Source organism: Dermochelys coriacea, chromosome 11, assembly GCF_009764565.3.
Source record: "Dermochelys coriacea isolate rDerCor1 chromosome 11, rDerCor1.pri.v4, whole genome shotgun sequence".
Classification (NCBI taxonomy): domain Eukaryota; kingdom Metazoa; phylum Chordata; order Testudines; family Dermochelyidae; genus Dermochelys; species Dermochelys coriacea.
This window is the reverse complement of record NC_050078.2, coordinates 1,992,694-2,051,531: the sequence shown is the minus strand read 5'-3', so window position 1 is coordinate 2,051,531 and position 58,838 is coordinate 1,992,694. Positions and strand designations below refer to the sequence as shown.

General features: G+C 58.3%; 1 protein-coding gene across 1 annotated transcript; it reads left to right on the top strand.

Annotated features, from left to right (window-relative positions):
* Window positions 1-6,671: 6,671 nt before the first annotated feature.
* WNT6 (Wnt family member 6) lies at window positions 6,672-36,775 on the top strand. Its single transcript, XM_038421940.2, has 4 exons — window positions 6,672-6,845; window positions 24,175-24,395; window positions 34,023-34,324; window positions 36,075-36,775. Exons 1-4 carry the CDS (start codon window positions 6,769-6,771, stop codon window positions 36,534-36,536), a joined length of 1,062 nt encoding a protein of 353 aa, XP_038277868.1. The 5' UTR covers window positions 6,672-6,768; the 3' UTR covers window positions 36,537-36,775.
* Window positions 36,776-58,838: the final 22,063 nt, after the last annotated feature.

The following is a 58,838-nucleotide window of genomic DNA, read 5'->3' as shown; positions in this document are numbered from 1 at the left end:
CCCTCCCAGCTCCCCTTGGCCAGGAGTGCAGAGCCAATGCTTGGGGTGGGGACAGTGTGCGGGGTCCCATGGCCCCCCTGCCTAGGAGCCGGACCTGCTGTTGGCCGCTTCGGGGCACAGCGTGGAGTCAGAACAGGTAGGGACTAGCCTGTCTTAGCTGGGTAACACCGCCTACGGGACCGGGACTCAGCGCCTTCCATGCCGTGACCCAGTACTGGGTTGCGACCCGCAGTTCGTAAACCACTGATACGCAGGGTTTACAGTTTGGTTCAATGGCTCTCAGCACCCCACTATACAAATTGTTCCAGCCCCCCTGGGGCTGTCTTTGTAAAGTGAGCACTAAAACCAGTCCCAAGGTGGGTGGGCGGGCAGGGCTGTACTTCAGAGGAGATTTAAAACCAAGGCCCCAACCTCTTGGGGTCTTGTTTTGCAAGACGAGGATATTTACATTCCTAAATGCTCCCTGAATTTTCAACGGGGGATTCATCTTCACTTCCTGTCCCAAACTGTGTTAACCAGCTGCCAAGTCCCACCCAAGAAGTGGCTGCATTTAGGGGTTGGGATCCCTCCCAGCTTACTTTGCTCGTCAGCATAACAATGACTAATAACACCAAACACTTTTACAGCACTTCACTGTGCTTCATGCAATTAATAACTCAATTAATAACTCAATTAATAGCTGATAACTCTTTAAGAGCCCAGCAACTCCTCTGCCTCTGAGCTCTGTGGCCAAAGTATTATGAAGCATCTCCATTGGGGAAATGCTTTACCAAGGCAGAGACAAATCTGGAAGTCCCCTGCCCTAGGGGTCATCAAGCGGCCGGTCCTCGCTTTGCAGGGGCGACTTAGGAACACGGCGCTCTCCCCGATAGCAAAAATAAATACATTAAAATTCTTGCAGGAGGCAAAAGAATGCGGGACGGCAGGACAAAATTGTTTTATAATTTGCAATAACACAAAAGACGGGGGGAAGAGGGCTGGGAGGGGAGAGACAGGAACAAGCCAGAGACAAAGGACCGGATCTGCTCAGTCGGTGCTGTGGGTGGATGGCAAATGACTGGTCTCTCTCCACATCCCTTTGTCCCCCCTCAGTCTACGGCCAGCTCCTCTGCTGGCAGCAGTGAGCTGAGCTCCATGGACGGAGGGGTGGCGACCGAAGGCAGATAAGGATCTGGCCCTTTGGATATCAGTTTGTTCTGTTTTAGAAAGGCTGGCCTTAAATGCACAGGAGATCTGGGATCTGTTCCAGACTGTGGGTCAGTGACTGTGGATAAGTCCCTGATTCTCTATGCCTCAGTTTCCCCATCTGCAGAATAGGGATAATGACCCCGCCCTGCCTCACAGGAGGCTACGTTCATTCATGTCCAGGAGGGGCTCAGGTCTGATGTGGAGGGGAGAACAGAATCACTCATGAATAAATAAATATAAACCCATGGTGATCCCATTCACCCATCTCCCCGGTGCTGATACAACTCCCTCCCCCACCTGTGACGTGCTGGTATCCCCCAATGCATATCTGTCTTTCAGTAGCAATCCCGCTCCCCCTTTTAATCCCAGCGCGGAGGTTGATAGTTCCCTGCTGTTTCACACCAAACTGGAATCCCAAGATATGCTCCGGTCACTTGATACCATTCCCCGGGGATATCTGGGGGGCTGCCCAGGCACGGGGGCTGCAGGGAGGGAGGTGCGGGGGCCTGTGCTGAACGCCCCCCCCCATTGATGCAGACATGATGGATTGCAATCGGACGCACCTGCTGCTCTGCTGAACAGGCTTTGGCTCTTTTCCCCTTTGAACTCCCCCCCGTGGAAGGAATCAAAGGGATTTTTCTGCCATTAGTACATCAGATAAACGGTTTTCACCTGCCCCGTGGTCCCTTTATGGCAGATACTAAAATGGCTTAGAATGCCAAGAGCTGGGGGGGAGCTTTTCAGCACGAGACGTAGCTCATATTTCAGCACTCCTGGGCCTCCCCTCTGTCCGGATAGCCTGAAAGTGAAGCCCCCCGTGTGATGAGTGCTACCATGCCACAGCCCTGCGAGCCCCCTCCCATGCCCCTTCCGCCTCTGGCCTTGCCTTGGCCCAGAGCCTGGTGGATGCAAAAACTCAGCGGGCTAGATGCCTTCTGGTGGGGATTAACTGGACCACTCTGGGGGAGGATACAGATCTACTTCTGTCTCTTGAGCCCCCCCGCCCTGGTCATTATCCTGCTGCTCTGAGTTTGAATAGCGAGCCCCAGGACCGTGGCGACAGAGAAAACCGCCCAGACATCCCAGCAAAGACTCCAGGGGCATCTGGGTCCTTTGCAGTTTGTCTCGGAGGTGGGTGCATGTTTTAAAAGTGCAGCGACAGACCCATTCCCCTGGGGAAGAAGTTGCAGACAAAGAGCAGGTAAAGGCATGCGGGGAAGCTGGGAACACAGCGAGATCCTCTGGCGAGGAGGGGGACGTTGGAGTCCTACAGGCGGAGAGGAGTTAGCAACGCCCTACACGGTAGGGGGACTACACGTCAATATATCAGGGGCTTTGCCTTATGCAACGATACCCCTTCCCTGAAAAGAAAAGGGTCCCGATTTGTCACACTTGCTCTCTGGTCACGCTCTGGATTGGGGGCAGCCGTGGGAGCCTGGAGAAAAGCTGGGGTCCTGCTGCTGTTCAAACAAGGGACAGGAGAGAAACCCCGGCAGTGGCTTCTCTGGCAGTCAAACAGGGCAAGTATTAGGAGAGCAAACCTCACATGAACTGGTGGGGCCAGATGGGCAGCCAAAGCATCGAACGCAGCTCCCAACAGCAGTGGAGTTGCAGACCCTGGCTTCAGGGCCGGGTTGAGTTCTCAAGCCAAATCAGCCCAGGCAAGCAGCTGATCTCTGGCCTCTCCCCCATCACCTGGCAAGCAGGTAACTCGTCCCAGGAGGGGAGGCTAAGCCCAACTCCTCCTAAAGGGCCAGCCCTCCCGTGACACGCTCTAGGCCGACAGGCTCATCTGCCTGCCTTGCAGACCCCAAGCCACCCACCTAGCACCTAGGCCCACCCAGATCTGATCAGGGGCGTGGTGCTGCCCCAGCAGCCCGGAGCGGCACTCGGGCCCCTGGAATCCAGGACGGAGCTCTGCGCCCGCCCTTCCGAAAGCCACGCTCCGGCAGCTCTGCTGGGCTGTTGTCTGAGCCACCCCATGCACATGCCCCGCTTGGCAAGTGAGGCCATGTTTGGGGGCAGCAGGACTAGGGAGAGGGCGTGGCGTCAGGGGAGACGCTGAGCTAGCGCCATCTGTCATTGCTCACCCAATTTCCCACTTCTAGCTGCCCCAAACTCTGACCCATTTCAGTCGGAGTGCTGGGGGGAGGGGAGCAGCTGACCCCAGGGGCACTGAAGTCACGTGTGTCTTGATATTGCTGGATCGGGCCCCAGGGGGTGAGGGAAGAGAAGAAATAATGAGTATGGGGTGGCCGGGGCCCCTTCTGAGCATGGGCCTGGCACCATGGCGCCACTGGCTCCTTTGTAAACCCAGTACGGGGCACTGGGAAGTCAGGCTCCCCAGACCAACTCGTCTGCTTGGCCAGGGGCAGGATTGCAAAAGGGAATCACTGACGGCACATGGTGGAGTTTAGGGTGATGCGCGGGATCCTGTTCTCCAAACAGCTTCCAATCGGGCGGCTGGGCACCGACACCTGGCCAAGAGAGGGGGAAGAAGGGGTAGCAGCGAAGAAGGCGGTATCGGGACGAGAGAGGGGCCTGCAGGGGCCTTGCTAGGCCAGGGCTTCTCATGGATGGGGAATCAGAATGGTCCCAAAATGTGCAGAGGGCACTAAATGGGGAGGAGAGAGCCGTACAGGGACCCAGCCAGGATAGACAGCCGGGCCGGAAAGAACAACATGGGATTTGCCTGGGAAAATGCAGGGTAAACCCTGATTTTCACTGGCAGGGAGAGCGGAGAGCTAGGCAGGGGCTGGTACTGGTGTGTTCTTACCCTACTCATCTGGGCACCTTCCAATGGTGCACTGAGTGGCGTGACTGACAGCAGTCAAGATGTGGTTCATCCTGTCCCCGTGGGGAGAGCCGTGCGTGCAAGGAACTGGTTTGTTCTTGCAGGATTTGCTTGTTTCAATGCTCACGTCGCGTGGTGTTTCCAGGCGAGGAGGCTGGGGGAAGAATGCACCTGGCACGTGGAGCAGGGCTGGGCTGGTCCTTGGTTCTGAGGGGAGCTCGTTCTGCAATCTGGGATTGGCCCCCAAGGACCCTCTGTCTTCTGCCCAGATGGCAGAATGTCCCACGGGGCCAGAGGAGCAGACTTGTCATCCACAGTCCGCATCCGATGCCAGGTGCCCATTCCCACAAAGTATAATGCTCAACCTCCCCATCCGCCACATAGTGTGCACCCTGCCCCGCCCCATGGCTAGGAACCCACCCCCTGTTCCCTGGTTCCCCAGCCCCCGGGGTGCCCACCTCCCTGACTCCCTGAGTGCTCCATGGTGCTGGAAGAGTGAAGCTGTCAACAATGGGCTGGGTTTGATCCTGGGAGTCCTGGCCACTGAGTGCTTGAAGATAAGGACCAAGACCTTGACCTTGATATGGCTGCAAAAGAGTCTACACTGCCCAGAGCAGAGATACGGCGCTGGCTCTGCACACACGCCCGGCAGTTCCCAGGGTGAACTCCAGCAGTGGATGAGCAGCTCGCTTCACTTCACTTCAGCTCAGTGGTTTTCAACCCGAGGTCTGTGGCCCCCAGGGGCCCTCCGACGATGGGTCCACAAGCCCATTTGAAATTGTTGAGGGGTCCACAAATGAAGAAAAGTGGAAACTCCTGGTTCAGTTTAAACCTGGTCTGAAACTAAACTGAAATAAGAACGTCCACACAGCCTGGTGCACTGCCTTGTATCAGTTTAAAAATCACACCCACCTTAAATTGGCCCAACTTTGTGAGGGAGATCTGGGGTGTCATCCCCCGGGGAAGGGCCGCGCCGCATCAGGGAGATGGATCCACCCCGGGGAATTATCCCCTAGGGGCTCGGGCAATTCAAACAAGACAAAGGAGCAGCCAAGGTTCTGTAGGAGCCACTCCTGCTGGGGGGTCATGGGGGAGCGATGAGAGGGGACCGGAGGGACCAGAGGAGCATCGGGTCTCCCATCTCCTGAGCCGGATTCTCCACCAGCCCCCAGGGATTCCCCTTGCTCCTGCACTGGGCTGTCCCCTTTCCCTTTCTTCCTCGCACTCGCTCTTTTCCACCTTCCTCTCGTCTCCCTCCTTTCACGTTCTAACCCTCCCCTCGAAAGCGGCTGGGGGGGGGGGCAGGTTCCAGGGATATCCCACAGGGAGGGGGAGCAGGGACGCTGGGAGCCAGGAAAATCTCTGGTCAGTGTCTTGGAGGACTTAAAAAGAAAAGGAGTACTTGTGGCACCTTAGAGACTAACAAATTTGGAGGACTTAAGGGGACTTAAGGGGGTGGATCACCTCTGAAGCACCCTGCAGCCTGGCCAGCAGCTCAGGACAGAAGGGCTGGTTCAGCCCTGAAGTGCTCTCAATGCTTTGGGCCAGCTTGGCTAAGTAGGGCTCCGAATGGCTGGCCGGCCTATCAGAGCTCACTGGGAGTAACTCCTCAGGGCTGGGCACTGCAGGGGCATGGGGCCGGGCACCGCTGTGCTATGGTGCGGCCGTGGGGGCTGGCACCACTCTACCAGGCTGGGACCAGGGGGTCCGGGCACTGCTCTGCCAGGCTGGGGCCATGGGGCCGGGCACCACTCTGCCATGGTGCAGCCATGGGGGCGGGCACTGCTCTGCCAGGCAGGGACCAGAGGGTCCGGGCACTGCTCTGGCAGGTGGGGGCCATGGGGCTGGAACTGCTTTGCCATGGTGCGGCCGGGGGCCGGGCACCACTATTCCAGGCGGGGTGCGGGGGGCTGGGCACCTCTTTGCCAGGCTGGGGCTGGGGGCCGGATACCACTCTGCCAGGCTGGGGCTAGGGGGCCGGGCATCACTCTGCCAGGCTGGGGCCAGGGGGCTGAACACCGCTTTGCCAGGCTGGGGCCAGGGGGCCGGACACCATTCTGCCAGGCTGGGGCCCTGGGGCCAGGTACCGCTCTGCCAGGCTTTGGACGTGGAGCTGGGTACCACTTTGCCAAGCTGGGACCAGGAGTCTGGGCACTGCTTCACCAGGCTGTGGCTGGGTGTCCAGGCACCACTTTGCCAGGCTGGGTTTGGGGGCCCAGGCACCGCTCTGCCAGGCTGGGGCTGGGTGGCTGGGCACCGCTCTGCCAGGCTGGGTTCGGGGGTCCAGGCACCACTCTGCCAAACTGCGCCAGAGGGGCTGGGCACCGCTCCGCCAGGCTGGGTCCGGGGGCCGGGCCCCGCTCCGCCAGACTGGGTCCGGGGGGCCGGGCACTGCTCCGTCAGGCTGGGTCCGGGGGGCCGGGCACCGCTCCGCCAGGCTGGGCGCTCCCGGGGCTGGGGCGCTGCGCTCCGCCCGGCGCGGCTCGGTGCCCCGGGGCTCGGTGCCGGCGGCCGATCCCAATCGCTGCGCTCCCGGAATTGGCGCTCGCCATCCCGCCCCCCCGCCCTCCGCCCCGTCCCCTCGGGCTCCGGTTTCCTTGGCGGAGGCAGATGCTTTCGCAGCCCGGTCCCTCCTCCTCCGGAGCCGCCTGCGAGCCTGCCCCAGCCCCTGGCTCCGCGCCGCCCGCCCGCTCCAGCCCCGGAGCCCCGCGCCGCCCCGGACAAGGCAGCCGGGGACCGCGGGTGGCAGCTCGCCGCGCTCTACCTGCGCCCCGCCGCGCTCCAGGATGCTGCCCCCGTCCCGCACCCAGCTGGGGCTGTTCTTCATCCTGCTCTGCCCCGCCAACATCATCGGGCTCTGGTGGTGAGTAGCCGGGACCCGGGCGGGACGGGACGGCGGCAGCGTGGGGTCTCCTCCGCCCCAGCCCCTGGCCACTCTCCCGGAGCCCCGTGGCCAAGGAGCGCTCACCTCCGGGACAGGGGGGAGCGGAGACTCCCAGCCCGAGACCTGCCGGCTTCTGCCCTCAGCCGCGCCGGTGTCAATCCGGAGTCAGACCTGCTGGAATCCGGGGAGCTAGGTGAGGCTTACCCAGCGACTATTCGGCGGAGTAGCGCGGCGTTTACACACAGGGGCATCGGTTCAGGGACGTTCTTCGGGAGGGGATGGGGGAAAGTTGTGTCAGCACATCCAGGCTTACATCCGATTAAATCGTATCCTGCAAAATCGGAAGGAGTGGAGCATATAAACCTGTGAAAAGTCGGGGGGGGGGCAATTGCCTTGCTTGCCGCATAGCCCCCGCTTACACAGCTGCTGGGGGCATTACTCGGGAGCTGCAGGGGTATTGGTGGAGTTTCTCCGAATTTATCCAGCTGCTGGGGGAGTTATTCATGAGTGTTGGGGCAGTTACTCAGGCGTTGGAGGAGTTATTCAGGTTCACACAGCTGGTGGGGCAGTTGCTCTGGTTTAGGGGAGTTACTCTGGGGTTGAGGAAGTTACTTGGGTGTTGGGGAAGTTACTCTGGGGTTGGGGGAGTTAATCAGGGTTTATACAGCTGGTGGGGGAGTTACTCTGGTTTTAGGGGAGTTACTCTGGTGTTGGCGGAGTTACTCGGGTGTTGGCGGAGTTACTCAGGGTTCACACAGCTGGTGGGGCATTTGCTCTGGTGTTGGGGGCATTATTCAGGTGTTGAGGGAGTTACTCAGGGTTCACATGGCTGGTGGGGGAGTTACTGGGACGTTGGGGGGGTTACTCAGGGTTCACACAGCTGGTGGGGGAGTTACTCGGGCGTTGGGGGGGTTACTCAGGGTTCACACTGCTGGTGGGGGAGTTACTCGGGCGTTGGGGGGGTTACTCAGGGTTCACACTGCTGGTGGGGGAGTTACTCAGGGTTTATATTGGTGGAGCTGGGATCAGTCCACAGACCGTTGGAGGCAATGGGCTGAGCAAGGTGTGAGTAGCAGCTGTGCAAGGGCTTCAGGGGTTGCCCCCCTGGATCGGCGCCTTTGCAAGCCTGGGGGCATCACCGAGTCCCCTCCCCTCCCTGCCTGCTCCTGTCTTCCCTCCAATAAGTCCACTTTAATTAAAAGGCGGGGGCTAGCATGAGGCGACCCCCCCTGAGCCTGCCCTGGCCTGGAGCAGCAGGGACAAACCCCCCATTTGTAATGGTCCCTGCATCAAAGGCACAGACTGCAAGGCAGGATCCTGGCGGGGGGGTGGGGGATTCATGACAGGAGCCGCAGCCGGGACCCAGCCTTGGAAAGCCCAGGGATCTGTCGAAACATGAACTATTTCAATCTAGGAAGAATTTTGCCGAGCCCGTCTTTATCCGCTTTTAAGTGCTTGGATTCCAGCCCCTGCTGTGCAGCCCGGGCCATAATTCATGCTCTGAGGCGATTCATCTCCACATTGTCACACTCTCCTGACCCCAAACATAAAGCTCGCCTCCCCCTCTCCCTCCCCTTGCCCTCCCAGCCAGAGCTGCCTTAGACCACCGCTGGGTCCCCTTCGCCAGGAAAGGGCAGGTTGCAGCCCAGACAGTGGCAGGAAAGTTTGGGAGAAACTGATCCTGGTTTCAATCAGCAGAGCAGCACTGAAGGATCTGGCCCTTTACTCTGTAGCATTTCAGTAGGACCTACTGTATTTGTCTACAAGGGAAGGAGGAGCTCAAGGGACACAGAGACGCAATTGCACTGGAATTTTGCTGCAGGGGATGGTGTACAGGGCATATAGGCATCCGCAAGCATTTATTAGGGCAGGGTGTACACAGATCCCAGGTATGCAATGGCAAACATTTATTCTCCTGGAGGCAGCCTCCCATGGTGACTGACAGATTTACCTTTTTTCCTCCTGGCTATTTCTCAGTCTGTTGCTTAACGCATCACTCTGTGTCTTGATCTCGGCTTACCCTTATCATCCTAAAACTAGCAGTGCTATACTTCAGCACAGCCCCTTGAGCTAGCGATGGCAACCGCAAAGCACACTGGTGCAGCCAGCTCTGGGGAGGAGCACAGCAGCCTGGAACAGTATCACCCTGCAGTGTATTTCAGATGGAAAGTGATAAGAAACCCTGCATGCCATTGAAACTGCATGGGGGATAAAGTGGACAGAGAGTGAAACTGTGGCCCCATTTAAATCCATGGGCATTTACCCAGAATATGATTACTCCTGTTGGAATTTGGTCAGGTCATCACATTTAGCACCCCACTCTCAGAGAGAGTGCTACAGGGTCTTGGATGGTAGTGGGGTCTGGATTTTGCGTCTCATCTAAAAGATGGCTCGTATTATTGTGAGGGGCCGTGTTGTGTGTGTTGGCAGTGCCGGCACGGGGAGATTAGGGGGAGAACGTAGATCAGGGCGAAGAGTCAGCCAATGCTGTTTTTTCAGTGCTTTAAAAAAAAAAAGATTTTAATTTTAAAAAATAATCCAACTGCAAACAATGTGACCAAACACTAACACTCAGTGTAGAACCACAAATCGTCATGCAAGAATATCAAGCGCTACACGGCCCACCCTGGGTCCTCACGCCTGGCCCTGCAAGGAGGAATTAGTCCCGAGCCAACAGCAGTTGTGTGTGGACCAGATGCTAGAATAAAACAACATGGGCCAGATCCTTAGCTAGCGTACGTCAGTCTGGCCCTCCGGGGAAGAACCGACTCGCCCGTTGACACTCTGCCCACACTTAGATGAAGGTCAGGCAGAGGGGACTTGCTCCGACATTATCACTTCGTGCGACTTGCTCCGACATTATCCCCCTCTCAGGCCCCGGGATCCCGAACACCAGCTGCAGCATCCCAGCTAAAGCGTCCTTGCTCCCCCCACTGACTGGGAGAAGGTTGCGGTACCTGCTGTGGACCGAAGCCATCGGGGGCCCTAGACACTCAGAGGAACACCTGGGTTATCCTCCTTGAATGGCTGTGGGAATGTCAAAGGGCTAGGTCTATGCTGGGATGTTCCCCACAGCAGAGACCCCCACCCCACTCTGGACTCCAGCTTGAACCATTGAGGTCTGCAGCAGTCAGGTGATTAGTGCCCGGGGGGGCAGGTTCAGGCTCTGGCAGAGCCGGACCCCAGACGGCAGCACACATGCCAGGGGCATGGCCACGGTGGTGCTCTCTGGGCTGAGTTTTATACTCTGGACGGATTGATAGTGCTTTGGGGGAAGGCAGCCTGGTCCAGTGGCTAGAGCACTGGACTAGCCTGTGGCCTGTTTCTGCTTTTGCCCCAGACCTGCGCGAGCCACCACCCCACTCTGTGTCTCTGTTTCTCCTTCCACCATTTATCTGCCCGGGGTATTTCAAACAGAATCCCTTCAGGGTCGTGACTGTCTGTCCAGCCCCTCACACAGGGGGCACTGACCTTGGCTGGCTACTGTAACCGTGGACAATGGTTTAGCCAGGCCAGAAAATGAAGGCCCCGGGGCTTTTCTTCCATGGCCAAGCAGCCTGCCCCACTCCCCTATGGCTGAGTCTGTTGGCTGATGAAACAGGGGGGAAAATTGGAATGGTTTAAAAAAAAGTGTCACCTTCCTGCCCCAAGGCGCAGCTTGCTTTCAAGACGGGGGAGTGGCTGCCCAATGAAATCAACCTGGGCTGAGCCAGTCGTCAGACAGGTGCTGTCTGTCCCACTACCTCCTGGGACAGCATTTCCCTAGGTGCAGCCCCCCTGGCTTGAAGCGGTTCCCACCCCAGCCAGGGTTTGCGGTTTGCTCTCAGAGCCCCCACTGAACAAAGTGTGCCAGCAGCCCCGAGTTGTGGCGGGATTTTACCCGGGCCAGCGAGAAGGCGTGGAATTGCACGCTGAGCTACCGCCAGTTGGGCTGAGACTGGTACCCCACTTTCTTCGAAAGGGGTGTTTTACCTTCAGTAGCCATCCTGCTCCGGGCTCTTGTTCTCTGGGACTCTGCAGGGACGTCCCAGGGACGTGCATGGCTTCAGGAAAGCTGGATCGAGTGGTCGGGGCAGGTTTCTCCTGACAAAATAAAGTAAATCACTCTGGTTACCTCAGAATAACTAGAACTGGTCCCCCGGCAAGGGGGCAGGGGGCTGGGGAAAAGGTTCCCCTTGTTCTCCGGCTCACTTTCCCCCTCATTCCCTTTCATGGCTATTTCTTCTGCTCCCTCTCTCTAGCTGGCGGCTCCCTGAACTCTGCAGGTCACAGAGAGGTCGGGCATGATGGGGTTAATTATAGGTGCTCCCAGGTGCGGGAGAAAGGTAGCGCTGGACAGCTAATAATCTCATGTCCTAATGCTGGGCATTGAGCCCAGCAGGAAACCTTTCACCATCCACAACATTTCAACCCCTCGGCCTTTTTACCTGCTTTATGTGTCTCGTCCTGGCTGACTCCTCTCCTCCTGTAAACCAGCCCCTTCATTTCTCACTCCCCCCCTTCGTTCTCGTCGGACCCGCTCCTTTACTTGCTCCACTGCACACTGGACTGGATTCCGCGCTGTCCCCCCAGGTGTAAACCCAAAGGCGTGCCATTTCAATCAGCATGGTCACTGCAGATCGGTGACCCCCCCTGGAACAGCCCGACTCCTTCCCTGGGTCATTTGGACACATGCTTCGCTGTAGTTTGCATGGCAGGTCCCGTCTGCGTGTTGGGTGCTGGACGTCACTATGAAGTGCAGGGACCATGGGGAAGCTCACAAGACACGCGAACTCGGTTTTTCAGAAGCTCAGAAAAGGTTCAGTTTGGGCTTAGGGCAAGATTCAGATCAGTTCTTATTTTATACAAGCCCTTTTGCCTGGCCCTTAATGTACATGTCAAATACCCGTGTTCACGTACACGCCTCCTACATGCTAACACAGTCACCTGTCTCAGATAAACATTGATACATTTGTTTCACCTGCACATGTTCCCCAACTCTCACATTTCTTCTCTCTCTCACACATACAGATTCTCACTCAGATCCACTTACGAGCCCCTGCAGACTGACAAACACAGCAAGAGCTGTACACATGAGAGCTTCAACCCTCTAGTTAAAGCTGCACCAAGTGTGCTTGGTCCAAATTCGGCTCTTGTCTACATGAGGATAAATCAGGAGCAGGTCTACTGGAACAAATTCTGATATGGATCTAGAGCAAGGCAGCACCATCAGCACCTAGTTTAGAGTCACTCGTAACTTTACAGCACTTTCACCCTCGCGCTGAGGTTTTCCAGGCCTGCTCTTAGCCTGGGGGTGGAGTTTGGGGGAAATGTTGATGCTGTGAAAGAAATACGCTTCCCATTGCATCAGAAAATCCTGGTGATCTGCTTTTAAACAGCTCTGCCATTGGGAGGCTTGTGTTTGGGCCTTCACTGTGCTGGGCGCTGCCCAGCCCTGGAATAACCGCCGGGGCTCGCAGCGGGTTGGCTGGGGCTGGAAAGCTGCATGTTAGCAGGAAATTAGTCCGGGGAAAGGCTTTGGAGTGTTGTGGTTCACTCTGGTTGTGATGTACAAGCGTGTGTTGAGAACTCGGCGAACAGCGCTTTTGCTGCTCAAAAAGAGGGCAGAGTTAAGATTATACTCAGCAATGTCAGCATTTCCTATTTTCTACGCTAATTGATGTTGTCCTAGCATAGCGTCGGTGTGTGCCACCTACCTGTGGCCATGACATAGCTATGAGAAACAAGAGGGCCATGTGACAAGGTTTACTACATCCTTTCCCAGTGTGTCCTGCCCTTTGGACTCACCGACACTTTGCCCATTAATCTGTCTCAGCTGGGACTACTTTCAACACACCAGACCTCTGTGCAGCAGTGGATCTCGCCCTCACTACTTCGTGATCCTGCTGGGCTGGAAAGGGAGTTTTAGATCATCAGGAGAGGGACGTTCCCAGCTTCACAATGGGATGCAGCGGGCTTTTCTAGCCCTGCAAGTCCCAAGCAAGAAAGCCCAGCAGTCTAGAAAAGCTACTATCGGCTGCTTCTAGAGGCACTGATGACTCTTCGAAGCCCTGCACAGCTGGACTCAAGGCAGCTAAGTGATCAGACGCCAGCTGGAGACTCTGCACCGTCCTGTATCCATCTGAAAGTACAGGGGCAGACGTGAACCTGGCCAATCTGGGGCCAGCTAAGGACCCCAACTCTTGGGGAAAGTGGAGCTTCGCAACCCCGTTCATCTAGGAGGAGAGGAAGATTGTGATCATTGGCACATGGTCTAGGGATGAGCCTTGGGCGGATGGACTGTCACCGTCACCATGGGCTTTTGTATCTCCGTCGGCCAGCTGGGCACAAGGCAGGCATCTCTATGTCCTGCCACTCACTTGCATGTGTCCTCCTGGTTTGCACAAGAAGCCAGGGTCCACGTGCATCATGCTCTCGCGGTGGCGTTTTGTGGGCACTCAGAACGTGGCGGAGAGCAGGAAAACAGTCGGGATCAGAGAAGGGTCCATCCAGCCCAGTGCTCTGTCGCAGACGTGGCCAGTCCCAGCTGGTCCAGAGCAACAGCCCCCTTCTGCCCCCTTTTGGAACAAACTGCCAGCAGGGGCAGGTTCCTCCTAAGTCCATAAAATGGGGGACTCACAACTGATGCTGGATGGACTGTCCCATGGGTCATCGGCCTTATCTCATCTGATATAACCATCGGCATTCGGATCTGCTCTTGAATCCTGCTAAGCCCTTGGCTTCCATGATAACCTGTGGAACTCACTGCAACTAGATAACCACCAGTGTGAGAGTATCAACCCTTTTATCCACTTTGAATTTGGTGCCTCTCGCTTTCATTGCATGTTCCCTTGTTCTCTCAGGAGAGAGAGAGTGAATAGCAGCCCCTGGTCTACCTTTTCTAGCATCTAGAAGATGCACGTTCTAGTGGGTCTGAGTGGGGGAGCCTATGATCCAGGACTCTGAGTTCTAGTCCTTGCTTAGGGTGAAGATATTCTTCCCAGGGTGCTTAATCCATAGGATTAGGAGCCCCTGACTGTACCTTAGACTTGCTGTGTGATTTTATTCAAATCACTAAAATTGCCCCATGCCTCAGTTTCCCCATCCATAAAATGGGGCAATGATACTCAAGCCACAGGGCTTAAGTGATGAATATTTGTAAAGAGCTTCAAGCGTCTCAGATGGAAGGTGCTATTGGCAGGAGCCACTGGATTTTAGTCCAAGTGATGATTTGCCAATAGGATGAGTCACCCGGCCACATGACTTTTCGGCCAGTTGTATAAGTGCACGCATATGACCTTCAGTGAGCCATATTCCAGTTAGCTGCTTCCCCACAACTGCCTTCCGTGTAAAGCAATGCAGCTGACAGAGAAGCCCCTACGTTAAGGAGCACATGAGAGCGAGTCACAGTCTGGGCATAAATTGCTAATTCCACAGGGCTCCTTGCAGGCCGGTGAGGTTTCTGAACCGCCAGATGCAGCCCAGGGGATGATCAAGCCAACCCAGCCTGCTGTGATGCCAGTTTGGGCAACGGCATCGAGGGTTTGTGGGGTGCCCAGCCCCCCATCTCAATGCAATTAGACACGTCTCCCCTTGTCCGGCGTGACAACCAGAGGGGACTAGGCTGGGCTAGCAGACCCAGCTGAGGCTGTGACACCAGGAGCTGGCTGGCAGGCAGCGCAGAAGGGCTGGAGGGTTCTCCAGGGAGATGGGGCCGCAGGAGCAGAGGAGCCACCTTCCAGGGAGGAGGGCAAAGAGGAAGCCATCAAAGTCCCCTATGTGATGGGAGGGGACCCGATTCTCCCATGTGGGCCCAGCTCCACCAGTGTCCCCATCACTCTGCCCCGCAACCCCAGGGACTTGTCTTTGGCACATCCCGGCCATGGCCACGCCTTGCTGCGGCTTCTCCACAAGGTGAGACTCTGCGATCTGCCCCCAGGCCGTCTTTGGCTCCCACCTTGACTCCAACCCTGAGCCCAGTCCCTAGAAACTGCACCTGTTAGGGGATCGGGCTCAGCAGAAGCCCTTCAGCACGAGTCCTTTGCCAATTCAGGGCCAGGATCGTCTCCCTCCCCCAGCACTCCAGCCACATGGCCACCCCCTACAAACTCCTTCACTGGCTCCCCTATCTCACAGTGACGTGTTCCACCGCCCCCCAGCCTCGCTCAGATATTCATCCGCTTCTCCACCACCACCCCAGGCCTTGTCCCTGGTGACCCCTCTAGCTGGACGCCCTGCCCGAACGGCACAGTAAAGCCACGCCTCTCCCCTCACCTGGACTCACATCCATGTGTCCACAAGCCGTTAGCCAGCCGCTCTTGCCATGGGTAGATTGTCCGCAGACCTGGCAGCCCCACCGAGAGCGACAGTTGCCTTCCATTTGCATTTTAAGACCCTGCTGTCAGTTGCTTATCACTTTGCCAGATTTTACCAAGTCCGGCTGAAATTCTCCACGCTTGGCGTCTGCTTCCGGCTGAAATTTTGGGGAACGTTTCAGCAAGAAATGACTCAGCCGCTGCCAAGAACAAGATCAGAGGATTAGACTAAGATTGCCCATTTTACTGCCAATTCCTGTAGCTGTTTGGTTGAAATGTGCTAACATCTCCATGCTTTGGAGCAGGGCCTTGCAATTTGGCAGCGGGGGGGGGGGGAATGTGCCCTGGTGTCAGAGATCTACCTTTTGCCATCGTGGCAAAAATCCACCAACACTTGGTCCAGACTTTGAGAAGAAACCTGCTTGCACATGCTCGGTAGAGACTTGTTAGCATTTGACAGCTAAATTCTCAGAAGATTCCGTCTGCACTGAGCACACTCCAGCCCCACGGCTCCGACACTAGACCAGAGAGTCCAGGCACCATCCCCACAGAGCGACTGAGCATGCTCCAGCCCAGGGCTGCAGGGCTGACTAAGACTTTCCCTGCAATTGCTCCTCCCGGCTGCTGTGGTGCCAGGACTCAGTGCAGAGATGGTGCCGTCCGTGCAGAGCGGTGAGGGGCAGAGACAAGCTGCCGCGAGGTGCTGGGTGGGGGCATATTTCCGTCCCCTGGGCTGGAGCCGTGAGCACAGGCGTGTTCTTGGAGCGGTTCACCTCAATCCCAGACACCTGCCCCTTTTGCAGCGTGAGGGAAACCCTGGCACACACATATCTGGAGTGTGCCAGGCTGCAGCCCCTATTCCGGCTCCTCACCAATATTTTATTACGTTTCTGGTTGCACTTTCCCCCTCATCTTCTTATCTATGCACTCCCTATCCGTGGCCCCACAAAGTCACAGGATTTCCTGGTCAACCTCCTCCTGGCCCTAGCTAAAACGGCCATCTATAAAACCAGAGTGAGGAGGTTGGCCGATGGAGTCTCCTGTGACCGTGGGGCATATTTCCGATCCTCGGTCCGTTCACGCCTCCGGGCAGAGTTCCTCTGGGCGGCGTCCTCTGACTCCCTTGACGCCTTTGAGGAGCAGTGGGCGCTGTCCGGGGTTCTCTGCTTGGTGTCCCCATCCAGTTCCCTTCATTTGACGCTTTGACCGCACTCCTGTCTCTGTTATTTCATTAGTTGTCCCCTGGAATTATTTGGTATCCAGGTCCTGTGGATCCCCCTCTTAGGCTGGGGGGGATCCTTTAGCAGTGGACGGGCTTCGCCCACCCACTTCCCGGATCCCAATAGGGCTGATGCCCAAGATGTTGGAGAAGGAGGCAGCGCCACTCAAACGTAGCGGGGACAAGAACCAGACTGGGCTGGGGCTGGGGTAAAGGGTTGATTGGGCCAGGCAGCCTGGGCTGGTGAGAAACTCGGTGTGATGGGGCTGAGCCATTGCGGGCATTGGCCAGGGCAGGCTCCTGGGGAAAGAGCGTCTCTAATTCCAAGATCCCAGCCTGCCTCGTCATGCAGACGCACCAGGGGGGCGAGCTGAGGTTGCGTGGCCAGGCTTCGTCCGGGCGTTTCTGAGTTTTGGGCTTTGCAGCCTCAGCACCGCTCCTCTCCTGTAGTTTGTGTTGTGCAGCAGCTTGAACAGGGTGAATCAGATTGCAGGCCCCTCCCCTGCTACCGATGCGAGTTTGGGAGCTCGCTGGGGCAGGGACCATGTCTTCCCAGTCTGCCTACGGCACCACTGGGCACTGCTGGAAGATGAATACATATTTTTGTGTGTGCACGTCAGGAGTTTGCCCCCCAAGATATCTGGCTGGATTATGGGGAATTCAGCACTCACGAGAGACGGACCGCTCCACACACAGCTCTGCTGGTGCCCCTCACTCCCAACCCGCAGATCCCTGCTAGCCCCGGCCCACACACACCCAACAATGTACCCACTGCCTGACCTGCAGTAGCGATGGCATCCAGCACTTGGGAGTCCCCGAGCAGATATGGGGAAATAGTGCCCAGCTACCGGGTGGTGGGCGATTTCTGCTGGGGACAAGGTTGGGACCGACTGCCGCCGCTTGTGACCAAAGTCATGGTGGGAAGCCTGCACCCAGAGCCGCAGGGCTAGCCCCCTAACCTCCTGCAGCCCCTTGTCGGCTGAGATCCCCACATGCTGAGCAAAGCAAGAGCTTAGGAGCAGGAAGGATTAGTCTGTGTGCTGCAGCTCAGCCTGGAGTGGCGACCCCATCAGAACTTCCCGAGTGCCCGAACACTTCCCGTTGGCTTCAGCGGGCCCCTCGCTGGGCTGCCTCAGCAGCAGGATAAGAACCGGGAGGCTGCGTGGGTTAGCGGACAGCTGTGCCTCAGTTTCCCCTTCTGTGCCAGGGATGACGATGCTTTCCGCGCCTTGGGTCATTGGCACAAGTTACCGGGGGCCTGGGGGATTCTCTGACCCTTTATAACCCCAGTGGGACACGTGTCCAAGGGAGCTGCTCCAGGAATGGCTTTGGGGCAGTTCTGTGGCTGGTCAGTCTAGATGATCACCAGGGTCCTGCTGGCCTGGGAATCTAGGGAAATGTGCTGAACCAGTGACACGTCCCAGGAATGACAAACCTCCAGGGAACTCCCACTGCAGCAGAGAATGGGTCAGTCCTTAAAAGGAAACAATGGGCCAATGACCATGTGCGGTGCAACACCAACATCCCCAGCTGCTTTCTGGCAGAGCCAAAACCCCAGCCAAAAACCAGCCGAGTTGCCCAGATTTTGTTCCCCTAAATGGCCCCTGCTGGGTGTGAGATCCACTTTCGCTTCCCAGGCTAAGCGTTTGCGTTGCTGTGAGCTGTGACGGCTGCCGCGTTCTGCCCCAGAGGTAGCTGCTTCTCCACAGCTAGCAGAGGGGCTCCTGTGGTGATCAACACTCTGTAAATGCCGAGGATACAGAGCTCGCTTGGCAGCTTGTGCAGAGCGATACGGGCGAACGCTGGAGGTGCTGGTGAGCGAACCAGCCGGGCTGGGCCCAAGCCAAGAACAGGAGCAGCAGCAGGGGGCTCGGCAGGGCCTGGCAGGGCCGTTCCCCTGCTCCTGGGGCATCCTCCCAGCCCGGCTCATTCCTGAGCGGGTCCCCTCACCGGGGCAGGGGGCGGAGTGGCCGAGAGGCGGGGGTGTGGCGTGTTAATTATAGATCCCCCCAGGTTCGGAGGGGAACAAGCTCAGACAGCCCAGGCTGTGGTGGAGGAGCCCTCGCCAAAGCAGTAGCAGTTTGGCAGCATTTTTCTCGCCCTCCCGCATGTGCCCCCCCAGCCTCCCCAGCCCCCCCGCTTTAAAAGGAAAACAACTCGCTGGATCCCAGCGACGTCCCCTTGCGAGAGGCAGGAGCCCAACGGAAATGAATATCGCAGCTCGGCTTATGGCAGGGCTGTCTGAGCAGTGGGAAGGAGGGCAGGCCTGATAAGGGGGCAGCTGAGCAGAATGGGGCGGTGGTAGTCCTGGGCTATGTACTAAGGGCTGGGGGCTAGGGAGGCCAGAGGCTCCGAAGCCCCCTGCGCTTGCTGGGCTGTGTGTTTCTCAGCCCTGCTGGGCCAGCAGGCCGGGGTGAGCTGCAGTTCGGCATTTGATCTAACGGCCCTTGGGCTGGTTCATCATTTTCAGATGAGTACGGAAAGTCCTCTCTTAATGAAAGTCCGGGCCCCTCCGGCTCAGCTAGCCACGCCTCCAGAGAGACCCTGCCAATCCCCAGAGTACCTGACCCCCACGCGCCCCCCCCCCCCCAGCTCACTCCATCCCCAGCACTCTCTGGAGCTGGGCAGCTCTGGGGACATGAAGCACAGAGCGATCGTGGCCCAGAAAGGAACGGGAAGGAGCAGCTTGTGGTTCTGGTGCAGAGTCAGGGGACATGGGTCCTAGTCCAGGCTCAGGAGCCACAGGCCGAGGGTGATACATGATAGCGCCAACCTGGGGGCCTCACTCCCCCTCTTTGTGCCTCAGTTTCCCAATCTGAAAGCCCTGGGCTGTGATACCCTTGCCCCGTGTTGAGGCGGTGGGGTCCCTGCAGGAGAGGCTGGGAGCACTTTGCGATCCTTGGATAGGGCAGGTTACCACACATGTCTGTACGCACACAGCTGTGCTCTGCTGGATGGGATAAGAACGGCGCCACCGTGGGTCATGGGTCCTGCGCACGGGAATTCACTAATGCAGGAAAGACGCTCGGACAAGACACTATTCGTCAATGGCAGCTGCCCGGGTTCTGTAACCCAAGAACTAACCTATAGCCCTCTCCCGGCCAGGGCACCCAGTGGAGGAGCCGGGGTTAACCACGTCTCACTCCCTGCCCTTTGGCCTGAGCACGGGCCTGTCCAGCACAGCTGAGAGGCAGTGGCCACACACCCCACCCCAGAGGTGGCTGCATTTTACTGAGCGCAGGAGCGACAGCTGGACTTTGTGTATTGCCGGTTAGTTTGTGGAGCACATTGGGGGCCTATGGATCCCTAACGAGGGGAGAGCAGCTCTGCCTTTGGGAGTTAAAGGAGCTAGAGACATACATACATTGGCCAGACCCCATCCCGGGGGATGCAGCAGGTTCTTACCTCTCTGGCACTGGGTGGGGCCATGCCTCAGTTTCCCTGCTGGGCCCATGATCTGCAGTCTCGTAGCTGGATAAGTTCATGCCTCAGCCCTCCAGCCAGAGGGCAGCCGCTCCCCTTACAGGGCAAGGAGAGATCCCGACAGAAGCCCTCTTTGACTGTCCCCACCCACAGCATTCACCCCGCTGAGGCAGGGTTCCAGCAGACATCCCCTCCCAGCCCCCATCCCATCCCGTCCCGTCCCGTCCCCACCACTTGTATAGGTGCTCAGGGCCCCCCTCTGCTCCAGCCTGCACCCACCATGTCATGGCCACAGCCAGGTGCTACCCACTAGTGCAGGTCAAAACCTGCCCACTGTCCCAGGGCTGCCCCAGAGCTCCTTGACCCACCCGCCTCTGGGCCACCCCCAAACCCTTTGGCTGCAGCTGGCCCTGGGTCAGGGCGTACTCCCAGGCTTGGCTTGGGCCTGGTCTTGCCCAGGCAGACCAAGGAAGTTGCATTAGGTAGCTCTGCAGTCACCTGCTCCCCTGGACCCTGCCACCCATCAGCCCCTGCGGACTACATCCCCCAGAATGCCCTTGTTCTGGGCCATGGACTCTGGGCTCCTTAAAGGGCCCCTGTAGACCCCGCTGGAGGGGTCGAACTGACAGGAGCGGGGCAGGGTCAGGAGGGCTAAGGGGGCAACAGCAGGAGACTCAAGGACAAATGCAGCCTGAGAATCCGAGAGCCTCAAGGTGTGCCACTGTCTCCCCACGGGATGGGGCAGAAGCCGTCAGCCCAGGACTGGCCATAGCCCGGAGAGGGCCAGCCCTGCCCTGGCTGTTGGGGCCCCCATTGGCCTTTTCTCTCTCCGCGGCCGAGGAATCATTCTGTGCACCGATTTCTGCCGGAGGGGAGGGGGCTGAGCCGGCTTGGGACTCCTCGCCCAGCTACACGGGCCGGGTGGCAATCCAAGCCCAACCTGCTGAGGGCAGAGAAGAGGGTGATGGGGGGGGGCTGAGAAGCCAGAGCCCACTGGGTCACAGCAGTGATGCTTATCGGGCATTGGTGTGGCCACAGGAAGGCTCAGAGTCCATGGGGGAGGCAGAGAGATTGGAGGTGGAATCCTGAGTCGTCTATAGCCGGGCGTCCCGCCTGGGTGGGTTGTCAATGAAGATCGAACCTGGGACCTCTCCATCTAAGAGCAGGAGTGTCTAGTGCCTGCACTGAAAGGATAGCGTTAGCAGGAACAGAGACCAGCCATGGGGTGGGGGAAGCCCTATATTGTATGAATGAGGGTTACCCCTCCCCTCCCCACTGACCCCCGGCCCCTCCTCGGATAGATACAGGCTGGGCAGAGTTTGGTTTTTATTTTTGTAATTTTGAAGAGCGATATTGATATTTGTTTGTAATCGATTCAGACTGGCACAGCTGTGGGACGTTACAGAAGGTCAGACAATGCCGGGGGGAAGGAGGGGAACCAGTATTAGTTAATGGTAGTGGATGGTGAAGACTTGTTCTGGTGAATTTCAAGCGCTACTGGCCAGTTGTATGAAATCGACGTTTATCGACATTCACCCATAAAAATCGAATCCTTCCCAACCCAGTTATACCGTTGGCAGATTCTCCCACTCTGGACACGGAGCAGGAAGGCCTGGACTAGCTTGTGGGGCCACACTCAGGACCTGGGGAGGAGCTGAAGGCAGAGGGCTGGGCAGCAAACCAGAGCTGGGGACTGGGGCAGGCAGTCGGGGGTCCCCCCATGCCTGTCTCCATGTCGGACCCCAGGCTGCTGCTTGGTGTAGAATGGGCACCATGATTCCAAGCTGCCACAATTGTCTTATTCCACCCCCCACCCCCACCCTGAAGACCCTCTTGTCCTGACCCTCATAGGAGGAGAATCAATAATAAATTGTCCCTAAGGCCCTTGCCTTGGGCAGCTGTAGTACCAGGAGCCGGAAGGCCGGGCTGATTCCTCCCGTTCACACACACCCGGGCTGCAGCATCCCTTGACCTTGTCGCTGGAGGCTGATGCTGGGGCATCGGGAGGCAAGCCTGGGAGTTGGGGAGGAACTTGGCAAGCAGCCAGGGGTCTTCCAGGGGCTTTATCATCGGGCAAGGTCGTTCGGCTCTTCTCCCACAAGGTAAACAGAGAACAGCCCCTGCTGCAAAAGCGCCTCCCTCCCCCAGGGAGGAGACATTCCAAGAATGTGCGGCACGCTGCAGCCCGCCCCGGGCACTGCCCACCCTGGGCCCAGGCTGAGACGCCGTGGAATCAAGGGCTGGGCTCAGTCGGGCCCCACTCTGCAGGGAGGTACAGGTGCCTGCCCCCAGCACATTGTTGCAATAGCACCTTGGTGCCCATGCTGTGCAGACACCCGGCGAGACACAGCCCCCACCTCGAAGAGCTCGGGAGCTAAATAAACCGGGCAGGCAAAGAGTGGGAGGGGAAACTGAGGCACAGAGAGGAGACAGGACTTGTCACAATCAGAGCTGGGACTAGAACCCACTTTTCCTGATGCTCAGCCTGGTACATTAGCCATTGAGCCAGGTTGCCTGTAGCGTGCCCTGCTCACTGCATTGCCCTGGCGAAGGGCCTGGCAGGCAGTGTGTCTGAGCGCACGGCCCTGCAGAGCTCTGCCAAGAGAGGCAGGGCCAGACATGGATCTCAGCAACACTTGTGTCAATCCAGGGCACGGCTATGAACGAGTATTGATCCGTGATCCACTCACAGACCAGGTCCCCAGCGTGCCAGGCGCTGTCTGAACCCAGAACAAGGAGAACTGCACTACAGTTACTCCGCAGTCACCTCCCACTCAGTGAGAACAGGATCAGGCCCTCGCAGGCTGCTTTCCTCTTTGGATCGTGGGGGAAGTCGAGGCAGAGTCATTCCTGGTGTAACGTGGTGTGACCTGGGAGGATTGACACCAGGTCTGGATTTGGACCCATGTCTGGTGGGCCAGGAGAGCCTGAAACCACCAGGGTATCCTGATAAGGCGGAGCTGGACAGTATTTTCGCGTGTACAGAATACACCAGCCACACAACGGTCCCTCTCCCCTCCCCAACCCCCCATCCCTCTTCCCCCCAAACTGACCAGTAGCAGAGGGGGAGCCCTAGCTCGCGGGGTTGCAATGGCAGTGCAATAGTTGCTGATATTTCTACAGTATCTATCACTCCTCCCTGCATCTATTCGACCCACTAACAGGTAGAAACACCACAGCAAATGCTTACACTCACCTCACCCACCAAGGAAAGGCAACCACCTCTGGGGTGGATTCCAGCAGCTGATCAGCTGTGCAGAGGCAGTACACAGGAGCATAGGGCAGGAGAATTCAGTGGCCGGTTGACCTCATAGGCACAGGGGCAGATTAGAAATAAGCAGGTGGTTTTCTCTTTCTTACCATGAGGTTCTGCCGTCAGCCCGGTGCCCCCTAGCACCATGCTGGAGCACTGGGGTCAGCATGAGCCGGAGAGGAGAGCGCCCCCTACTGAGTTACCCCCTGTACTCTCTGGAGCTGCCCCCTGCCCATAGTTCTGGCACTGGTGTGGCGGCAGGGCCCTCCTTTGGCTCCTGTGTCTCTCAGGGCTCGTTCTGGAGCTGAGCTGGGCTCGTGGAGCCAGGGGCTGGTCGCTTGGCCAAAGTCTTCCAAGTCCTGCTAGCAGCCTTTGGCACAGTAGGCTGGGAGGGGCTGCTGAGGTCTGCCAGGTCCCACCCCCTGTCTGGCAGCTCCCCCAGCGCATCGAGGGGCAGCTGCTCCCAGGCTTTGAGAGTTGCCCCCGGCGGGGCCCTGGAGACTCTATCCCATCCTGCCACGGTGCTCGGCACCTGGGTCGCAGGCTCCCTGGAGAGACCTGGAGGACCTCAGCTCCACCTTGCCCTCTCCCCAGTGCCTGGCTTCCCCAGAGAGCCCAGGGCCTGGAGGGGAGCAGCTACTGCGACCAGCCCAGGCTGCCCCAAGGGAAAGACGAGGGCTCGCTGATGTGCCATCCCTCGCCATCACCACCCCTGCCTCAGTCGAGGGGGCTCAGAGGCTCAGGGTCCGTCTGGGCTCTTGGCTACCCGTGGGTACCCACATGGCACCAGTAGCGCCCACTGTCGCTGGGGAGGGGTCTCATGGGGCCCTGGCCGTGCGCTGTGGGAGAAGAGGGCATGGGTGGGCTCAGGGACGGGGACAGAGAGCCCCATGGCAAGGGGCACAGAGACAGTGCAGACAGGCGGCGGGGCCAGTGGGCGACACAGTACGAGCCAAGAGTGGACACCCTGGGAAGGGCCTTGGTGGGGAGGGCAGGCTGCGAGGGGCATCAGGCTTCAGCTGAGGAGGGCTGTGGTACAGGGCCTACGCCAGCCAGCTGGGGAGCAGCGGGCTCCCAGCTGCTACAGTGTTGGCTTCCTCCGCTCTCTCCCTTCTCCAGGGCAGTGGGCAGCCCCCTGGTCATGGACCCCAACAGCATCTGCCGGAAGACCAAGCGCCTAGCGGGGAAGCAGGCGGAGCTGTGCCAGACGGAGCCCGACATCGTCCAGGAAGTGGCCAAGGGCGCCAGGCTGGGCGTGCGGGAGTGCCAGTACCAGTTCCGCTTTCGCCGCTGGAACTGCACCAGCCACAGCAAGTACTTCGGCAAGATCCTGCAGCAGGGTAAGGCTGGCGGGGCCAAGGCGATCCCTGGGGCCAGGCTCCCCCCCCCCGGAACCCTGAGTAAGGCTGGAAACTCCCCCCCACCCCGTGCTATTGCGGGAGGGGCTGGCCGGCGCCTAGAGAGGGCGGCTGGGGAATCGGCGCAGGGGCTCCAGTCTAAGGGAAAAGGGAGAGGGCCAAGCCCCACGGCGGAGGGGGAAGTGGGTCCCCACCTGTCTGGAGGCTATCAGAGGGGGGCTGTGTGCGTGGGGCACAGATCAGCCTGTGCAGCAGTGTTGGGGAAGCCCAGCAGGGTCCTGCCCTCAGACCGGGGCTGATCCCGGCTCCTCACCCGAGGAGGGAACCCCCAGGCAGGAGAGGCTGGCTGGTTTGGAGCAATACGGACTCTAGCCTGGCTTCCCAGGCTGCTCCCTACCACCTCCTCTCTTTGGGTCAGGACAGCCCCCGCTCAGCCAGGCTGTGTCTCTGCACGGATGATCAGCTGCCGGAATCCACCCCAGAGGTGGTTGCCTTTCCTTGGTGGGTGAGGTGGGTGTAAGCAGTTGCTGTAGTGTTTCTACCCCCTCCAACGGGTGGGTGCTAAAGCTGCTGCCCCCAGGAGGACAGATAGGCCCCTGCCTCCTGCTCAAAGCCCTGCCAGAGCCTGGAAGAAACTGCAGAAGCCCATCCCCCCAGCACTGCCCCCCTCCCGGCCAGCCGAAGGGTGATGAACTGACCTCCCTGTGCCCGCTCCCCTGGGTGAGAGCCAGGCCATGGTGCAGGCCCCGGGGCCGCCGGTTAGTGCTCCATGGTGCAGCAGGGCCGAAGGTTTACTGCCGGGACATGTCTCCCTGTGTTGTAATGAGCCAATTACCCGTGCTCCCAGCCACCGTGGGGCTTAATAATGCTCAAGAATGCCTCCGTGTCTGGCAGTGATTTATTGCACCCCGAGGTGGCGTGTGTGTCCCCCCCCCACACCACTCCCTGTATGCGCCTGCATTGAGGGCACCGGGGGGGGGAGGCTTGCAAATAGCTTGCACGCAGCCTACGGGAGAGGGGCACAGGGGTAGAGGGGGCTGGCAGGGGGCCGGGGAATCTGCCATGAGGAGGGGGCACTGGGATGGGCAGTGGGGGTTAGGGATGTAGTTTCATTCCTGCCCTTGGCTGGTGCCTGGCCTAACTGTAGCCAAGTCTGTCCCCCCCCCCCCGAACCCCCCCCGCCTCCATAGCCCAGGTGTCATGTAGGCAGCAGCACGGGCGGTGTTCCGCGGATGGCAAGACCTGGGGGGCGCTTGCCCCCTGCCACGCTGGGCTGCCCTGGCCCTGTGGGGCCTGGCTGACCCTGGCCCTGTGTTGGGCCTGTCCAAGCACATGTGGGACCCCCACCCCTGGCTGCAGGTGGGGGGCCACAAGGGAATTTAGTGCCCCCTGGCTGCAGCTCAGCCGTCGCCCACACTGGCCATACTGCCGGGAACCAGCAGAGCTGCAGGTGCATGTCCAGCCACTGCCCTCTACTGGTGGGACTCAGTGCTTCCACTGTGTGTCATAAGCCCTGTAGTGCTACGAGCTAATGGAGTGCTGGACCAGGCAGGGCAGCGTTTCCTGCTGTCTCTGAGAATGCCCCGAGGGCCCTGAGGGCAGCACAGTGACACCCTGGGCAACAATGGAGACGCCATGTCCCAGCATGCAGTGCGGCTGGGCTGCCTGGATCAGCATGGTGTGACGAAGCGGGACTGTTCTTAACGTTTCCTCTGAATATTGTGGGAGTGCCTCAGTTTCCCCTATGCAGTTCTTAAGTAACTAGGTGGTGCGATTAGGGTGTGTGATCCTTGTAGAGCCTAGGAGGGCAGGTGTGTGCAGGGGTCTGGACACAGAGAATGGCCGACACCCTGTTTCCTGGCAACTGATGGCCTGGCCCTTCCCCCCTGCAAGGTGAGAGCTAAAGGGTTGGAGAACAAAGGAATCCGGTGCCCTCCTGGTCCCGGGAAAGGGACAAAGCCCAGAGGAGGTGGGGCTGGAGACAGTTTTCAGTTTGGGGCTGGCTGGGGACATGGAGTGAAGCACACAGGCCTGTGAGTCCACAACAACTTGGGGACAGCGGAGTGAGGGCCTGTCACCATCTCCTTAAGAAGGACATTGTAACCCTGTGCAAAAAGAGGGGGTTGCACACTGGAAAGTTCCCCAAAGCACAGTTCATCGTGCAGCTGGAGGAGGATGACCACTCTAAGGAGCAGATTCCTGACCCCAAATAGGGCTATAGCAGGATCTGGGAGCAGCTGGAGTGGTAGCCAGGCATCCCCAAGACTCCTGTCCCCGACCAGACGGGGGTCTTCACGATCGGGTTCCCCATCGGGGGATCGGAGACGGACGGGATTGGAGCTGAGTCCCAGAGAGCAAGAGGACTGTGAGAGACAGCGAGAGCCCGAGAAAGAGCTGCAGGAGCAGCAGCAGCATGAACTGGTGATGGTGGAGCGGAGAGGCAGAGGGGACCTCCCAGGGGTGAGCGGGGGTACACCTGGGGTGCCAGTTCCGCAGGAAACATTGAGACTAAACTGCTGCCCCTGTTTAAGGATGGGGGGGGGATGTGGATGCTCATCTCACTGCCTTTGAGCAGGCGATTTGAACCAGGAGGACCCTCCGGAAAAGCCCCGGTGTCTAGCTCCCTTGCTGGGTCCCAAGGCCATAGACTCCGTCAGCAGATGGGTGGGGAGGTGGACAGGCTCCTACTCCTGACTCCAACCTATATGTCTGTGTGGAGTCTCCTGGGCTCAGGCCCCTCGGACCCCAGTGGGAGCGGAAGGTGATGGTCAATGGGGAGACATTCTGGGGTGGCGAGATCCTGGGACAGAGAGAACTGTTGTCAGGCTCTGGGTGGTGCAGCCTCAGATGCTGTGGGGCTGTGTGAGGGTCCCAGGGATGAAGCCCCTCGCCCTTCCTATGGCCCAGATCCCTGTGCAGACCCAGGATGGGTGGGGCTGGCTGGTTGTTGGGGTTCTCCAGGATACCAGCTGCGAGACCCTGTTGGGGAGTGACTGTGTCTCTTTGGGACAGGATCCAGGCCCTGCTCCTGTAACGGCCGAGGGTTTGAATTTGAATCCAGGGAACCAATCGGCGGAGAGGGAAATGGTCAGTGAAAATGCAGCTGACCTGGCTGGCAGTGGGGAGGAGCTGCTAGGCTCAGGATACCTGCCTGCCTGTAACCAGACCCCTGGGGCTGGGTGGGACAGAGAGATGCTCCCCACCCCCTTGCACACCGGAGAGGGGGCTCACGCTGGCTCTGATGCAGTGAGGAAAGCAGCGAGCTCGCTGCCTACCCCCACTGGGACAGCAAGGGCAGCGCTGAGCACAGTGGGAGCTGAGACCCCAGCTGAGTGTGGGGAGACACAGGCAGGGCAGGGGATCTGTGGGGAGTGGCAAGGTGCTTGGTAAGGAAAGTCTGGAGGAGCCTAGGCAGCCTTGTGAGCTGATGGCTTTGTCTAGTCAGCAGGGTGGGAAGGCGAGGAGAGCGGCAGATGAGTGTCCCTGCACCTTACCTGTTACCTGGGTGGAGAATTGGGACAGTGAAGGAAACGTGCCTGTGTCTGTCAGGGGTATTGACTTGCCTATGGAGGGAGCTACCCTGATCTCCAAGCTGTTGTCTGTGAACAGCCCTGTGTGCTGGGACCAGGGGAATGATCCCGAGCTGGGTGTCTGGGAAAGGAGAAAGTGTGTCCGGCTCTTCTTTGTCTGTGGAGCAGACAGAAGGGGCCTTTCAGCCTGGGATGGTGAGAATAGTGCAGTTGTCTCAGAGTTGGTTCTGGATTCAGCTAAAGCCCAGGAAGGGAATGGCCCTAAGTTTGTGTCTGCTCGGGAGACTGGCCCTGTAACTAGCTCGCATCCAGTTAGTGTCTATGTAAAATCCCAGAGCCCAGACAATTCTGGTGCTTGTATTTTGCCTGTTGCTAGTGTGTTGTTGGGAAAGGGTGTAGCAACTCTGTCTAATCAGGGTGAGATCCTAGCCAGGGCACAAGGAGAGCAGAAAGGTGATTTGATTGTGTTACCTACTGAGGGTGTGGAAACCTGTAGCAAGAAGGAAAAGATTCCTGAACTTGTGTGTGGCAAAGGGAAGGAGAAGCCTTCTAACCTTTTCTCTAGGAAGTCTGTGAGTTTACCTGAAAGGGGATTGTGTAGGAATCCACCTGATGGGCCAGAGGTGATTCTGGATGTAAGTGAGACCCAGAAAGAGTCTGTTGTTGCTCAGGAAAGTGTTCCTCTAGAGCAAGCCCTCGGTGAAGAGGGTAAGGGCAGAATTTCTGTGAAGGGTGAATTGTTGCATAGAAAAGCCCCTAGGGAAAGGAATCCTCCTGGAGTCTTTGCAAGCAGTTTACTGCAACTGAAAGGCGTGAAAGTGATTTAATCAAGAAAGTTTCAGTTCCTAACAGCCAGAAATTTTCTGTTGTGAATGAAGCCACTGACTTTCCTGTTGAAGGATCCAGTGTGGATAGCTCTGAGAAGGTCTCAGATGGAGTGAAAGCTGTTAAGAAAGTTGAACAGTCCTATAACCAAGTGGCTGTGTTTGGCCAGCTTGTTGGGGAGACAAGGTTGTTGAGAAAGGGATGTCTCCATGCTAGTTCTATAAGTGAACAGTATGTGGCCCAGGTCAAGATGGGGGCTCTTAACCAAGAGAGCCCAAATTGCAGCCCTCCAGACTGGAGCGCTGGGAGAAGACCTGATCCCAGTTTGACCCCCCGGGGGTTTTGGGGTGGCAAAAGGGCACAGGCCGCATAAACCTTCCCACATGCGGCATGCGAGTGCTATCGACTACCCCCGACCTAAGGGAGGGCGTGAAACTGGAAGGGCCTGGTGTAACTCCCACCAAGGAACAGGAGAGATGCTGGGGCATCCATGGGAACGTTGGTGGGTTTGAACTTCCCCAGGTCACCAGCTAAAGTGACCCCGCTCAGTTCGGTCTCAAAGGGGGGAGAGATGTGATGAAGCGGGACTGTTCTTAATGTTTCCTCTGAATATTGTGGGGGTGCCTCAGTTTCCCCTATGCAGTTCTTAAGTATCTGGGGGGTGGGATAAGGGGGTATGATCGTTGCAGAGACCTAGAGGGCAGGTGTGTGTGTGCAGGGGTCTGGAAACAGAGAATGGCCGACACCCTGTTTCCTGGCCACTGATGGCCTGGGCCCTTCCCCCCTGCAAGGTGAGAGCTAAAGGGTTGGAGAACAAAGGAATCTGGTGCCCTCCTGGCCCGGGAAAGGGACAAAGCCCAGAGGAGGGGGGCTGGGGAGAGTTTCAGTTTGGGGCTGGCTGGGGACGAGGAGTGAAGTGCAGACGGGGTTGTCTGGCTCACTGCCCCCCAAAATGGACCCAGCTGAGGGGTCCTGTTCTCTGCACCTACAAGCTCTGTGTTAGACCATGTTCCTGTCATCTAATAAACCTTCTGTTTTACTGGCTGGCTGAGAGTCACGTCTGACTGCGGAGTTGGGGGGCAGGACCCTCTGGCTTCCCCAGGACCCCGCCTGGGTGGACTCGCTGTGGGAAGCACACGGAGGGGCAGAGGATTTTGGATGCTCCGAGGTCAGACCCAGGAAGGTGGAAGCTGTGTGAGGTTTTTGCCCTGCAGACAGGCTGCGCCCAGAGAGGAGACTTCCCCAGAGTCCTGACTGGCTTCGTAGGGAGCAGTTCCAGAGCATCGCCCGGGGATGCCATGACACATGGAGCATTGCATGGGGGGAACTGTCACTTCCGAGGGCCGCAGCTGTACCTCTGGGCTACCCCACCTAGCAAACTGCCAGCACATCCCCACGGGAGCACCCGGTCCTGTGCACACCACTGCCTTGTGCACCCAATGAGACGCCCACCTTCCCTTTGGGCTCCAGCTGCTGCAAAGGGGCTGGGGCATCCTGCATGTGTCTGGAGCAGCTCCCTGCTCTGGAGACATTTATCCCAGCAGGGCCAGTGCCCAGATTTCTCAGGCGATGCCCATTCCCACTCGCTGTGAGGCCAGTAAGTTCTCAGAGGGAGGCATGCGCTGTCCCAGGGAACAGCAAAGACCCATCCCCACAAGCGTCAGGGCACTAAATGTGCCGGTGACCCCACTTCCTAAGGCCAGGCCGGCTCTGGTTCTGAGGGCTCCCCCTCGGCAGGACTGCAGGGACCCCCATGATGAATGCAGCGCCCACACTTACCTTTGCTCCATGCACATGTACTGTGCTGTCAGCTGCTGTGTCCACCACACGGCCTCACCTGGCCACAGCCCTGAGCCAGCAGCTCTCCCCTCCCACGGGCTCTTGTAGGAAGCAGTGAGGGGCAGTGGCTTGTGCTGTGACCCCCACTCCAGCCCTCCGGGGGCCATGGATCTGCCTTAGGACAGAGAACAGAAGGAGGAACCCACCCTGCTCTCCTGCCCCTACCATGATCTCCCAAGGGGAGAGGTGGGAGCCCTGTCCCACACACCAGCTTTCCCACCTGGAATGACGTGGGGCTCTCCCATTGGTAGGACCATGGACCTGCAGCTCTGGGGGCTGCGGTGACGCCAGGGCCCTACCCCGGAGGACAGGGAACGTCCCGGCTCAGAAGGATGAAAAATGCCAGCTCAGGACTCCTGGATGGGGCCCCGTGGGACCAGCATGGCTGAGCTCCCCTGCAACTCCTGCATCCAGCCCCGAGCAGGCAGTGGACTAGCACCGAGCCGTTAGAGACACAGCCGGTGTTCCTGGAATGCCGTCAAGCGATGGAGAACCCAGCCCAGGCCGCCAGGGGTCCAATGGGTAACTCCTGTCCCCGTTAAACATTTGCAACTTACGTCTACTCTGAGTCGCTCTAGCATAAGAACATGAGAACGGCCAGACTGGGTCAGACCAAAGGTCCATGCAGCCCAGCATCCTGTCTGCTGACAGTGGCCAACGCCAGGTGCCCCAGAGGGAGCGAATCTAACAGGCAATGATCTAGTGATCTCGCTCCTGCCATCCATGTCCATCCTCTGACAAACAGAGGCTAGGGACACCATTCCTTACCCATCCTGGCTAATAGCCATGAATAGGCTTAACCTCCATGAATTTATCCAGTTCTCTTTTATACCCTGTTATAGTCCTAACCTTCACAACCTCCTCAGGCAAGGAGTTCCACAGGTTGACTGTGCGCTGAGTGAAGAAGAAGTTCCTTTTATTTGTTTTAGACCTGCTGCCCATTCATTTCATTTGGTGGCCCCTAGTTCTTATATTATGGGAACAAGTAAATAACTTTTCCTTATTCACTTTCTCCACACCACTCATGATTTTATAGACTTCTATCATATCCTACCCTAGTGTCCTCTTTTCCAAGCTGAAAAGTCCTAACCTCTTTAATCTCTCCTCCTATGGGACCCGTTCCAAACCCCTCATCATTTTAGTTGCCCTTCTCTGAACCTTTTCTAATGCCAGTATCAGCCGCTGAGTCTCGTTAGCCCTTCATCTGCTAGGTCAAAGCGCCATCAGCTGTCAGAGATCGCCTCCCCGGGCAGGTCCTTCTGAACGCTGATCAGTCACCGCTCAGCCGTCTCCTGGATACCTCGCCAGGTGGAGCCGGCACGGCTCTCGCTCTCGGGCAGGTTTTCCAGCCCTCGCCTGCTGGGGGCCCTTTTCCGAGCCCTTCCCCATGAGGCACCGTGCGGGACAGTGCGGGACGTGGGGCCTCCACGTGGGTCCTGGTCTGGCCGATGCCATGTGCCGAGGTGACGCCGGCTCCAAGACACGTTCCCTACGTGCACGGCTGAAGCTCACGCTCGCCCTTCTGGACACAGAGTGTGCCGTGGGGAGCTCACCAGGCTGCCTGGGTCCTGTGCAGAGTTGCTGCATTGAGGGGTCTGCCCCATGCCTGAGCTAGGCTCTGCATTAGCAGACGTCTGAGATGGTACAGCGGAGACACAAGTGCGGAGCAGCAAGTGTAGGCAGCTTCGTGTCTGGAAACCAGTGAGGGGGGACCCCCTGCTTTGAGAACAGCAGAGTCTGGGGGCTCTGATCCCCTTGGGCGACCGCTGCTGGGTGCTCTGTGCCCAGATGCCACAGTGATGAGCCCAGTGCAAATGCATCTGCAAGGCAGGTCAACTCCGTCGCCTCATCCCCTCCCCTGGCCCCCACCACCCCACACACCCGGCCTGCGCCCGTCACAGTGGTGCCCCTCCTAGCCCGCTCTCTTGTCTCTGAGCATGTCGTCTTTAGCCCAGGGGTGGTCTCTCCCTAGGCATCTGGGCATCGCCTGGCCCAATGGGGGGCGGCTATCCTGAACGAGGATCCACAGGACTACCACAATGCCCCCCGCGGCCAGGCCCCACGGCCCCGCTGGGGCCAGGAGTTGGGCTCCCACATGGGCTGCAGGGGGAGGGCTGGGGGCCCTGCCGAGCACTGGATGGGCCCCAAAGCCTGCAGTAAGTGCTGCAGTGCCAGAGCCGCAGCTGATGGGGTGATGCTGCTCGAATCATTCGCTGGGGCTGCTGGAGCAGGTCCGGGCAGGGGAAAGATGCTTGGAATTCGTGTCCCGGAGCAGAGATGGGGAGATGACGCTCATAAGAAATAATCCCACAGGGCAGAGGCTGCTGCTGGGAGAGTGGGGGAGGGCGGTGAGCGCCCCAGCATCGCCCCATGGGGAGGCACCGGGCAGGGCAGCCTGGCATGTGCCCCAGGAGGGGGAGATGGGCCCCAGTGGGGCCTCCCCAGCTCCGTCACCTCCCACCCAGCGCCCAGTTGGACTCTCAGACTTTGCAGCTCTGGGGCGGGGGGAGCTGAGGCCATCTGGGGCATTAGCTGCCTGGATCTCCTGGCGCCCCCTGAGGGCTCAGAGCCGTCACTGACACAATGTTGAGCTACTCGCTTCTGCCGTCTACTGACTGCAGTCAGTACCGCTCAGCTGTGGGTCAAAGTCCCTATACTGCTTGTAACTAATGGGGAGTTGCCTTTAGCTCGAGGAGGGGACCCATGCTTTTGTGGGCTCAGGGAGTTGGGGTGGGAGGGCAAGAGATGCGTTGATTCCTGTGGTTGGGGTGCTGCACACGGGGACAGCCTCTGGCCACTCTGATCTATGGCCCCCTCTCTTTGGCTCCAGAAGCTGCCCCTGGGGTGGGGGATGGGGTTAACCCACCTTGGAGGGACTGGGTGGGGGGCTGCGGGACAGTGAAGGGAACCTGGCCAGGCTGGACAAGCTGCAGCATCCCCCCAGCTGCCATCCTGCCCCAGAGCATTAGTGCAACCCTCCTCGCAGCCCTAACCCCGAGCCCCTGTCCCCACCTGCCCCACAGAACCCCTCTGTCCCCGCCCCCAAGGTCCGAGAGTGACCAGTGAGCCCCCGTGCAGAGAGAGGCCTCATGGTGGGGATGTTACATTTTCCAAGACTCTTTCTCCCGGCAGAGCCTTTTGCACACCAGACACAGGGACACCCCCCCCCACCCCGGTTGACAGGAGACCAACAGCCACCTCTGGGGCAGCACAGGGTACCCACTGCACAGCCCACGGCAGCCTGGGGCAGGAAGGGGAGATGCCAGGGCAGGGGCAGGGTTAGAGTGGCATTGCCCGAGCCCGGAGGTGTGCTCACGCCACAGCCCCTGGGAAAATCCCCCCACGGGGTACCCGCCAGCCTCCATCGCCCCGGGGGCCACCGGCTGATGCTGCTTCCCTCCCCCTCCCCCCGCAGATATCCGGGAGACGGCCTTCGTCTACGCCATCACCGCGGCCGGCGTGAGCCACGCCGTCACCCAGGCCTGCAGCATGGGCGAGCTGCTGCAGTGCAGCTGCGAGGGGACGCGGAGCCGGGCTCCCCCTCTGCCCACGGCCAGCCCGGGCCCCGAGGGCTCCACCTGGGAGTGGGGCGGCTGTGGGGACGACGTGGAGTTCGGCTACGAGAAGTCCCGGCAGTTCATGGACGCCAAGCGGAAGAAGGGCAAGAGTGACATCCGCACCCTCATCGACCTGCACAACAACGAGGCTGGGCGCCTGGTAAGGCCACCACCAGGCTGGGCCAGCCCCCCGACCCCATCCTCCCCACCTGATGGGCCGGGCACCTGCCAACCAAACCCCCTGCCCTGCCACCTCCGTGCCAGCCCCCCATCCCGTCCTCTCCACCCAACAGGCAGGGCACCTACCAACCACACCCCCTGCCCTGCCACTGCCGGGCCGGCCCCCCCACCCCATCCTCCCCACCTGACGGGCAGGGCACCTGCCAATCACACTCCCCCTGCCCTGTCACTGCCAGGCCAGCACCCCTACTCCGTCCTCCCCACCCGACGGGCAGGGCACTTGCCAACCTCACCCCCTGCCCTGCCACTGCCGGGCCGGACCCCCACCCCATCCTCCCCACCCGACGGGCAGGGCACCTGCCAATCACACTCCCCCTGCCCTGCCACCGCCAGGCCGGCCCCCCATCCCAACCTCCACACCCCCGCCCCACCTGATGTGCAGGGCACCTGCCAACCACACTCCCCCTAACCTGTCACCACTGGGCCAGCCCCCTACCCCGTCCTCCCCACCCAATGGGCAGGGCACCTGCCAACCACACTGCCTCTGCCCTACCACCACCAGGCTGGCCCCCTTACCCCGTCCTCCCCACCCCGCCCCATCCAATAAGCAGGGCACCTGTTAACCACACTCCCCCACTTCTCTGCCACAGCCCAGCCAGGCTGCCCACCAAGTACCATCCCCCTGCCCTGCTACACTGCCCATGAAGTTCCACCCACCCACCCTGCCACAGCGCTGCCCGGCCATGCTGTCCACCGCATATCAACTCCTGCCACGGCCCGGCCACACTGCTCACCGAGTACCAATCCCTGCCCTGCCATGATCTTGCCCAGCCATGCTGCCCACCAGGTACCACCCTCCCCTGCCATGGCCCTGCCACAGTACTGCCTGGCCACGCTGCCCACTGAGTACCAACCCCCCCCGGCCCTGCTATGGCCTGGCCATGCTGCCCACCAAGTACCATTCCCCTGCCCTGCCACACTGCTGACCAAGTTCCACTCACCCACCCTGCCACGGAGCTGCCCAGCCACACGGCCCACTGAGTGCCAACCCCCCCGGCGACTGCCCTCCAATACTGCACTGTCCAGGCACAGCTGCATGCTGCCCACCAAGTATGCACCATGTACCACACATAGCTGCTCATTTGCTTGACACCCACCAGCACACACGCACCTTCCCCACCTACCCCCAACAATTCCCTCCCCCATGACCCTCCCCCACCAGCAGGGTGCCTGCCCGGCCCTGGAAAGCCTGATACCCACCCCAATTCTAAACCCCCCATCTCAAATCTGCTCTGGCCCTTGCTGCAGAACCAAGTTTTATTCTTCCCAAATCAGGCTCACCTAGTGACCTCAGCCCCACTCTCCTGCCTGGGCACTGCCCGCGCCCAGCCCCCTTCCAAGCTCTCCCTGGCCTGGTGCCCATCCCCAGCCGTGCCCCTGGCCGGCTCAGGTGGGCACTGGTCCAGTCTCTGCTGGGAGGTGGCTGGTGAGGTTGGGTCCAGCTGCCCTTATGGCCCCCCCGGACACTCCTATACCCCCACATCCCAACTGTCCAGCACCCGGTATACCCCTCTCCTTTGGGGGGGCTGGCATCCCGGTGGGGTTTGATGAGAAGCTCTGGGCAGATGCAGGAGTGGGGGGGAGGGCAGTGCCAGGGGGCCAGGCAGGGGACCCCAGTGCGGGGCAGGGGGCTGGGGCCGGGCCCCGCTGAGCAGCCCTGTCTCCTCCAGGCTGTGCGGAGCTACATGCGGACGGAGTGCAAGTGCCATGGCCTGTCAGGCTCCTGCACCTTGCACACCTGCTGGAAGAAGATGCCTCACTTCCGCGAGGTGGGCGACCGTCTGCTGCAACGCTTCAACGGGGCCTTCAAGGTGATGGGCGCCAACGACGGGAAGACGCTGCTCCCTGTGGGCCGCAGCATCAAGCCCCCCGACCGCCAGGATCTCGTCTACTCGGCCGACTCACCCGACTTCTGTGCCGCCAACCGCAAGACGGGCTCGCCGGGCACGCGGGGCCGGGTGTGCAACAGCACCGCCCCGGGCGTGAGCGGCTGCGACCTTCTGTGCTGTGGGCGCGGGCACCGGGCCGAGACCGTGGTGCTGGAGGAGAGCTGTCTGTGCCGCTTCCACTGGTGCTGTGTGGTGCAGTGCCGCAAGTGCCGCGTGCACCAGGAGCTCAGCCTGTGTCTGTGAGCCGGCCAGGGAGCCAGCTGGCCCCGGCCACACCCGACGGGCCAGCCCCGGGCTGCCCGGCAGCTCCCTCTCTCCCGGACGCGGGCGCTGGGGGAGGGTCTCCGTCCAGCCCCGGGGAGGGGCTTTGCTGTGCCCTGCCCTGCCGGCCAGGGGCACCGAGGCCTGGGGGCCAGGTTGCGCCGGGGGGAGACGCACACAGACTCAGCAGGGATGAGGCCGGACTCCCTCACTAGTGAACCCATATCAGGCCATGGTGGCACCCGGGCTGCCCCTTCCCGACTGCCTCCTCGGGCCCCTGCAGCCACCGGGCCAGGGGCTCTGTGGGCATGGGGGTGACACTAATAAAGATATTTAAACAGAGTCCTGCCCCTTTCCTGGAGCAGGGCTGCAGAGGGAACGCCAGCTTTTGCTACACCCCAGAAGGGGCTGCTGGCTGGGGGGCAGCTTGCTGTGGCCGTGCCCCAGAGGGGACCTTGTCCGGGGGCACCCACACATTGCCACACCCCACAGGGGAGATTTGTTCGGGGCCCAGCCGGTTCATGAACTGAACATACGCTTGGTCCAGCCCACATCTGCCCAGACTCCTGGGCACGGCTCCCCCCGAACCTCTCAAGCTGATTAGTCCTGGGGTCTCTGTCCCCCCTGCGGCCATGCTGAGCCCCAAGCCACAGGGGGCCCGCGGGGGGGCGCCATGCTGCAGGAAATGGCGCTGGTGACTCAGTAGGGGGCGCTCTCCGCTCCAAGGTGGCATGGACCCAGCACGCCGCTTGACGTGCATCTTTCACTGGCAGCAAACAAGTCAGGTTCCCCCCCCCTTTAACGAGCCCAGGCCACAGCTCACTCCTGCCAAGCTCCTCACTCTGGAGCCTGGCTCATTTCCAAGGGGGGGTGTTGATCGCCGGTACCGCTGCCAGCTAGCACCCCCTCCAGCCAAGGAGCTCCCCCCATCTCCGCTGCACAGAGATGGGACTCGAGGCAAAGCCAATGCGAATGCGGCCTGGAGAGTTAGCAGCAGAGCCAGGCCTGGACCCGGGTGAGATTTTTCAGACCCATCAGTGGTTCAAGGGAAATGCACTTTCTTGCCCCCCAGGACTGTCTGAAGACAGCCAGCGGAAGTAGCTGGGGCTCTGTGTTGCATGCCCCAGCCCCCTGCCCCCTTTATAACCATCAGCCCAGCTGCTAGGTCGCTCAGGGTACATCTACGTTACAATGAGATGCCCGCAGATGGACGGTGCCAGTGGACGCGGGCTGGCAGGGTTTGGCCATGGGGCTGTAAAACTGCAACACAGATCTCCAGGCTCCGGGACCCTCCCCCTTTCGAGTGATTTTTCTGACCCCTTCCCAAATTCTGACCAAGTTCAGATTCGGTTCGACGTGAACCAACGTCGGTTTGTCACAATTTTTGCTGGCCCTGCCCCCAACCCATCCGACTCAGCTGTTCGCCCGGCTCTGCCTGGGCATCGGGACCCAGCTGGCAGTGGTTGGTACTGTCCCATGTGCTCCGGGCTCGTGCATGGGAGGGTCACGCCTGACGCGCCTGACGGAGAGTGATCTGGGCTCGGGAGGCAGCAGGGAGTGGGCAGTAGGGGAGAGATGGGCCAGGTGGCTGAGGCAGCAGAGATGTCAGGGTGGGGAGCCTGGTCAGCCCTTCCTAGATGGCTGCAGGGCCGGTCAATGGGCCGTTCCATGCTGGGGACGGTCAATGGCCTGTTGCGGCCGGTGTTGGGGGCGAAGGGAGAAGCCCCCAGCACCTTGCCATGCAGTGCTCACCCAAGGGCTGGCCTGATCCCCACGCGTGCCCTGAAGCAAGAGGAGCAGGGCTGGGTTTGAGGCAGGTGCTCACCCTGGGTGCCAACTTCTGGGGGTGCCCCCCCATGGTCTGATTGGCAGCTGGTTTTGCTCTGCTGATTGGCTGGCTGTTTTGCTGGAGGAATGGTTGGCTTGGCCGCTTCGGGGGGCCCCCTGGAAAAGTTTTCTGCCCTGGGAGTGTTCCTGAGGAGGAGGGACAGTGTGAGCCAGGCTTCTCCTTGGTAATGTCACTGCAGAGGCTGCTCTTGGCCATAGAAACACCTGACCCTTCGCTGAGTTCTGTACTTCAATAATGTATCCAGTAGCAGTGAGTTCCGCAGGCTAATTAAACACCTGCAGAAAGACATTTCCTTCCAGCAGGGGCGGCTAGTCAGGGTGTAGTCTCTTAGGGGGGGTGCTGCAGGGGCACCGGAACTGCCCCCTGCTGACCATGCATGGCTCCGCTAGGTTCTTCGCATCACACCCGCCCCCTGCCAGGGAGGGAAGCGCTGCTTTGGGGATCACAAAGCACCCTGGTAAATGGTTAACGCTGCCCCGAGAGGGCTGGCGTGGCAGCCACTAGATGTGCCAGCTCTGGCTCTACAGCCCATCAGGGAGGAACGGACAGCGCCTGCCTGTGTCTGCCCAGAGCTGCTGCCTGGACCGAGGTGGGAAAGGAAGAGCCAAGGAAGCCTGGCATGAAAACCTGGTATTGTGTGTGTGTGCATGCTTGTGTGTGTGAGTGCCTCTGTACGCATGTGTGCGCATGCTCGTGTATTCCTGCATGCTTGTGAGAGTGCCACTGTGTGAGTGTGCGAACACACTTGCATTTGTGTATGCCAGCATGTGCACGTGTGTGTGCACGCTTGTGTGTGTGTGTTTTACTGTGACTGCCTGTGTGTGTGTATTTGCACGCTTTTGTGTGCACTGACCTACCCCCTCTGGGACGGGGAGCAAGCAGACTGTAGAGCATGGGTGGAGTGAGTTTGATGGGTCTCAGGCTCTTGTTGCTAGTGGCTGTTTGGCTGACTCACTAAACCACGAGTCCTTCAGCCAACAGGCCCATCTGTGTTCAAGAGGGGCCCAGGGCTGGGCTAGCAAAAGAGCCTGTGGGTCAGGATTGAGGGGCACCAGTGGGAGCTGATGGTGGGAGTGAGGGGCCTGGGCCCTGTTCCTCTATTTGGCTTGTGCCACAGCCCCGCTAAAATGCAGCCACCTCTGGGGGTGCAGCAGCTACACCTGGGGGCTCAGTCTCCATGGCCCATTCACTCTCTGGCTGGCTAGCATCAGATAGTGGCTGCTTTGGGGAGGCCGACAGAGCCCTGCTTCGGGGCGGGGTGGGGGGAGCTGCAGCCCAGTGTGGCCCAGAGCCGACGCTGGGAAGCACCCCCTGCACACATGGCAGCAGAGCAGAACCGGGATCCCCTCAATCTGTCAGAGGGTCCCTGGGGCGGGTGAACATGCCTTTGACCTCACTGCAGCATCCTGGGGGTCTACATAGTACCCCTCCCCCGCTGCGTCCCAGCATCACCGCAGAAACACCCCAGAGCCAGCTGCTCTCGGGTGGCGGGAGGGGGATGCTCGGCAAGCTGCCCATGCATGTCCCATTCTGGCCAGCAGAGGGAGCCCTGGGCCGATGTAACAGGCCAGCAGGAGGGGGAGGGGGGCGCATTAGGGACTTTCCCTCCTTCTCCCCCTAAATGGGGTGAATTCACCCCAGCGTGGTGTGTCCACCGGCTGCAGCCCCCCATGCTCTGGGTGCCCCGGCCTGCCTGAGCTCCCCATCCAGGGCTGGCCTCTCGACCCGCAGCCCCTCCACGAAGCCGCCTCTGAGCACCCAAGCCCCGTCTGGAACGCTTCAGCTGCTGCATGGTGCCAGGGTGCTGCCCGGCAGAGGGAGGGGTGCCCAGAGCAAACACCCAGAGGCTCGTTCCAGCCACCAGCTGAGTCGCCTCTGGGCAGGAGCTTCCCTGGAGCAAATTGCCAGGCGCAGAAAGTGAGTTGGGCTGTTCCCCGGGGCTGGTTCTTTAACCCTGGAGCCAGGCAGGGCACTGGGCATCTGGAAGCTGGGGGTCCGGCCACTGTAGCCCCCTGCCACTAACAGGGATGAGGGAGCTGCTGTCCACGCTCACACATCCATGCGCGATCAAAGACAGGTGTGCATGGACACAAGCGCACACACAATATGCACAGGAGCATGTGTGCACAAGCACAAGTGCACAGAGCCACCCGTGTACACACATGCGTACGCACAAGCCCCGAGATGCAAACAGCTGTGTACGTGCATATGCACATATACACGTTCCCCCTTACTTACTCAGCTCCTCCCCCACTGCAGGCCTTTTGCCCCCCTCTCCTTCCCACATAGGGCTGGGTGCAGGGAGGGGCCTGCTCCATGCCAGGGAGATGGGACCATCGTGTCTGCCTGGTCAGCTCCATCCTGGGTTGCTGTGGGGCTCGGCCTGCCCTCCCGTGGCCTGGATTCTAACCACCAGCTTGGCTGGCCGCTGGAGAATCACAGAACCCATGAAAACAACTACCCCAAGCATGGTAGCTGGCATTCCTGTAGGACCCACAGCATCGGGCTGCCCCCTGCTGCACTGAGCTCGGCCGCCCACCCGCAGGGGCCCGGGTAAGCCAAGGGGCAAAGGGGGGGTTGTTTCCAGGGTGCAGGGAGGAGGAGAAAACTGGCTCGGGAGAATCTGCCTTTCCCAGCTCCCAAGGGCTCATCAAGGGCAGAGGAGGGAGGACGTGAGTCGAAGGGGCAGCGCCTGGCCGGGGGCATCTCCCAGCACCAAGGCACCCGCCAAGGGTCAGACTGGGAGACAAAAGGCAGCAGGGCCCTTCCAAAAGTAGCCACCACGATTGGTCCCAGTAGATGGTGCCGATGTTAGACTGTGATGGTGCCGTCGCTTGGCCCCCCCCAGGACCGCCTGTGGGGCTGGGTTGGGCCCGTGGGCTCAACTCCTCAACTGGGGTGGCCAGCCACAGGCCTTTAACTGCAGTGTAGCTGTACCCTGAGTGTCTGAGGCTGAGCTGGAGCCACCCGGGTATCTGCTGAGTGAGCAGGCAGCACAGATTTAAATCTCCAGCTGCAGGATTGTCTTTCCTAGGCGTGTTTCAGAGTAGCAGCCGTGTTAGTCTGTATTCGCAAAAAGAAAAGGAGGACTTGTGGCACCTTAGAGACTAACAAATTTATCTGAGCATAAGCTTTCGTGTTTCCTGGTCCGAAAGACTCTCCAGAATACACAGGCTCCTGCCGTCTGGCCAGCAGGGAAAAGATCTGAGAGGGCAGGGGTGAGCGCTTCTGAGCAACCCTACAATAACAAACCAGCGCGCAAAGCCCGTCTCTCACACGCAGCCACACAACCATGAACCAGCAGGGACAAGCGACCCTACAATAACAACCTCCTTCTGCCAGCGATGCCCGAGGCACATGGGTGCTGGTCCAAGCCACAGGAGCCCGTTGGTAGGTTTCCCTGCTTTAAGTAGCTGCTCAGCCAAAAGCCTATGAGCAGCTGCTGTGCCAGCTAAGCCCTTCGGGTGCCCAGAAACACCATGCTTGGCAGAGGTTGGCCTGGCGCGCAGACCCACAGCCACGGCTGGGGAACCGTTGGCCAAAGCCCATTGGGACAAGTGCATGAGTGGCGAGCTAATGGGCTTCTAGGCAGCACAGTGTGTCACCAGCCCCTCCCCCCCGAATGCCCTGAGGGGCTCGGTGACGTGGCTCTGAGTCATGACACGGGGCGTCTGCACACACAGCCCTCCTCCCGTAGGGCTGGCCGTCATTAATTGTTCACCGTCCCATGACTCACTGTGATGAAGTGGGACTGTTCTTAATGTTTCCTCTGAATACTGTAGGGGTGCCTCAGTTTCCCCTAGGCATTTCTTAAGTCTCTAGTGGCTGGGATAAGTGGGTATAATTGTTGCAGAGCAAAGGGCCAGGGTACATAAATGGCCAACACTCTGTCTCCTGACAACTGATGGCCTGGGCCCTTCCCCCCTGTAAGGTGAGAGCTAAAGGGTTGGAGAACAAAGGAATCCGGTGACCTCCTGGCCTGTGAAAGGGACAAAGCCCAGAGGAGGGAGGCTGGAGAGAGTTTCAGTTTGGGGCTGGCTGGGGACGAGGAGTGAAGCGCAGACGGGGTTGTCTGGCTCACTGCCCCCCAAAATGGACCCGGCTGAGGGGTCCTGTTTTCTGGAACTACAAGCTCTGAGCAGGGTGGAGCAGACAGCCTCCTCCAGTTCGGATAGACAAACAGGATGACCCGGTTGCCCTGGAGCCAGGGCCCCGGGGCCAGCTCTCTGCGCAGATTAGCACTTGTGGCCACCCAGGGCTGCTCCTGGTGCCTGCAGCAGTAACTAGCCCAGGTCTGAGTTGCCAGGCGGCGCCGGTGGCCACTGATGGTCAGGGGGAGGACGCTGTCCAGGCTCCCGGGCCAGCATGGGAGGCAAAGGCCACCGGCTTGGGGGACTCGGAGTCACAGACCCATCACTCTGAAAGCCACACGTGGCTGAAGGTTAAAACGCCCCCAGCAGGGCACATGGTGCATCTGCCGGGCTCTGCAGTACACAGCCCTAAAGAACAACCCAGAGTGCCAGGTTCTGAGAGCGACTTACCTTTGGAGAACCCCAGAGGATCCCCCCGGGGTCATGGAGATAACTGAGCCCTGGGATACCACAGCCCATTTGCCCCTGGACTTCGGCCTTAGGGCCCTGAGTCAGGGCAGCCTCCCCAGCCACCTGACCCCCCCCCAGCTCAGTGCAGCGGGGTAAGGACTGTACTATAACAAACTAAAGCCACTAGGGCTTCCTGGCTGTCACTTGGCCTCTCACTATGGCGACATGGCACTGGGAATACATCCTGGATCTACTGTTTCAAACTCTGGCCCTGATCACCTGAGCGAAAGGAGAATCTCCATTAGAGTTTGCAGTACAGGGCCTATGACACACAGTGGGAGGTTCTGTGTGTCATAGACCCTGTACTGGGAGGGTTCTGATGATAGCCAGGTGAGGGCAGAAGTGCACATAGACTCTAGCCAGCTAATTATGCTGGGCTCCCATGATCCACCGTGTGCAAGGGGGAGCCACTCTACTTGGACCTTAAGTGGGGCCTTGGCTTCCTGCTGGCCCTCTGCACTAGACCGTAGTTTCAGTCACCCAGACAGGAAGCAGAAACAACCCCAGTGTTTTAAATGACCAATCAGACACCAAAAACAGTAACGAGCCGTGAAGAGCAAAAGCCATTAGTTTGCAGACAGCCGGTTGGCTGAAATACTTTTGCAGGATCCTGTGAGGACCTCTGGGGGCTGTACCCCGTCCCTGGGCCCATCCCCAGTGCAGCTGGCAACAGGCTCTGCCGTGGCACAGGGCACATGCTAGCCGAAATCCAAGTCTGATGGTGGGCAACACAAGACACATTCACTGCACAGGCAGCTTGTAGGAATGGTGAAGGCTTGAGTGACGAAGGGGCTTCCCAGTGGAATGTGAGCTGTAACTGGGGACCGGTTGAAGGACAGCAGCCTACTACTGCTGCTAGCTATTAGAGTTACTCCTTTAACTCTGCAATAGAGGCCTGTGCTTTGGACCAGAGGGTCGGACACGCAGCCCCTGCTGACGATCTGTGGTGGGGTCATTCTATTAGCAATCTTGGGCCAGGTTATGATCTCACGCTAGCTCAAAGCTGGCGTTACTTCAGGTTTACACCATCGTAACTGAGATCAGAGGCTGGCCCACGAATCTGGCATATGCCATGTGGGCAGATTAGCCACGCTTCGAAACCCTCACTTCTGAATTAACCTCATTTTCTGCGGTTAATTTGTACATGCCGTCCTGCAGGCTGTGAAATAGATACCCACAGTCAGAGAGTGTGTGTGTGTGTGTGTGTGTGTGTGTTCATGTCATTGTTGCTCTTTGGCAGAACGCTCTGTGGCTCAGTTCACATTGTGAAACCTCCAGCATCGGCCCCAGGGACCACAGAGGAGCTTCTAGTCTTCTGATTTTTTTAAAAAAAATCTATAATGTGAGCATCTTCATTTTGTTAAGGGGAAAGCACGTCATTCGCCTTTCAGTCGCCCAGCCTCCAAAACAATTGGACAGATTATTTTAATCAAACTTTCAGGGAAAAAATTCCCCTTTGGCCTGAGACCAGGGATGGGACATTTGAGAAAAAAAACAAAAGGAGACATTTTAAGAAAGTTTGGAGTAAATGACAACGGGGGCCAATGACGGGAAAGGAGTCTGAAAAAATCTAGATAATGATCTGTACTCCAAGGAGATAGGAACTGAAACTGCTGGCAGAACCACTCAGAAAGGGTACAATGAAATAGATTATTAGCTTAAAGGGGAATTGCTGCCTTTGGGGCTGAAACAAACTGGAGCGGGAGTCAGAAGAGCCACAGAAATGATCAGGGGGCTGGAGACTGCATTAGGAGGCGAGATTTAACCCTGAGTCAGCAAACGATTTGGCACGTGCTCAAGTACCTGGCCAAATCGGGGCCTAAAAGAGCAAAATCTGCCTGACCTGGCTGAGTGCTGGTGCGGGGGGAAGTGGGCCCAGAATGCGGATACCTGGGAAGTGTTACCAGCAAGCCGGACGCCGTGCAGAGGCCTAGCTAGGAGCAATGAGCAGCATGAGATTGGCAAAGGGAACCTGGAGGCTGAGCCTCAGGGGAAGGGCTGGAGAGTGAAATGTGCGAGGCTGCACCCAGCGACCCATCCCACAGGACACTTGACACTAGACTGGGCGAGGTGCTAGAAACGGGGGCTGATCCTGACCTGGGGAGCCAGATTTTCAACGTGCTGAGTTCATCTGATGGTCTGGCCTGCAGGGAGAGGGGGATGGTTTCCATCTCTAACCCGGGGATTCTACAGCTGCCAGTATCTGCTTGGAACCCATGTTCGGTCCCTGCGGCCCGAGGGCTGAAAGGTCCCTGGGATAAACCTCAGCGCCTGCCAGCACTCGCAATGCGCCTGGTCCCCGTGGCAAGGCAGCCAGCAGCGTCGTGTCTGGCTCACTCTGCAGGGCTTCGATTAAAAGCAAAGCTATTTCCCGAGCACAGGGAGACGTCTCCCAGCAGCCCAGCCCCCAGCAGCACTGCAGCTGGACACCACGACCGCAGCTAATCTCCCAGAAGCCAAGCCCGGCCCAGATCCTCGTTGTCTTCCAGCTCGGCCCCAGGGGAGAGCTCCTGCTAGCTGGGAAAGTGTCTCCTTGGAATGCGTCAGAGTGCGGGACCGCAGAACCGGCCTGGCACCCGTCCCCTCTTAGTCACTATGGCCAGGGTCATAGCAGCAAGGGTGAGTCATTGCAATAGCCCCTCCCAATTCCCCCCCCCAAATAAAACCGGGCTGCTCCCCAGGGTTGGGAGTTTGAGGAAGAAGCCCCCGGAAGAAGCTTTCGGGTCCTGTATGGGAATAATCATGTGCTGGGTCTATGGCGTCTTCCGAAAGGACCTCAAAGGGTGTTTGAGCCGGACGGTTGACGTGCCCGCAGCGCTGAAATGCAGCCGTCTCTGGGGGAGGGCAGCAGCTGTTTGACAGCCGCACGGCAATGCTTCAAACCGTTCAGGGCAGGAACAGAAACCACAAGGGCAAGGTTCAGCTGAGATGAGGCCAGGACCCCGGGGTTAAAGCACCGTGTGCAAAAGGCCCAGTTGGGGCCACAGGGCAGCACCTCAGGGCAGTTCATGGCTGCCTATGAGACCACCTGACACAGCATCCAGAGTTTTCTGAGCGCTCTCCTAGCTACCCCAATGACCAGGCCTGACCCTGTTGCGCGTACAAGTGCTATGTTGCTCCCGGTTCCGTTCCATACGCCTGTATGATGGAACGAGAAGAGCCCTGGTGAGTAGTAACCAGGCCAGGCACTAACTGTGTGACTGTCAATCAGCTGCCGTGGCCACCCCAGAGGGGGCTGCATTTCCATGCTAGGTGGCATGAGCCACAGTTTGTAGCGCTTGAGGGGAAAGGCGCTATGGAAACTGAGGTTAGTGTCAGCCAATCAGGACTCCTGGCCTGGCATCCTGACATCCGCAGCCACAGGAAGGCTTCCAAGCCCAGAGAACCATGCACGGTGATTGGCTGGTGGCAAGGTCACATGATTGATAACCGGTACAAAAGCCAGGCGGCTCGGTTACTTCTGTTCCAGTCGTGCTCCGAGGCTCTGGTGTGCAGGGCACTGCACGCCCACGGAAAGAGGCTCATTCCCTGCCCTGAGCATCCCACAAACAGCTGGATGTTGGAGTCTAGGGTCTGGGAGGGGGGGCAATGTAAGGCTGGTGAGACATCCCTGCCCCTTCACTGAATAGACACAGCAATGCTCCCCAGTGTGCCCCACCCCGCTTGGCACCCATGTGCCATCTGCAGCCCCATCTATCTCTTCTCCCGTGGATGTCTGCGGGATCAGCTCCTCGGCTGCTTTGCCCTCAGGGGCTCTGATCTTCTTCTCTCCTGGTCCCTCATCCTTGGACCGTGCCAGCTGGGCCCTGTGCCCCCACGCTGGCCCTTGGGTTGTAAAGGCCTGGGGGGAGCCACCTTAGTCCCTTTTTAAAACACTGGATTATTTTTCCTTTCGGAGAAGCACGTGCTAGAGGGGGTGGGGTTCCCCAGGGGAAGCTCCAGACACTCCCTCAGCCAGCCAGCAGGGCTTGCTCCTGAGCAACGACGGACTCGGTTCTCCTCCCCTACCAGCCCAGAGCTGCAACTGGGAACTGATGCCAGGTGCCTGGCGTGGCCTCGCCGGCCATGACCGCAGGGCTGCTGGGCCTTTCTTCTTGTGAATGATTTAGGGAGACTGCGTGGTCTGGTGGTCAGCACAGAGGGCCAGGGAGCCAGGCTAAAGCCCCTGGGAGTCTGATCACCACAGCCCAAAGCAGGAGCACCCCGAAACACAGACGCTGGATCTTAGTTGAGGGAAGGAGGAGACGTGAGGTGGCAGATGCTGATTTTGGCTCCCCAGGCATTAATCCAGAGCAGCTGCCTTGGAGTCTCTGGGATTACTCCAGATTTATCTGAGATCAGCAGGGTCCTGAATGGTGGTGGAGGGGCAGTGGTGGTCTGGTACCTTGCAGCGATCTGGCACTGAACAGGGGGCACAAAGTGAATGCAACTTACACACCTGGTGAAAGGGGTACAGCAGGAAAACCAGGGGTAAGGGGAATCAGCCCCCCCATTCTATCCCAGACCCTCTGTTAGGTACAGTTCCTGCTATGTGACCCCTTAATCCCCTGGGCATCTATGGTCCACTCAGTTGGAACATCCACTGTAGGTCAGATTGATGCGGTTCGCACCGCTTTGACCATCACACCAACTTTCCAACCCACGGGTGTGGGTCTCCCCCCACTCTTCAGGTCTCCAGTCTTATTGGGATCCGGAGATTTCCCTCAGAACTGGCCCTTCTGCCCCAGGTTCTGAATACAGCCCATGTCAAAACATGAGTCAGGTCTCCTGGGCTTTACTCCCAGCTCTGGGAGGGCAGTGGGTTCTAGTGGTTGGAGCAGTGGGGGCTGGAAGCCAGGACTCCTGATTCTATCCACAGCTCTCTCCCCTGGCTCTGGGAGGGTAGTGGGGACCAGTGGTTAGAGCAGGGGGTGCTGGGAGCCAGGACTCCTGGGTTCTATCCAGGAGTTATGGCTATGCTTTTTAAACCCGTTAAAGTAGAAATCAGTCACCTGCGAAAGACCCATACTTTCTCATTACTGAAATTGTCAGACTCAAAGAATAACTTATTGGGATCTGATTTCCTATGCAGGCAAGGATGTGTTATGGATATGGCTAATCAGTTGTTGTGGTTTACTACAGGACAGGAAATGGATTCCTCGCTGGTGATCGTGCCTGAATGTGGGATGGTCTCCCCAGTGGAGGGTCCAGAACCAGATGGATACAACCTGGACAAATTGCTAGCAGAACAGACACATCATTCAGAGTTACAAGTCCTAAGCCACAAACATGTTGATGCCTTTGCCAAACATAAAGATGACGGCGGGTGAATGGCAGTCACTGTTGTTGTGGAAGGAGGAGAAGTGCCAGCCCAAAAACCATACTCCTATCCAGATCAGGCTACACTGCACATAGCCAAGACTATTAAGTCTTTGCTGGCACAGGGAGTCCTATGTAAATGTACTTCCACAGCCAATTCCCCGATTTGGCCCGTGAAGAAGCCAGATGGCTCTTGGTGTCGCACAATTGATTACAGACATCTAAATCAGGTCACACCTACTTGTGCCCCTACAGTGGCCAGGACACCAGACCTCATTAAGTCTTTTGATCCAGAGGCTGTGTGGTTCACAGTTCTAGACATCAGTAACAGCTTTTAGACCCTACCAGTGGCCCGGAATTCACAATACAGATTTGCATTTAGTTTCCAGGGGGTCCAATACTCCTGGACTCGATTGCCCCAGGGCTACAAAACCAGTCCTGCATTGTTCCACGTTCAGATGCGGCGGGTACTGGCACGATTTTCTAAACCATCTGTTTTGTTCCAGGATGTAGGTGACCTTTGTCTAGCAACTCACACCAAGGAAGAGCCTTTGGAGAAGCTGGATGAGCTCCTGCAAATTCTGAAAGAAGCAGGTTTAAAGTGTATTCCTGTCAAGGCCTGGCTAATGCACACCCGTGTCTCTTTCTTAGGTCTCACCTTGACAAAATGAGATCGAACCTCATCGCAGCAAAAGGTGGAGGCAATCCAAAAGTTCCTGTTACTGGAGGACCCAGCTGCATTAAGATCCTTTTTCGGTTTTACTGGATTCCACAGGGATTTCATAGAATCATAGAATCATAGAATATCAGGGTTGGAAGGGACCCCAGAAGGTCATCTAGTCCAACCCCCTGCTCAAAGCAGGACCAAGTCCCAGTTAAATCATCCCAGCCAGGGCTTTGTCGAGCCTGACCTTAAAAACCTCTAAGGAAGGAGATTCTACCACCTCCCTAGGTAACGCATTCCAGTGTTTCACCACCCTCTTAGTGAAAAAGTTTTTCCTAATATCCAATCTAAACCTCCCCCACTGCAACTTGAGACCATTACTCCTCGTTCTGTCATCTGCTACCATTGAGAACAGTCTAGAGCCATCCTCTTTGAAACCCCCTTTCAGGTAGTTGAAAGCAGCTATCAAATCCCCTCTCATTCTTCTCTTCTGCAGACTAAACAATCCCAGCTCCCTCAGCCTCTCCTCATAAGTCATGTGCTCTAGACCCCCAATCATTTTTGTTGCCCTTCGCTGTACTCTTTCCAATTTATCCACATCCTTCTTGTAGTGTGTGGCCCAAAACTGGACACAGTACTCCAGATGAGGCCTCACCAGTGTCGAATAGAGGGGAACGATCACGTCCCTCGATCTGCTCGCTATGCCCCTACTTATACATCCCAAAATGCCATTGGCCTTCTTGGCAACAAGGGCACACTGCTGACTCATATCCAGCTTCTCGTCCACTGTCACCCCTAGGTCCTTTTCCGCAGAACTGCTGCCGAGCCATTCGGTCCCTAGTCTGTAGCGGTGCATTGGATTCTTCCATCCTAAGTGCAGGACCCTGCACTTATCCTTATTGAACCTCATTAGATTTCTTTTGGCCCAATCCTCCAATTTGTCTAGGTCCTTCTGTATCCTATCCCTCCCCTCCAGTGTATCTACCACTCCTCCCAGTTTAGTATCATCCGCAAATTTGCTGAGAGTGCAATCCACACCATCCTCCAGATCATTTATGAAGATGTTGAACAAAACGGGCCCCAGGACCGACCCCTGGGGCACTCCACTTGACACCGGCTGCCAACTAGACATGGAGCCATTGATCACTACCCGTTGAGCCCGACAATCTAGCCAGCTTTCTACCCACCTTATAGTGCATTCATCCAGCCCATACTTCCTTAACTTGCTGACAAGAATGCTGTGGGAGACCGTGTCAAAAGCTTTGCTAAAGTCAAGAAACAATACATCCACTGCTTTCCCTTCATCCACAGAACCAGTAATCTCATCATAAAAGGCGATTAGATTAGTCAGGCATGACCTTCCCTTGGTGAATCCATGCTGACTGTTCCTGATCACTTTCCTCTCCTCTAAGTGCTTCAGGATTGATTCTTTGAGGACCTGCTCCATGATTTTTCCAGGGACTGAGGTGAGGCTGACTGGCCTGTAGTTCCCAGGATCCTCCTTCTTCCCTTTTTTAAAGATGGGCACTACATTAGCCTTTTTCCAGTCATCCGGGACTTCCCCCGTTCGCCACGAGTTTTCAAAGATAATGGCCAAGGGCTCTGCAATCACAGCCGCCAATTCCTTCAGCACTCTCGGATGCAATTCGTCCGGCCCCATGGACTTGTGCACGTCCAGCTTTTCTAAATAGTCCCTAACCACCTCTATCTCTACAGAGGGCTGGCCATCTCTTCCCCATTTTGTGATGCCCAGCACAGCAGTCTGGGAGCTGACCTTGTTAGTGAAAACAGAGGCAAAAAAAGCATTGAGTACATTAGCTTTTTCCACATCCTCTGTCACTAGCTTGCCTCCCTCATTCAGTAAGGGGCCCACACTTTCCTTGGCTTTCTTCTTGTTGCCAACATACCTGAAGAAACCCTTCTTGTTACTCTTGACATCTCTTGCTAGCTGCAGCTCCAGGTGCGATTTGGCCCTCCTGATATCTTTCCTACATGCCCGAGCAATATTTTTATACTCTTCCCTGGTCATATGTCCAACCTTCCACTTCTTGTAAGCTTCTTTTTTATGTTTAAGATCCGCTAGGATTTCGCCATTAAGCCAAGCTGGTCGCCTGCCATATTTACTATTCTTTCGACTCATCGGGATGGTTTGTCCCTGTAACCTCAACAGGGATTCCTTGAAATACAATGAATTCCTTGAAATACAGCCAGCTCTCCTGGACTCCCTTCCCTTTCATGTTAGTCCCCCAGGGGATCCTGGCCATCTGTTCCCTGAGGGGAACATGACTTACAATTATGAAAAATTACACACCGAGCCCTAGGAACAGGGTAAGGCTGGGTGCCCCTAGAGTGTGTGAGTAGCAGAGAATTTTGTGTGGGTAACACCAACTCCATCCAAAAGGAATGCACTGTTGCAATCGCAGGTGTATGAAGGACCATGGATGGATTTGCAGATTGATTTCATAGGCCCTCTACTGAGGACCCAAAGAGGCAACCGGTACTTCTTGGTGACTGTTGATACTTTCTCAAAATGGGGGGAGGCCTTTCCCTGGAAAGCCAATACTGCAAAAGCCACAGCCAAAGTCCTGGTAGAACAAGTCTTCTCTCATTGGAGGATCCCTGGGAAGGTGGAATCAGAATAGGGATCACATTATACAGGACAATTCTTCAAAGACTGTCTTAAATTGATGGGAGTCCAGCAGAGACTACACATCCCATATAGACCACAATTAGCTGGGATGGTAGAACGAACCAATCTGATCATAAAGGTGATGTTGAGGAAATTGGTTGATGCCAATGGATGCAGTTGCGATTCCTGTATGCCTCTGATCTTTATGATATTAAGGGCAACTCCTGCTGTGTCCACTGATAAAACACCCTTTGAGGTTATGGCAGGCAGAAATATGAGATTGCCAGAACACTTGATCTGGCACACCAGTGGCACTCAACTGGAGGGAATCAAAATGGACACCTACCTGCAAAATCTGCAAGAACATTTAAATCAAGTCCATCTGCAGGTAGCTGCCAAATTGGGGAAATCCCGGCTTAAGGCTAAGGCCTACTTTGACAAAAAACAAAGAGAGAATACTTGGGAGGTTGGTGATCAAGTGATGTTGTTATCTTACAAAGCACCAGAGCATGGGTTATGTAACTGATGGATCAGACCCTTCCAAATCATCGATAAACTCAGTTCGGCAATGTACAAGATTAGAGTAACAGGAGGCCAGCGTAATAGAGAGAAAATCTACCCTGCTAATCAGTTAAAGCTGTATCAGTCATCCAGGTCCCAGGAATACCTTGCTTCCCAGGAGGTAGGTGAACTGCCCGCTGTGGAATCGCTACCAATGGAGTCCGGCGAATCGCAACCATGAAATGGCCATTGAGTTTGCTGATCTATTGTTCCCTCATTTCTGCCCTGAGGGTAGGACTGAGCCAAAAAATCAAGAATTTGGGACTCAAATTTTGCAAAGGATACAACAAGCTGCACAGGACCATAATGCTCGGCGGCACTTAAACATACCGGTGTTCAAACATTTAAAGCGCAATGCACCTCCAAAAGGAGCAGAGCGAACCATCACCACCAATCAAGGCAATGAACTTACTTTAGAATTATATGCCGATTCATTGGCAAATGGTTCTGTGGACTCATTTCCGTATCTTGCAAATACCGTAAGTGTTAATGTGGTGGTGAATATTGTTTGGGGGTGGAAAGGAGAGGCAAAAGCCGAACCTTCACCTTCACTTGATCAGAGGTCAGAAGGGCATGAGGTAATTCTGAGTTGGCGATACACACCGAGATGGAAAATTGGTAAGAACAGTAAAATGGCGGACCAAACTATCTGCCTGGACTACTGAAACAACATTGAGAATACAGGATGTATCCCCACCTGTGACAGGCAGGTATAGAGCAGGGGTCTGTACAGCCTCCCATCAATTCCCTGATAATTGTATCTGGTGGAAACATATTAGGTTAACAGTCTGACCATCGACCACAGACGATCGCTTAGAAATTGTGAATTTAGGTCCTAATCCTGAGTTCATCCACCATCCCATCCAATATGTTAAGGGAATTAGAGGGGAAGAGGTCACCTTTAAATACCAGTTGGCAGGGGTGATATCACTGCCATCAAGTGGCTGGAAAAGGATTAAGCCCTTGGATGAAGATTCAAAGGGGGGAGGATGTAAAACGTATATCTCCTCACCAACCAATTCCACGGCCCTCATACACAGAATCCTATATGGGGATTGGAGAAATAAGGCCAATTTTGCATAGTGACTAACCAGGAAAGGTTCCTATATGGTTCCTTGGAGTGTCAGGTCACAGATCCAAATTTCTGTTTTACTCCATAGCAGTTTACTTCAATTGGAAACCAAATGATTTCCCCTATTCCTGTCTTTGAAAACGCTACTGTGATTTTATCTGATCCCTTTTATCAGGACTTGACTATTCCAAAACACTCCAACGTTTTTGGTATATATTCCCCCCGGGACTACAATTAAAACAATGATTAATTTGAAAGGAAACCCACCTCATTCAAATTACGAATGACATGGATAAAGCTAAACAAGCTATTGTTCATTATTAGATGGGGGAGATCAGACAATAGATGTTCCCTGGGAAGAAATTGGGCTAAAGGGATGGATTATTGTCCAAGGCATTGCAACAGGGATTATTTTCATCACTTTAGGATACATGCAGTGTAAGATCAACAAGTTAAAGAAAAACGAGTAATTGCCCGTACAGCCGACAGATATCGATGGGGAATATGTATAGTGACAAAGTTCCTGCTCTACCTTGGGGGGTCTTGCGCTTATTGGCAGATTTGCTCACCTTGGAGCTTCATGGCAGCCCTCAGCTTGGCCATTTTCATGAACCCACAGTCCAGGCCAACTCCTCCTGTGTCTGACCAGGAGTTGGGAGGATTTGGGGGGAACCCAGGCCCACCCTCTGCTCTGGGTTCCAGCCCAGGGCCCTGTGGAGTGCAGCTGTCTAGAGAGCCTCCAGGAACAGCTGTGCGACAGCTACAACTCCCTGGGCTACTTCCCCATGGCCTCCTCCCAACGCCTTCTGTATCCTCACCATCGGACCTTCCTCCTGGTATCTGATGATGCTTGTGCACCTCAGTCCTCCAACAGTCCACGTTCTCGCTCCTAGCGCCTCTTGCTCCCAGCTCCTCACACGCACACCACAAACTGAAGTCAGCTCCTTTTTAAATCCCAGGTGCCCTGATTAGCCTGCCTTAATTGATTCTAGCAGCTTGTTGATTGGCTGCAGGTGTTCCAATCAGCCTGTCTGTCTTAATTGTCTCCAGAAGGTTCATGATTGTTCTGGAACCTTCCCTGTTTCCTTACCCCGGGAAAAGGGACCTGCTTAACTTGGGACCAACATCTCTCCCTTCTATTGCACTCCTGCATCCCTCTGGCTGAGAGGAGGAAGAAGGAGGGAGAGGGCTGCTGCTGCTAGGCCCTGGGCTCCCCCTGCGGCGATGGCTGCTCCAGCTGCTCCTCTGGCTGGGCCAGGCACCACCCCTCCCCCTGTTCTCTGCTATCTGGTTGCTGGCCGGCTGCTGGACCCCCCACCCTCAGGTGCTGCTACTGCTCCAACTGCAGCCCCTTGGGGGGGGACCTGCTGGCCCACTCCCCAGAAGGGGGAAGTGAGGGACCCCGGCCCCAGCCGTTGCTGCTGTGGACACCCCCCCCCACCACCTGAGAGGGGTCCTTTCTGCCTGCCTGGACACCACCTGGAGTTCCTGGAGCTGCTGCTACGGAGCTCGGAGCCTGGAGCTGCTGAAGCCGGAGGAGGAGAAGAAGGGGACCATCGACCAGTGGGGGAGCACCTAGAGACTTTGCAGACCACCGTGGAGGGGCCCTAAGACTGAGTAATTTTCAAACTCTGCTCTTGTGGTGGGGGTCTTGACTGTGTTTCTAGGGACACGGGGTGTGGTGTGGAGCTGCCCCCCGATCCATCTGTGTGTCCCCCCCCACCAGTACCACCACCGCTGCCCCCTCCACTGGCTGTGCACCATCTGCCTCAGTTCCTGCCTCTGGGACTCGGCTGCTTGCTGGGCCGGCCGCGCCCTTTCCCCACCTTTTGGGCCTGAAGCAGCAGCCAGCCCAAACTGACTCTCTGCAAGCGCATGTGGGCGCATGCGCCCCCCCATCCCCCTGGACTGGACCCCCTTAGTGAGCCCCAGCTTTGTCCCCCGTTACCTGCCCCATTTTGCCCCTTGCAGCCTTTTTGCCCCCCCCTCCCTTTACCCCAGCATTCGCTGGCTTCAGTTTTGTTTTGCCTGCCCCGCCCTTCTCCCTCCGCAGCCTTTGTTTGTTTGCCCTGCCCCGGCCTCTGACGCTAGCTCCTCGGTTCCCTGTCCTGCCTCCGGCCTGGTTCCCCCCCCCCACGTGGTACCCCTGCCCTGGTTGGCCCCTTACCCAGTGCGCCCATGCCCCCGCCCATGTGCTTGTGCTCTTCCCCTGTTTGAGTTTGCCCCTGTTCACTGCACCCCCCGAACGTTCTTGTGACCTCCCTCCCCTAGTGCAGCTACAGGAGCCGGATTCCTGTCCTGAGTCGGTGACTGTCCCCTACGAGCCCTTGATACCCCCCCATCCAGCCCCCACTTTTTTTGGCGCCCTCCTCCCCTGCCTGCAGCCTAGCGGGGAGGAGTGGTCGACCTGCCCCCCCTTTCCCCTCCTCTCTCTGGTGTTTTCCCCTCCCTCCCCGCTTCTTATGGCGGGGGACACGACGGGTGGGGCCCCTCCAGCAGCCCCAGACACCCTTTCCCTGCCTGCCCCTCAGTTACCCCCCAAGCCTCTACCTCACCAGCTGCTGCCAAACCACCTGCCCCCACTGGGGCACCAGCAGCAGCGGGCACTGGGGTGACCTCCACTGCTACCATGCTTCTCGCCCCCTTGGATTCCGGGGGAGCCCCCCCAGCCGGCGGGAAGGGCCAGGGGAAGAAGAAGGGGAAGGGCCCCGCTAAAAAGACCAGGCCCTCCATGGCAGGGGCTGCCCCCACTGCTGCAGCCCCGCCACCAGCCGCGGCATCCCTCCCCGCTGCTCCCTCCACCAGCTCTGCAGGTGTCCCTCCCTCGGCCCCCAGGGCATACGCCCAGGTGGCGGCAGCCCCCCACCTGCCGCTACGTCATCTCTCCCACCCACTGCCCCGCAACCGTCTATAGCAGCCAGGGCCCCTTTCCCACCATGACCAGGAAGCACGGCGTCCGTTGCCTCCTGGTGCCCGCCTCGCCCCACGTGGAGACCTATGTGCGGGCGTTGGCGAGGGTGGTGGGGCCCACGGCCATTGTGGCGGCCTCCAAAATGTATGGCAAGGTCGTCTTCTTCTTAGCATCGGAGGCCACCACCCAGGAGGCGATGGAGAAGGGCCTGGCGGTGGGGGGCGTTTGTCCCCTTAGAGCCGCTAGAGGACCTGGGCGTCCGCCTGGTCCTGACCTCCGTCCCTGCCTTTCTCCCCAATGCCGCCCTGTTACCCGCCCTCTCTACCCTGGGGAAGCCCCTTTCCGTCCTGAGCCCTCTCTCACGGGGCTGCAAAGACCCCGCCCTCCATCACGTCCTCTCGTTCCACCGGCAAGTGCAGCTTCAACTGCCGCCGACGGCGCGTGACGGAGAGGCGCTCGAGGGGTCCTTCCTAGTCCCCTACCAGGGGGCCCGTTACCAGCTGCACTATTACACGGGGCAGGCACAGTGCTACCTCTGCCGGGCGATGGGGCACGTCTGGAGGGACTGCCCCTTGGCCCGGCAAGGAGGGGCATCCGGGACCCCCGAGCCCCGGCAGGGCGCCGGCCCCGTCATCGCTGGCGCCCCTGGCTGCCCAGCACCCGAAATCACCCCTCCTCCTTCCCAGTCCACCACTGCTCCCACTCGGGCCCAAGGGGCACCTCCCCAACTATGCCCAGACGAGCGGGAGAGCCCCGTCTCTGCTGCCTGCAGTCCAGCGGGGCATCTAGAGGAGGGTGCAGCGGGGATACCATCTTGCGTGGGAGAGGGCCCGCCCCAGGGGGATTCTTCCCTCCCTCATGCCACCCCAATGCTGCCTCCCACAGTCCCTGAGCCATCGCCCCTGCCTCCCGACCCGACCCCTGTTAGCCGGCCCCCTGATGATGCCATGGAGGGCTGGGCCTAGTTCAGGGGAAGTGGGGCAAGCTGAAGGCTCGAGCTCACTCCCTTCCACCGATGCGGAAGCCCCCCGGAAGACCAAAAAAGGGGGCACCGATGCCGAGCCCTCTGCTTTGCCCATGGGCGCGTTCCATCCACCGGAGCCGGCTGGGGAGGGCATGGCAGTACGGGAGGGCAGTACCGTCCCTCCACTAGAGTCCCTTTCCTTCAAGGCCCCCGATGGAGCCTCCTGCCCTGTTACCACCCGGAGCCCCTGTGAGCCCTGTGGCGAGCGTCACTTTGGGCACTGGCGGGGAGACCTCCGGGGTCGTGGATGGGGAGCTCCCATCCATCTACGAGGAGATCGAGGCCCTAGGTCTGATGCCGGTCACCCAGGGGGAGGACGACCCTCTGCCAGCGGGCCTTGATCTGAGCAACCTCACCCCGGCCCCCCTTCTCCATGCTCCTCCTCCCTAACTGCTGCTTCTGCTCCCACCCCCGAGGGTTGCCTGGGCTCCTCCATCTGCCCAGCCGCGGGTGGCACCCTGCTGTCAGCCGCCGAGCCCATTGAGGCGACGGCCGGTGCCGTGCGGCTGGGACCCGGGCCCCACGGGCTGTCCCTTGTGGGTGTGGGGCAACCGACCTCCTTCCTGGGCGGGGACCCCACTGGAGATGCTGTGGCTACTCCGCCGGCCATGGTGCCAGAGCCCGGCATCGTGGAGGGCCCCCTTCCCAGTCCCTTGAGCTCCACCAAGGGGGGCCAATCTCCAGCTGCGTGGCTCCTGGAGCCCAGGATCCTGCCCTTGCCCCTTTCCCTGCCTCTACTTCCAACCCCTGTCCTGCTCCTACTCCGGATCCCTGCCCTGCTCTTGTTGTCGACCCCGTCCCTGTCCCCTCCACCTCCTGTGATATCATTGCCGCCCCTGGGGCCACCACCTCCTCGTCCCCAGAGGATAGTCCCCAGGGAGCGGCCTCTGTATTTCCCAGTCCCGACTCACCAGGGGCTGCTATCTTCCCTCTGCCACCCCCAATTGAACTGGGCTTTGAGGGGGGGGCCATGTGGTACCAGCCCATCGGGCGCCACGTCGGGGGTCCACCCCTTGCCTGCCCGTCTCGGTGGGCCACGGGGCTGTGTTGGCGGTCCCTCCGGAGCAAAGCTGGGGGCTAGTGATCCCGGCCCCCCATACGCTGCGAGAGGAGCTGCAGGAGTTCCTCGAGGACGTTCGTGGCTCCCGTAATAAGGTGCAGCTCACTCTCCAGCGATGGGGGGATTTCCATCTTATCCTCCGGGCCGCGAGGGCCCTCATGGGGGCGGGCAAAAGGACCGGGAAACAGGGCGCTGCGGCCTACCGGCGGGTATGCATCTTCCGTGACTCCTTACTCGCCTATGGGGTAGGTCACGGACTGTTGCGCGACCCGTCGGGAGCCGCGAGCGTCCCTGCCGGCGAGGATCCCCCCCAGCCCTCCTTATGACACCTCTTACCATCGCAACGTTGAACACCCGCAGCTGTAGGATGGGTCTCTGCAGGTCCCAGGTGCTCTCCTTCCTTCGGGAGGGGAGGTACTCTGTGGTTTTCCTGCAGGAGACCCATACGGATCCGACCGCCGAAGACAGCTGGCGGCTGGATTGCGGGGACAAGGTCTACTTTAGCCATCTCACAGTTCGTACGGCTGGAGTGGAGACCCTGTTCTCCCCCGACCTATGGCCCGAGGTGCTGGGGGTCGCTGAGGCTGTGCTGGGCCACCTGCTGCACCTCCGGGT

Excerpts from the sequence above, each read along its gene's own strand:
- WNT6 (XM_038421940.2), top strand. The coding sequence starts at position 6,769 with ATGCTGCCCCCGTCCCGCACCCAGCTGGGGCTGTTCTTCATCCTGCTC. Across the intron at positions 6,846-24,174 it reads AACATCATCGGGCTCTGGTG|GGCAGTGGGCAGCCCCCTGG; the intron begins GTGAGTAGCCGG and ends TCCCTTCTCCAG. Across the intron at positions 24,396-34,022 it reads CGGCAAGATCCTGCAGCAGG|ATATCCGGGAGACGGCCTTC; the intron begins GTAAGGCTGGCG and ends CTCCCCCCGCAG.